Source organism: Solanum dulcamara, chromosome 1 (genome assembly GCF_947179165.1).
Source record: "Solanum dulcamara chromosome 1, daSolDulc1.2, whole genome shotgun sequence".
Taxonomy (NCBI): domain Eukaryota; kingdom Viridiplantae; phylum Streptophyta; class Magnoliopsida; order Solanales; family Solanaceae; genus Solanum; species Solanum dulcamara.
Genome location: NC_077237.1, coordinates 62,608,325 through 62,680,413, shown reverse-complemented (window position 1 = coordinate 62,680,413; position 72,089 = coordinate 62,608,325). Strand labels below are relative to the sequence as shown.

At 37.2% G+C, this 72,089-nt stretch overlaps 1 non-coding gene and 1 pseudogene across 1 annotated transcript; one reads left to right on the top strand and one right to left on the bottom strand.

Annotated features, from left to right (window-relative positions):
* Positions 1 to 36,958: 36,958 nt before the first annotated feature.
* LOC129904905 (5S ribosomal RNA) lies at positions 36,959 to 37,078 on the bottom strand (annotated as a pseudogene).
* Positions 37,079 to 53,684: 16,606 nt separating this feature from the next.
* LOC129903958 (small nucleolar RNA R71) lies at positions 53,685 to 53,791 on the top strand. The gene has a single exon (XR_008770332.1). It is a non-coding gene; the product is annotated as a small nucleolar RNA R71 (small nucleolar RNA).
* Positions 53,792 to 72,089: the final 18,298 nt, after the last annotated feature.

The following is a 72,089-nucleotide window of genomic DNA, read 5'->3' as shown; positions in this document are numbered from 1 at the left end:
ATGTGAGAATATGCATGAACAACAAACATCAGACATAGTCAATAAGGATCATGGATGCAAGACCAATATCATTAAAACATGAGTAAGGTAGTAAGAACTATAAAATATTTATCTCATTGGTCAATGCACCAAAACATTATAATCACCAGAAGAACTTACATATGTGGGAGATAACCGTAACTAATAATAAGACCATGCGATCTATTATATGGAAACAAATGATCCCCACATCGAGAAGGGGAGAGGCTACTTTCAAGGTAGACTCCATCCAATCATTATCATCATGTGCTATATTTGGATCTACAAGCTAAGCCATATTGGCAAACCTATGATGACAACGTAGTTTAAGAGATTAGAGTTTGCTACTAGAGCTTAGGTAGAGCCCATACCTCAACTCCACTCAGTAATAAGTAAGTCATCCCATGGAATACATATTATAACAAAATCATAAATCAACATGTCATAGTCATACGCTTTTCATTACCATACTCTATAAACATGTTTATAGGAATAGCGTATTATCATGTGATTCATATAATGTGGTATAGGCCTTCCATCATTACAAATCCTTTCTATAAAAATATCATTAGAGTCTTAAGTTACCTTGTTCATCAAGGATCTGAAGTTACTCTTTCAATAGAGTCTTGAGTCACCTTCAAGAATCTCAAGTCACCCTTTCTCATAAGTGTGGTTAAAACATTACTAAAGAATTACTCATAAACTTGTTTGCATAAAACATCTTTAATCTCATTCATAAAACTTTCATTAAAATAACTTTAGAATCATGATCATATCACATAAATTATACTTAAAACTAGCATATGGCATGGGTCAATGAAATTCAACTTGATATCATGCAACATGATGTGAATTATACATAATAAGGCTAATAACATCGATACATATCATAATTGAGAAGACCCAATGCAAATCTAAAATTAGTGCTTTTAATTTAAGAAATCATAAGAGAATAGAGAAGGAATGTTTGGGATTGCATGGATGAAAGGAACCCATGGATAAATTCCCAGATACCTTGACCTTGATAAGCCCTAAATTGAAAAGAGTGGAGGCTTGACCTTGAAGGAATCCTCTAACTTGCTTGAGGAAGAAGAAGACCCTTGAGAGAGAAGGTTTTAGATTTTGTGGAATAATGTGAGAATGAGACGGTTAGAAGACTTTAGGGTAGCTAATAGGTTGGAATCTAGTCCCAAAAACTATCCACATTCATTAATGAAAGTATAGGTAAAAACCAAAGTACCCTTCATTAAAATTGAATACGGAACCTAAAATGGACCATTACCACAGATCGTTAAGGGCACCACGGTCCGTGGTCCCCTATGTGGTGAGGGACTTAGGATTTTTGAAAAAAGGGATTCTGGAAGGTTGCCTACCACGAGACCCACCACGGCCCATTATGGTCACCACGATCTATGATGGTCTTCCATGATGGTAGACTTGGTCTTGAAATCTTGGGGTTGCAGGGAGGGTTTCAGGAGTTCCTCTATAGAGACCTTTATGGTCTGTGAAGGACAATACAATCTGTGAATCCATGTCATGAAGATGGTCCTGATAAGGGCTTATAGGAGGTGGTCACCACGGAGGCCATAAATGTATGTGAACCCCACCATGAGTATGAGTGGCCTCTCTTGGTCACCACCTCAGGAACCCAAATGCGTGGCATGGACCATGGTGGCTCTTCACGGCCTATGGTCCTCTTCACGGACTATAGTGGGTCTCGTGAAGATCACCTGGTGCCAAAACTAAGGTTTTTTTGAAAATTCATCTTTTATTCCTTGTTTTCCATCTGTACAACTTCTGGGGTCTTACAATATCTCCCCCTTGGGAACATTCATCCTCGAATGAGACTCAAGTTAACATAAATGGAATTGGAAAGGAATGCAACAGCGCAACATCAATGCAAAACATATCGATAATACATAAAACATCAAATCTTTAATATAAGCTAAAACATGACACTTTAAAATTCATTTCATCAACATGAATGCATATGAAACCATGAGAACCACTGAAAGACATGATTTTGGCTGATTGAATCCTGAAGGAACTAAATAACTAAACTAGGCACGGAAGGAAAGAGATGAGGATATCGCGGCATCATATCCGCTTCGGCTTTCTATGTAGCACCCTCAACCTCTTGGTTTCTGCACAACACTTTAACTGAAGCTATTTTCTTATTTCTCAACTTTCTAACTTACCAGTCCAAGATCTCAATCGGAACCTCCTCATATGAAAGACTCTCTTCAAATTTAATGTTATCCAATGGTAAAATAAAGCTAGGATCACCAAAAAACTTCTTCAAGAAGGACACATAGAACACCGGATGCACCGATGCCAAATCAGAAGGCAAATCCAACTCATAAGCCACCTTACTAATCCGCCTCAAAATTTTATATGGGCCGACATAGTAGGGACTTAGCTTCCCTTTCTTACCAAAATGCATCACACCCTTCATGGGTTAAATTTTCAAGTAAACCCAATCACTAACCTCAAATTCAAGTTCTCTTCTTCTCACGTCTGAATAGGACTTTTGTCGGCTTTGGGCCATTTTCATTATTTATATAATGAGTCTAGTCTTCTTCATGGCCTTAAAATACAAACTTGGTTCCTATCAAATCAACTTCACCTACTTTGAACCAACCGATAGGAGATCTACACCACCTACCATACAAAGCCTGAAATGGGGCCATCTCGATGCTAGAGTGATAACTGTTATTATAAGAAAATTCTATCAATGGCAAATGATCACCCTAATTTATTTTTAAAATCAATAACACATGCTCTCAACATATCCTCTAATGTTTGAATGGTGCGCTCGGCTTGCCCATCTATTTGTGGGTGTAAAGTTGTACTAAGCTTTACTTGAGTACTAAGACCCTTTTTGAAAGATCTCTAAAATTGAGATGTAAACTGAGTACCTCGATCTAAAATGATAGACAATGGAACACCATGAATCTTAACAACCTCTGGATATATAATATAGCATTGTCCTCGGCTGTATATGAAGTTTTAATAGGAAGGAAATTAGCCGACTTAGTCATTCAGTCAACAATCACCCAAATAGAGTCATGTTGCCTACGAGTACGAGGCAAACCAATAATGAAGTCCATATTTAAGGCTTCCCACTTCCAAGTAGGAATCTCAATGTCTTGAGCCAAACCTTCTAGTTTTTGATGCTTAACTTTCACTTGTTGAAAATTTGGACACTTAGCCACGAATTTCACAATATCCTTTTACATGCCATTCCACCAATACACTTCCCTTAAATCACGATACATCCTTGTGGAATCGGGATGTATAGAATACCACAAACTATAAGCTTTGGACAATATTATATCTTTCAATCCATCAACATATGGAACACATAACCGACCTTGATATCTCAACACACCATACCCCCCTTAGGAGAAAACCTCAATGGCTTTTTTGGCATCCGCTTTCTTCAATTCAACTAAAGCGGGATCACTATCTTGTTTTACCTTTATATCTACCATAAGAGATGACTTATAACCATTTTTTAATATAACGCCACTATCCTTAGAATCAACCAATCGAACACCCAAACAGGCTAATCTATGCACATCATGAACTAGCTCTTTCTTCTCATCCTCAATATGAGCAACACTGTTCATGAACAATCTACTAAGAGCATTGGCAACTATATTTTCCGTAACCGGATGGTATAACACACTCATATCATAGTCTTTCAACAATTCAAGCCATCTTTTTTTTCACAGGTTCAAGGCCTTTTAAGTGAATACATATTGCAAACTCTTGTGATTAGTGAAAACTTCGACATGGACACTGTACAAGTAGTGTCTCCATAATTTTGAGAGCAAATACCACCACTGCTAATTCCAAGTGATAAGTTTGGTAATTCTTCTCATGTGCCTTGAGTTGCCTTGAAGCATAAGTTGTTACTTTACTATTTTGCACTAGAACACAACCAAGACCAACTCATGAATTATCACAATACGTAATGAACCCTCGAAACCTTCCAGTAAAGACAACACCAGAGCGAAGGTAAACCTATACTTCAACTCTTGGAAGCTTTTCTCACATGCCTCGGACTATTGGAATTTTACATTCTTTTGAGCCAAAGTAGTCAAGGGAAATGCAATAGAAGAGAAAATTTCCACAAACTATCTATAATAACCTGCTAATCCCAAGAAACTACAATTATCAGAAGGAGTCAATAGTCTAGGCCAATTCTTAACTGCCTCGGTCTTCTTTGGATCAATTATAATTCCTTTACCGGAGATGATGTGACCAAGGAACGCAACTGACCTTAGCCAAAATTCACATTTATTAAACTTTGCATACAATTGGCAGTCCTTGAGATTTTGCAACACAATCCTCAAATGATCGGCATGCTCTTCCTCACTTTATGAGTAGATTAAAATATCATCAATGAAGATAATAAAAAACATATTCAAGTATTGGTTAAACACCTTATTCACCAAATCCATAAAAGCTGTAGGGGCATTTGTTAGTCCAAAAGAAATAACAAAAAATTCAAAGTGACCATACCGAGTTATGAAGGCCATCATCGGAATGTCACATTCCCTTAGTCGGAGTTGATGATAACCTGATCAAAGATTGATCTCAGAAAAGTAGCTTGTTCCTTAAAGTTGATCAAACAAGTCATCAATCCTTGGAATGAGATACTTATTCTTAATTGTGACCTTGTTCAATTATCAGTAATTAATAGACATATGGAAAGAACTATTTTTCTTTCAGGCAAAGAGAACCGGAGCACCCCATGGAGAGATACTCGGTCTAATGAAGCCCTTATCTAACAAATCCTTCAACTAATTCTTTAACTCTTTCAATTCTGCCAGAGCCATTTGATAAGGAGGAATAGAGATAGGTTGAGTATCGGGAAGAAGATCGATACCGAAGTCTATTTCCTTTATAGGAGGAATACTTGGCAATTCATCAGGGAAAACTTCTAGAAACTCATTAACAACCAAAACCGACTCAAAAATAGGAGTTTCAGAGTTATTATCTCTAACCCAAACTAGGTGATAGATGAAACCTTTGGAAATTATTTTTTGAGCTTTAAGGCATGAGATGAATTTACCCTTGAATACGGAATTACTATCTTTCCATTCTAGGACTGGCTCGTTAGGAAACTGGAACTTAACCACACATGTTCTACAACATATAGAGGAATAACATGCATGAAGCCAATCCATATCAAGAATAAAATCAAAATCGGTCATATCAAGCCTTACAAGATCAATGGAGGTGACTTTATGAAAAACTAAAACTGCTCAATTTATATAAACTCTTTTATCCACAACTGAATCACCAACCAGAGTATAGACCTAAAAAGGCTCTACCAAGATCTCGGGACTAACAATGAACCTCATAAAAAGATAAGGAGTAACAAATTATAGTATATCACCCGGATCTAATAATGCATAAATATCAAATTCAAAGACTTTCAACATACCCGTGACCACATCGGAAGACTCCTCAACTTCTTGCCTAGCTTGAAGGGCATAGAACCTATTTTGGTGTGGCCGCCACCTTGTGGATTTTTTCCACCCTGAGTGTTTTGTCCTTGAGGACATTTTTATTTTCTCTTGTTAGGACATTCAGAAATCTTGTGCCCCATCTTACCACATCCAAAGTATGCACCCATTCCAACAAAACATTTACCTCCATGATTTCTCCCATACTTTTTATAGTTAGAAATAGTAGATCCACTAACACAACCTTGGGACTGGAGACCCTATCCTTGTCAAACCTTTAACTCGAAACTTGTGAAAAACCTTGACCTTGAAACTTTTGGCCTTATCAAAAATGATCATTACCACCACCGAATTTGTTGTGAGAAAACCCACCTTCATACCGAGCCCTCTTGGAATCCCTTACATTTATCTCCTTTCGCTTCTCTCCTTTAATATGCTCGGCATAAGTCATGAGCCTAGAGATGTCCATCTCCTTAATGAGCATAGTTGTTTGGCATTCCTTCATAACCAAATCTGACACTCCTAAAATAAACTTGCTCATTCGGGCACGAGAGTCAGCAACCAAGGATGAAGCATACTTGGACAGCTTTGCGAACTTGAGGGCATACTCCCTCACACTCATGTTTCCTTGCTTGAGATTGATAAATTATAACAACTTCACCTCTCTTAACTTAAGTGGGAAGAAGTGATTAAGAAATGCAACTTTAAACTTTTCCCAACCTACAGGAGCCTCTTCAACCCTTTTGGTCTTCCATTGGTTGTACCAAACTTGAGCGACATCCTTGAGTTAGTAGGCCACCAATTTTGCCTTCTCCTCCGAATACATTCCTATAATATCTACGATCTTGTACAACTCATCCACAAAGTCTTGAGGATCCCTATTAACCTTGGATCCATAAAATTCGGGAGGGTTTATCATCTTGAAGTCTCTAACCCTTAAAGCCGGTGTATTCCTCATTTGAGGAGCATCTACCCCTCGATTCACTTGAGTAGTAATAGCTTGGGATAGCATTTGGAAAGCGACTTGAAACCTTGTATTACTCACAATATCATTCAAATGGTCATTTAGAGCTTGTTTCTCCTCTCCCTCAACATTTCTTTAGAAGAGGTATATTCATGGAGAAATGATTTTGAAATTGCAAAGAGAAAGTGTTAGAGTAGGAAACCTTATAGTTCAACTCTATAGCACGATGAGATCATAAAAGAAGTGAAATGTTTCCTAAGATGCCTTACAGCCTCCTATTCATAGATGTGGCGTGCTTCAAACCGATGAACAAGACTCTACTCGATGCGGCATGGTAGACTCCCTAAGACACTTGAACCTTGTACTCTAATACCAAGTTTGTCACGACCCGACCTAGGGCTTAGTCATAATAAAATGATTAGAATCCTAAAGGACCCCAAGAAATCCTCTTAGCATAACATTCTTGAGCATCCATAAGGTAAATGAAATAAATAAAGCTAAATCAAGATACATCAGAAAAATATCAAATAGAGCATAGGTCTCAAAATATAGAAATAAGATACAACATAGACTTTATGAACTTCTAACATGCCTCTAATACTAGATGGGGGTGTGAGACAACTCACCCAATAATAAAGATAAAGGAAGTCATAGACTGATAAATAAGTAAATTTCTCATCCTCATAACATGAGGACTCACCAACTAAGAAATGGTAATAAACTCTAGCCACGATGGGGACTCGTTGAATATGTTAAGGGGTACGCTTGATTCACTTTCAAAGAATCTATGCCCAGGGTAAACATGATCGTTAGACCCTATATTATGATACAATAGAAAAAAAGTATGCATTAGTACATAAAATACATTAAGCATGTGAGAATATGCATGTACAATAAACATTGGACATAATCAATATGTATCATGGATGCAAGACCAATATCATTAAAACATGAGTAAAGTCGTGAGAATAATAAAACATTTATCTCATTGGTCAATGCACCAAAACACCATAATCATCATAAGAACTTACATATGTGGAAGATAACCATAACCGACAATAAGACCATGTGAGCTATTACATGAAATCCGATGATCCTCACATCGAGAAGGGAGAGGCTACTTTCCAAGGTAGACTTTGTCCAATCATTTTCACAATGTGCTATATGTGGATCCTCTGGCTAATCCACATTGTCAAACCTACGGTGGCAATGTAGTTTAAGAGTCTAGAGGTTGCTACTAGAGCTTAGGTTGAGCCCACACCTCAAGTCCACTTGGTGCTAAGTTAATTATCCCACGGAATACATATCATAACATAATCATAAATCATACTTGTCATAGTCATAAGCTTTTTATAACCATACTCTATAAACATGTTCATAGGAATAGCCCATTATCATGTGATTCATATAATGTGGTGTAGGACTTCCATCATTATAAATCCTTTCCATAAAAGTAACATTAGAGTCTTAGGTCACCTTGTTCATCAAGGATCTTAAGTCACTCTTCCATTAGTCTTGAATCACCTTCAAATATCTCAAGTCATCCATTCTCATAAACTTGATTGAAATATTATAAAAGCTTTACTCATAAACTTCTTTGCATAAAACATCTTTAATCTCATTAATAAAGCTTTCATTGAAATAAATTGAGAGTCATGATCATATTTTATAAATTATACTTGAAACTCGCATATGACATTGGTCATTAAAATTCAACTTTAAATCATGCAACATGATGTGAATAATGTATAATAAGGATAATAACATAGATACATATCATAATTGAGAAGACATAATACAAATCATAAAATTAGGGCTTTTAATTTAAGAAATCATAAGAGAATTGAGAAGGAATCTTTGGGATTCCATGGGTTGAAGAAACCTATAAATGAAGTCCCAGATACCTTGACATTGATAAGCCCTAAATTGAAAAGAGTGGAGGCATGACCTTGAAGGAATCCCTTGAATTACTTGAGGAAAAAGAAGACTTTTGAGAAAAAACTTGAGAAATAAGGTTTTGGATTTTGGGGAATAATGTGAGAATGAGAGGGTTATAAGACTTTAGGGTAGTTAATAAGTAGGAATCTAGTTCCAAAAACCATCCATATTCATTAATGAAAGTATATGAAAAGACCAAAAGTACCCTTCATTAAAATTGAATCCGAAACCTAAAATAGACAATCACCACAGACCATCAAGGGCACCAAGGTCTACGGTCACCTCCTTAGTGAGGGATTTAGGATTTTCAAAAAAGGGGGTTCTAGAAGTTTGCCTACCATGAGACCCACCACGACCCATTATGGGCACCATGGTCTGTGGTAGTCTTCCGTGATGGTAGATTTGGTCTTAAAATCTTGGGGATGTAGGGAGGGTTTCAGGAGTTCCTCCATGGAGACCTTTATGGTATGTGGATGAAAATACAGTTTGTGAATCCATGTCGTGAATATGCTCCTGATAAGGGCCTGCAGAATATGGTCACCACGGAGGCCATAATGGTCGTGAACCCCACCATGAGTCATGGTGGACTCTCCTGCTCACCACCTCAGGAACAAATGGGTAGCATGGCCCATGGCACCCTTAATGGGCTATTTTCCTCTTCAAGGCCCGTACTGGGTCCCATGAAGACCACTTAGTGCCAAAATTGAGGTTTTTCTGAAAATTCATCTTTTGTTCCTCCTTTTATGTCTTTCCAACTTATGGGGTCTTACACACTCTTTGTTGAGGTGACCTCCATTGGAAGTTTTGAAATATATTTTGAGTCTCAAATGTGTTTTTGTTTGGGGTACCATAGTTTATTTGCATGCACGGGGTTCCAAATGAATCTTGAACCCCCGTTGGGGCATTTTTCTATCTTAAAAATTGAGCTGGTGCAAACTTAAAGGGTGAACCATGAAATATGCTTCATGTTTGTGGGCCTTAAAGCACGTTCAGAAAGGTCCATGATTGGACCACTATATTCACAAGCTCAGACTGCGTTTGAGGGGGTTGGGCCCTCAACTCTTCATATTCGCAGACATGGTCCCGTATTTATAAAAAAGGGCAAGAGTTGACCCAGTCTAATTCACCATCGTGTTTGCTGTCCTGAGGTCCAAATTTGTAGAGGTCATTCAACTTGCATTATATTTGAGGTTAGTCCCGTTTTTCTGCTTCACTTTATGAGTTCCATGTTTGATTTTTTGGCCATTAGAGCCCCGATTGCGCTAATTTATGTTGCTATTGGTAAGGAATTATTGGAGTGTGTGGGGGACATTGTGGACTCATTATAACGGTAATTTATTGTGCCAAACCTCTAATTAAACCCCTCTAATGGTGTTTCTTGAACTCTTAATTGCATTGGCTGTTTTGGATGATTTAAAGCTCAGATCGTGCCCCATTTCCAGGCACAAGATCCTTGAGATGGTTGGGACTCATTGATGGAGTTAGTTTCATAATTCCATACATAGGGCCCACAGATCCATTTTTACTTGATTTTGGGTCTGTGATTTTATAGTACTATATGGGTATTATTTTGAACATATTGACACTATGGTCAATTATTTGATAACGTGGCAGTAATTTGAGGTTTTTCAAAAGGGTAAGTGTTAGGTTTAGCTAAATTTAGAGTGCGCATGATCGACTTTGAGGTAGGCTATAGATTACTGATCTTAGATTGAGCTTGTGTTAGTATTCACACGATGTTTAGCTAGTATTTTGGAGGTTTCTTGGCATGTTTCATGTTTACTTGTTAGAAATCCTGCCTTAGCCTTTTGTCGTGTAAATTTGGGGAATTGAATGATGTATACCTTATTTGTGTTTTTATCTTAACATGTTGTCACTTGATGCATCATTGTATTGGTATTGTGTGATTGTTTTTTTGCCTTAGCCTAGTCGTAGGCTAGTGATTGCCTTAGAACTGCTCTTTTGTAGTTGTTATGCCTTAGAAATCCTTTGACGTTGCTTTAGACAGTTCTAGCTCCCTACAGACTAAGTCCTTAGCTAATCGATAACTCCTCTCTAATTGGACTTTTATCAATAATTTCCCTATGCTACGACCTTGACGTGCTTCAATTGTGATTTTAGGGCTTATTGGTTACCTTGGATCGGTTGATGGGTTTCAAGTTGGAGTGTGTCCCTTGTGAATTTAAAGATTTCATTGTTCTGCTCTATGTCATCACATGATGGTGGGGTGTGATTATGAAGATATTCAGAGTGTACTAGCCATGGTTCAAGGTTCGAGTACACTTCTTCTAGCAGTGGTTCGAGATCTTAGTATTTGTTTGTTATCTAGACATATTTTGAGTCCAGAAACACTTCTATTAGTTGGATTCAAGTCCTCACATCTTATCTCTATTGGGTTCTTCAGGGTGCCTTTGCCGTAGTTTGATTCTACGGTCAGCTATTTCGATTCTGATTCATACATAGTCATATCTAGGGTTATCATCATTAGCTCTTTTGTTTCATCAGGTTTATGGGGTTCATTTGGGTTATTTTTATTTCAATTGCACATGAGTGTACCTCCTGGGCTTATTGGAATCTTGTTAGTTGCTTTGCAAGCTTAGTCGGCCTATGATGCCTACTGGGTATATGTTGTTGAGGTACTTGTTTCTACCTAAGCACATAAAAATGCATGCGGTCTCACAAGTAGTAAGGTGGCTCTTTTTAGAGCCAGATTATCGAACCCAAAAGACTTTAATAAGGCATTTGCTTGCTTTTCAATGAACTAGATTACTCATGTGTATTGCAAAGAGTTGATTTTAATTATATCTAATTTGAACATATTAAAAACACTGTAAAAATGATTCACAGATTTTAATGGAGTTTAATCAACATACTTTACTTTGGCTTCCAATAGGTCTTTCAATTACTGATTTACGGGGTTGATTTTACAATCATGGTCTCTCGACCTCTAATTGCCAACCTTTTTGGATAGCCTCACCACATTGTTGAGCGGGGATAAGCATGAACCAATAAAGATGCATTAATATTATCATCCTATCTAGTAACCAAACATGGTGTATAGGTATGTGTCACATTCATTCTATACAAAAATTATCCTTGGGAATTCTAGAACAAACATGTTCCCTATATTCTAATGTTCTATCCTTTCTTTCTTTCAAGTTCCAAGTAGATAAAGAATTTATTCTAATGGTGATCAGGCATAGTAAAATAAGAATATAGGAGTAATTGTATTAAAGAACCCATTTTAACCAAAGAAAATCATATTAAACCCTCATCTTGTGGTTAACACCCTAGAATAAGGGGATTTAGCCACTCATCGTCTTGAATACAATCAAAGAAATAATTAATTTCATAAAGAATTTAGTTTCAACTAAAAGAGAAAAAGAAAAGTAAAACTAGAGAAGTTCTCCCTTCATTCTTCTTCGTCCAAACTTCAAAAATAAAAACTGAATGAATAACAAAAAGTAAAAGTGTGCTATTTATAACCTCAAAAATCGCAAACGCTATTAACTGAACTGAAGTCTACAATGCGGACATGTATCTGCACTGTGGAATTTCTCATTTTTACTTCTTTGACAATGTTTCTTCTATCATCAGCCAGGTTCGCAATATGGACCTGGCACGAACCTTTCTATCTCGCCATATAATAAATTCCAAATTGAGCATCAATCCCTAAAGCAAGTTGCATGGCGCAGAGATGCTCCTTGACAACATATTTTCTTTACTTTCTTTCCCAACTTTATCTTCAAGCTTCACTTTCATCACGACGTCCTTTTTAAGGTTCATTTCTCTTCGTTGAGCCCTAAAAGTGTCTAATCATGTTGGTTAGCTATAATAACACACAAATACTCTAAAAATGAACTAAAAATTAGGAATTTACTCTCAAACTTGACCATGAACATGGGTTTTGTTGGCTGTTGGGCGCATAAATGCTCCCAAGGTCACCACCCCATACTTATAGTTTTGTTCGTCCTCGAACAAAATCCCAGTCCTATGCATAGAAAACCAAACACAATGTATATAAAGTATCCCTACCTAACCACAGTGATTGCACAAATAGTTTGCTTTACACAAGCATGTTTAACTTTGTTCACATGACTGACTAACCAACACAAACTAACTTCAAGAGTTGACTCTTTAATGAAGCAAACCCATATGATTTTTCAAGCCAAAAATCATGCAGAATTATCACTCCTTTATTAAACATGTTCCCTCACCAAGAAAGAATTGCCCATATATGCTCACAATTACATTTAATGTCAACAACAATGGGTATTAAGTAGAATCCACTCACTATCTCAAACAAAATCACAAGTTACCCAAGATAAACTATAGGCTTGCCGTTAGTGTGTTATGCAGCTCTTTCAAGGTAACTAAGAATTAGGAATCACTTAGGACCTTTTTTTGGGTTGTAATATAGGCTAAGGGATGGGTAGTTACTATTTTGGATATACATAGTGAATAAGTTCCCCAGCGCTTTAATACACTACATCTATTCATTTCAAGAATAGTCCTCACGTCATGGTTCTTACAACTTCTTTCTTTTGAGGTTTCCCCTTTCTTCTTAAGCATTAATCACTTGCGTTAGGGAGTTTCTTTTTGTTCTTATTTTTCTATTATTTTCTCTCCACCACATCATAGTTGGCTTTATTTTCGCACCTATTTCTCTTTTTTTCACCCCTTAATAACAAGATTTCCTCTGCCACACACCAATGGTTATGTATTTAGTAGCACATGATTGAGACCTCTCTATTCCTTCACTTATTATATCCTAAAGAGCTTGGGACTTTTTGATCAAACTTAAGGTCATAATAAAAAACATGGGAATAGGCTTCAAACAAGGATACTATGGATTTGCATCAAGGTAGTTATCACAGGTGGTTTAAAATGAGGCTACCAAAGAAATGCCTAGATCCTGTCCCTAAACTCTTAACTTCCTTTGTTTTTGCTACACTCACACTGGGCAAGTTATAGCAATCAAGGATAACAAGGATTACACAATCAACCTCACATACATGTCACATGCTCAATTTACGAAGTACAACTCTTTGAGATTTCAATCTAACATTCACATAAATTCTAAATTAAACTTACACACTCAAAGTCCAACAAAAGAGCTTTTAGGTGTCTCAACTTAGCTAGTGCCATTGAAAATATGCTTTTCATCGGAATTTCTTGCTATTTATGTAATCTTCTAGTCTAGAAAAATAACTTACATACATATTACAAAGATGACGACGAATGCCCTTAGGACGGTCGTCATCCATCCATCACCGATCAATGTCACTCAACTATGACTTCTTCTTACTTTCTAAGACATTCTAACAATATATTTTTTATATGATTCAACGGGACTATCCAGGGCCAAAGAACCGAAAACAAATGTCGTGGACCCCAAAATACAAAAATTCAAACAAAAATAACTAAAATAATCAAAAGAAGATAAAATTATTTATAGAGTAAACATGCATCCCCCGCTCCCCACTTAAAATTTTTCACTATCCCAGTGTCACAAAAGCAAAGAAAACATAACAACTGAGGTAGGAGACTCCCTGTCTACTCGTCCATCTCTTCCACATTAGCCGGATCCTCAAGGGCCAAGGTTGGAACCTCATCTCCTTTGAAATCTAACTTGACATCTGAATTGGCCCTCCTCATTCCCTCATCAGTGGGGACATCATTGTGGAAAGGTTCATAAAACTCAAGCCCAATGCAGAGGAAAAAATTGGCATGGTCAATGATGGGTACTCATTCTCCACCTCACTCAACTCAAAAATGGTGGATAGTCTACCGCCTGTGTGGTGTTGGAGCATCTCTAGGCCGAACATGCTGGCCATGATTATCTCATCCCTCTTTGCTTGCTCTATTGAGGTGATTAAGGGCCCAAAAGTGGTGTCCGTCCCCTTAGTCTTTGTGACATCAAAGGCCTCAGAAGTGAGAAGGGCATGTACTCAAAGGGTTCCTAGGGTACCCCGGATCTGTAGCTGAACTGAGTGATCAAGCCTTTAAAGGTGTAAATCCTCCTCCGATTCAATTTGGACTTTTGAATAGCATACTTAATAACAACACACACATTACTCTCAATGCCCTTCATAAGGGTGTACACCAGACAGACCTTGTCCCTTGTGACTTCAATGTAGTGTAGAACAGGGATGAGGTTGTGCATAATAATCTTCACCCAAACTCGAGCTTACTTACTCATATGGGCATATAGATAGGAGAGGTGGCAGCCTGTTACACCCCACACTCTCCAGCTCGGAATGTCTCTTAAGTTCCTTAGACATTATCATGTGAGCCGGATAAGCTATGACACTATCAAATGACTCTAAGGAAGGGAGAATGTGATACCCTATAGTAGGGAAGGTTGGAAATAGAGTCATACAAATCCAGAAGGAATTGGAGGCTAAGTAATGAGTCATAGGACTCTATGTAACCTACATAAGCTACTACCTTAGAAGTCTTACATACTTGAGCTACTTGAGGACATACCAAGCTTATGTAGCACGGATTACATAGGCTCTTAAAACAGGATGAGATTATGAACCCACGAGGAAGAGGAAAAGAGGACATGTGGAAGATAATGAAGGAGTGCCACAGGGCATCAGATGACCCACCTTCTTGGGTTCAAGTAGGTGACCCACCTACTTGAGGGTGGGCCCCACCAAGGACACATGGCAGCCTAGGAGCCTTGATAGGGATACATGGCCCAATAAGGGCCCTAAAGGGCTGACACGTGTCACCTCTTGAGAAGACCTATACATGTATTTTATGTGACTCACAACTTCAGTTTCTATCCAAATTTCAGCCTAGAAAAAGAGAGAAAACGTGAGAAAGATAGAGAGAAAACGCTAGGGACAAAGAGAGGACCCAATGGGTTGGCCAAGAGAAAAAGGTAAGGTCCGATTTTATTTAGTGAATTAATTATTTAAGGTATCCTATGGTGATATTATGGTGTTTAATAACGAAAGATTTCTATATGGGGCAGCAAAAATGGACAGCAAACAGTCCACGCAGTTTCAGCGTGACTAAAGAAGTTCTGAGGCACAATTTTGCCTAGTTTTGGACAATTTCGGGTAAGGTAAGGCTTCTCCTTTAAATTTGGAATTTATGGGGTTGTTATGTAGTGTATTATATACCTTTTATACTGCTTTAATGATAAAAAAAGGTCGTGGGAATCCTCATCGATAGAAACAATCGAAATTGAAGTCGTCGTAGTTAAATTGTAGCCGAAAAGAGGCGTTGTATGTGTGGAGGCTTCTTTTGGTTGGGTGGTGTGTGTTTCAGGGACTAAATGTGTCCTAAAAGAGGTGGGGTTATATTCTGGTTGTATCCACAAGACCCCCCCTACTTTATACGGTTAAAGGTTACGCAAAATAGAAACTAGAAACCCTATTTTGGATATCGTAATTTTGAGCGAATCGTTCGGAGGTTGTAATGTATAATATTGCCATGTTTTATATATATATTTATGAGGTGATGGTTATGTTTTTGGTTTGATTTAGGTATTAGGGACGTGATTGGTAATTTGAATAGGGCACATTATAGGGGAGGTGCTGTCCGATTTCCGTTAGCGCCTTAACTAGTTAAGGAACTAGTCGAGAAGGCGAGCGAGGGGATGAGTTCTATAAATACTCGTGTATAACCTAAGGTGATTAAAACTCTAAGGTTGTTGATACTTTTATTGCTTCCATGTTAAATAGGTTTGGAGGACGACCACGTGGAAGTGATTAAGGGAAGTCCGGAAGAGGTATGTAAAGCTTATTCCTTCTCTTGACATGTTTTTTGCATAAGTAGGTAAAGCTATTCTTTTTTATTTTGGAATGTCTTAGATATAAGTTATGAATGGTTTGTATATGTAACTTGGGGATAATTCCATTCGTAAAGCTCCGAGTACAGTTAATAATTCTTATCCACTTCGTAATGGTAGAACTCCTGTAATAGTTGAGCTATTGCCTTTTTAAGGCTTCTATAGGATAAAAGGTAATATATGTAGAGCCTATTGAATCATGTTCACTTCTAAATGCTAAGGCGCTTAAGGTAGCTGAGCTATCTCCCCCGAGCCTTCTGTACATAAAATAGTAGCTGAATGCATGGGAAGCATGAACTATAACTCCTATTCATTTCTTAATATCAAAGTTCTTGAAGTAGATGAACTACTACCCTCGAGTCCCTATATGATGAATTCTATGTATGAGCTCCTAGGCCTAAGGAATCTATAATGACAAGCGTCTCTGATTGCATAAGCCATTTGGTATTACCTAAATAAAAGTCTAGGACTCTTGAGACTCCATCGATATGGACCCTAATGGTATTTAGAGAATACTTGAGATGATGATCATTTTGATCCTCAAATGATAGTCCATGGCGATTGTTATACCGAGTCTCAGATGATGAGCTAATTGCATATGGTTCCTTATTACTCTACTCGTGCAGGTTGTTAATACGTCAATCATCGCATCTCATGAAGGGCCGAGCAGGATAAATTCACCGCGTCCCTTGAAGGGCCAGGTAGGATAAACTCACCGCATCCCATGAAGGGCCGGGCATGATAAATTCACCGCATCCCATGAAGGGCCGGGCATAATAAACGATAAAATACTGATTCATCGCATCCCATAAAGGGCTGTGTATGATATAAGATGCAATGATTATTCACCGCATCCCATGAAGGGCCGGGCATGATACACGATGAAATGACAGCTTCACTGAGTCCCTCACTGAAAGAACGGATATAGACTATAGGCATGCATGTGGAAATATAGTGACACACTTGTAGAACCAAGTCCCACAATAGGCCAGGTATGTTATGTAAGAAAGATATACATGCCTTCATGTCATAAGACGCAGGTAGAGAAATTTATTAACTGTTATATTTGTTTCATGCATCCCTACTTCAGTTGTTAGCTCAGTTATGTGTTGTTATGCTTTATATACTTAGTACATATATCATACTGACCCCCCATTTTTGGGGGATGCATTTCATACCCGCAAGAATAGATGTTCATTTTGGAGATCCGCCAGCTTAGGGTTTCCACTTAGCAATGTTGGGAGTGCTCCACTGTTTCAGATCCTAACTTTTGATACTAGTCATGTAATATATATATATTTATTTGTCCAGGGGTACGGCAGGGGACCTGTCCCACCATATGTTGCTGTTACTATTCTTAAAGGTCTGTAGACATATGTATATGTGGGTTGTTTATAATTTTGTTTCGACTGTGCCTATACGACATGTTGTAAATGTTTTTATGTTATTGCAGCCTCGTCGGCTCGCGTGCCCTTTCATGGTATGATACGAATGAAAGAGGCTACATGTACATGAAAAGGTTTTAAGCTATTAAGGTTTTTGTGTATAGTATCACATCACACACAGTTCAACTTAAGTGTAGCTGATAGATATGCATAAAGGGGTCCAGGTCGGACCCCAGTCGCGGCCTATGGGGTTTAGTCGTGACAGAAGTGGTATCAGAGTGGTTCATCCTTGGATTGTCTATAGACTGTGTCTAGTAGAGTCTTGTTTATAGGTGTTTGTGCACTATATCTATAGAAATGAGGCTACATAACATTTAGGATGTTACCTTTCTTTCATATCTAAGATCGTGCGATAGAGCCGAGTCATAGGGAATGAAATTCCTCATACTAACTTGTGATTTCAGCAGAAGGACAATATTGATAGAAGAAAGTAACTAACGATACTGGAAGTTACAAAGCAGACAGGTAAGCAAAGGCACAAAAGACAAATGTCAGGTAAGGTATTGAAATGCGATTGATATATAAAGTTGAAGAGTGAAAGAAAAGGTAAATAGGAAAGTGTAACAGGTGCAGTTCGAGTTGACATACGAGGTAAGTCCCTTTCCAAACTGTTAATTGTGGGCGCCCTGTGTGGATGCGATATGAGATGATATGACTATATATATGTGTGCCCTGTGAGGCGCTGTTGGCATTTTCTGCATGCAGGTGTTGAGATAGTGAGAAATACAGAGGAAACTCTGCCCAAATGTTCTTAGAAATAAGAAAAGAATGAGATATAGGGCTTTAGTATGTCTTGAAAGGTTGTGCTCACAACAATGATGAGATTTGACTAAACGAGTATGGCTGACCTCGAGAAATGAGTTAATTGCTGAATTAATGGCAATAGAAACTAGGAGGTTGATACTGGTATAGTAGAACAAAGTTGGAAAAGCCTACAAGCTAAAGAAGATAATTCAGAGAAGACTGATAGATCGGGATAAAATGATATAATAAGGCATTGCCTGAATTAATACATAGGGATAAACTATGATAAGTTATAGTTGAAAGAAGTAACAGTATGATTACAATAAGAGTGCAAGGGAAAAAGGATTATGATGGAAGTGAAGTGTTAATAAGACATCTTGTGAAACATTAAGGGTAAGATTAACTAAGAAGGGTAAGTAGCCCATAGTAAGAATCGTGAAGAAGGTCAAGCGGTGTTATACTATGGGACTGAATGCAAATAGGGTACCAAGGGAATATAATAAAAACTGTTATGAGAATAAGTAAAGCTTAGTAAAGAAATAACTAAAATCTATGACGTGGTCCATGTGAATGGAATGTAAAGATAGGTGTGAAACAGAAAAGAAAGCTATGGAACAAATAAGGAAGATTTATCAAGTTCTGTAAGGAAAGTTTCGAATAAAGGTTATGTGACGACGAAAAGGATAGCTAGTGCAAGGAAATAAAGGGTAATATGGAATTCCATGCGCACAACCAAAAGTGGATATGAGCTGGAGGAATAATAGAGAAGTTATAATAGAGGCACTCAAGATAGATGTGATTAATTAAGTAGGAGTATCGAATAAAAAGGGAAATAGACAGTTACGAACTGAAGGTATAGTACGATGAAAAGGTGATAAGACAAGGCCACTACTACAACAAAGTTTGATATGGTTTTACACAGGATTAGAAGTGAGCTTTAAGCACATGACAAAGAGGAAAGTTCAGGAGGCATAAAGAAGTATTGTGTATACGTGACTCCACCTTAATGATTAGTGAGATCTTGCTAGGAGAGGGAATGTTGATTTGTAGAACAACTGCTGCATTACGAGGTTATTAGAAGAATAAGTGGTATCCACTGGAATAAGGATAGTATAATGACGGAGCTTGAAACACGAATCATCAAAGTATAAGTACTCCCGAGCGGAGAATTTGAACAAATTATGAGCATGAGCTAATTATTGATTGGGATGAATAGAATGTGGCTTTAAATGCACTGCTACATTATGGATATTTAATCGAGTATCGACCATTAGATAAGATTTTATACGATATATTGTGAGTACTAAAGCACCCTATGGTTGGCCTCGCACTTTACAAAAGTATAAGTTCATATAGGTTATGGTAGATAAGCTGACAAAATCAACCTATTTTCTTCCAGTTAGGAAGGTATATTCAACTAAGGGTTATGCAAGGTGACATAGAAAGGAAACAATAAGATTTCACGGGGTTCCCACATCTATTATCTCAGACAGGGAAGCTCAATTTATAGCTAACCACTGGAGATCATTCCAGTAGGGATAAGGAACACAGGTGAATCTTAGCATGACATTTCGGCCTTCAATTAATTTATAGGCCCAGAGGGGATCCAACAAATTATTGATGAAGTAAAGCTTATTTAGGTACAAGCTATCGATTAGCAGCCTAGAGTCAGCAAGAAGGGGATACATTGGTCCTTCTCAGGTCATTCGTAGAATAGATAAAGCTACCTATGAGTTGGACCTACCGTCTGATTTGAAACAATACATTCAATTTTCATAGATCAATGCTCCGATAATATATAAGCGACCCTCCCAGAATATTCTTCGTGGGTGAGGTCCATATGAAAGGAAAGTTATCCTATTAGGGGCAACCTATCGCCATCTTGGATCGACAGATTAAAAGGTTGCAAACTAAGGACGTAGCTTCTGTGAAGGTGCTGTGGCGGAATAAGAATCATGAAAAAAATGACCTAGAAAGCTGAAGAGGACATGAAACACATGTATCCGTACCTATTCCTGATGTCTACAGGTAACCCCCAATCCTGGAACTCGTATATTAATTACTTGGATGAAAATATGTGTTATCGCAAAAGAAGGTAATCTCCCTACAGTTTGTATAAAGTCTTAAGGAAGTTTTATTCAACATTCAGGGACGAATGTTCTAAAGGGGAGAAGGATGTTACACCCCACACTCTAGAGCTCGAAATGTCTCTTAAGTTCCTTAGACATTATCATGTGAGCCGGATAAGCTACGACACTATCAAATGACTCTAAGGAAGGAAAAATGTGATACCCCATAGTAGGGAAGGTTGGAAATAGAGTCATAAGAATCCGAAAGGAATTGGAGGCCAAGTAATGAGTCATAGGACTCGATGTACCTACATAATTACTAACTTATAAGTCTTACATACTTAAGCTACTTGAGGACATACGAAGCTTACGTAGCACGTATTACATAGCCTCTTAAAACCGGATGAGATTACGAACCCACAAAGAAGAGAAAAAGAGGACACGTGGCAGCCAATGAAGAAGTGCCACATGGCAGCAGGTGACCCACCTGCTTGGGGTCAAGTAGGTGACCCACCTACTTTAGGTTTAGCCCCACCAAGGACACACGGCAGCTTAGGAGCTTAACAGGAATACGTGGACCAATAAGGGCTTGACACGTGTCACCCCCTTCTCTGGCTTTCCCTTTAAGTGATAAGGGGTCCTAAGGGGCTGACACATGTCACCTCTTGGGAAGACCTATATATGTATTTTATGTGACTCAAAACTTCAGTTTCTATCCAAATTTTAGCCTAGAAAAAGAGAGAAAACGTGAGAAAGATAGAGAGAAAACGCTAGGGACAAAGAGAGGACCCAATGGGTTGGCCAAGAGAAAAAGGTAAGGTCCGATTTTATTTAGTGAATTAATTATTTAAGGTATCCTATGGTGATATTATGGTGTTTAATAACGAAAAATTTCTATATGGGGCAGCAAAAATGGACAGCAAACAGTCCACGCAGTTTCAGCGTGACTAAAGAAGTTCCGAGACACAATTTTGGCTAGTTTTGGCCAATTTTGGGTAAGGTAAGGCTTCTCCTTTAAATTTGGAATTTATGGGGTTGTTATGTAGTGTATTATATACCTTTTATACTTCTTTAAGGATAAAAAAAGGTCGTGGGAATCCTCATCGATAGAAACAATCGAAATTGAAGTCGTCGTAGTTAAATTGTAGTCGAAAAGAGGCGTTGTGTGTGTGGAGGCTTCTTCTGGTTGGGTGGTGTGTGTTTCTGGGACTAAATGTGTCCTAAAAGAGGAGGGTTTATTTTCTGGTTGTATCCACAAGACCCCCCCTACTTTATACGGTTAAAGGTTACGCAAAATAGAAACTAGAAACCCTATTTTGGATATCGTAATTTTGAGCGAATCGTTCGGAGGTTGTAATGTATAATGTTTCCATGTTATATATATATATTTATGAGGTGATGGTTATGTTTTTAGTTTGATTTAGGTATTAGGGACGTGATTGGTAATTTGAATAGGGCACATTATAGGGGAGGTGCTGTCCGATTTCCGTTAGCACCTTAACTAGTTAAGGAACTAGTCGAGAAGGCGAGCGAGGGGATGAGTTCTATAAATACTCGTGTATAACCTAAGGTGATTAAAAGCCTAAGGTTGTTGATACTTTTATTGCTTCCATGTTAAATAGGTTTGGAGGACGACGACGTGGAAGTGATTAAGGGAAGTCCGGAAGAGGTATGTAAAGCTTATTCCTTCTCTTGACATGTCTTTTGCATAAGTAGGTAAAGCAATTCTTCTTTATTTTGGAATGTCTTAGATATAAGTTATGAATGGTTTGTATATGTAACTTGGGTATAATTCCATTCGTAAAGCTCCGAGTACAGTTCATAATTCTTATCCACTTCGTAATGGTAGAACTCTTGTAATAGTTGAGCTATTACCTTTTTAAGGCTTCTATAGGATAAAAGGTAATATATGTAGAGACTATTGAATCGTGTTCACTTCTAAATGCTAAGGCGCTTAGGTAGCTGAGCTATCACCCCCGAGCCTTCTGTACATGAAATAGTAACTGGATGCATGGGAAGCATGAACTATAACTCCTATTCATTTCTTAATATCAAAGTTCTTGAAGTAGATAAACTACTACCCTCGAGTCCCTATATGATGAATACTATGTATGAGCTCCTAGGCCTAAGGACTCTATAATGACAAGCGTCTCTGATTGCATAAGCCATTTGGTATTACCTAAATAAAAGTCTAGGACTCTTGAGACTCCATCGATATGGAACCTAATGGTATTTAGAGAATACTTGAGATGATGATCATTTTGATCCTCAAATGATAGTCCATGGCGATTGTTATACCGAGTCTCAGATGATGAGCTAATTGCATATGGTTCCTCATTACTCTACTCGTGCAGGTTGTTAATACGTCAATCACCTCATCTCATGAAGGGCCGAGCAGGATAAATTCACCGCGTCCCTTGAAGGGCCAGGTAGGATAAACTCACCGCGTCCCATGAAGGGCCGGGCATGATAAATTCACCGCATCCCATGAAGGGCCGGGCATAATAAACGATAAAATACTGATTCATCGCATCCCATAAAGGGTTGGGTATGATATAAGATGCAATGATTATTCACCGCATCCTATGAAGGGCCGGGCATGATACACGATGAAATGACAGCTTCACTGAGTCCCTCACTGAAAGGACGGATATAGACTATAGGCATGCATGTGGAAATATAGTGACACACTTGTAGAACCAAGTCCCACAATAGGCCAGGTATGTTATGTAAGAAAGATATACATGCCTTCATGTCATAAGACGCAGGTAGAGAAATTTATTAACTGTTATATTTGTTTCATGCATCCCTACTTCAGTTGTTAGCTCAGTTATGTGTTGTTATTCTTTATATACTCAGTACATATATCATACTGACCCCCCATTTTTGGGGGATGCATTTCATACCCGCAAGAATAGATGTTCATTTTGGAGATCCGCCAGCTTAGGGTTTCCACTTAGCAATGTTGGGAGTGCTCCACTGTTTCAGATCCTAACTTTTGATACTAGTCATGTAATATATATATATATTTATTTGTCCAGGGGTACGGCAGGGGACCTGTCCCGCCATATGTTGCTGTTACTATTCTTAAAGGTCTGTAGACATATGTATATGTGGGTTGTTTATAATTTTGTTTCGACTTTGCCTATACGACATGTTGTAAATGTTTTATGTTATGACAGCCTCATCGGCTCGCGTGCCCTTTCATGGTATGATACGAATGAAAGAGGCTACATGTACATGAAAAAGTTTTAAACTATTGAGGTTTTTGTGTATAGTATCACATCACACACGGTTCAACTTAAGTATAGTTGATAGATACGCATAAGAGAGTTCAGGTCGGACTCTAGTCGTGGCCTATGGGGTTGGGTCGTGACAAAGCCTCTATACTGGTGGAAACTATTTAGTAGTTAATATAGGACTACATAAAGTGTGCCAGATGTCCTGGTAGGGATGTCAAATATTCAACTCCGTTAAAGTGGCAGGAGTCATCTCTGGAGTCCCTAATATTTCATTGATCACCATAGGAGATTGAGGGACTTCCTTTCCCTACATAGTAACATAGTGGGCACGGGTGTACGGTAGGAAGTTTGCGTAGAACTCCCTCACCATAGGCAGGTTGCATAGTTACGGGTCTTCGAATAGAAAGCTCATGTTGAGATCCATCAGTCTCTGCATTATTTGAGGAAATTCTTTGGTCAAGCTCTCATCATCTGATGGCATGTCCAGAAAGTATCGGGACTTCGCATATTGCTTGTACCAATTTTTTCTAGTTTGGTGTACTACTTTCAACCCAAACCGATGAGTCTGTCCCCGTGGACTAGACGGAGCAAGTGGTATGGTGGGCACACCTCTATCCCTTTTATGGCACCCTGTGGCTGGTTCCTTCCTTTATATACAACTAGATGAAATGATAACCTGCGTTCAACAAACCACACCATATAAGCATCCTCAAATTTGGCCTTAAAACACAAGGAAAACAACACCCAAACAACCATCCCACACTTAAATGTCATTATCAAATAGATATTACCTTAAGGTACTCAGACTTCCCCTATTTGAACAATTTAGTCATACATGCAGTCTCAAACTTTCAGAATAAACAAATTAGACCAGTGTATGTATTCCACATTACTAACTGCAAGGCCTAAACCCATTTCATGTTTCAATAATTCCCAACTAAGTTATTATGCTACTCAAGATTTTGCATGCCTATTCAAATAATCACAGTTCCAATCAATTCCCCGAATTTGATACATCTATGCAACCCATAAGTTCGTAGTATGAGCAAACTACCACAATGTATCACAATATTACATGCATGCTTCTCAATATTTCACAAAACATGTTGATAAACATCGAACTTGAACCCCTTTTCATAGTTTTTTTTTCAACCTAAGGTTCATGCAACAATTTCAGACAATAGCATTCACCCACAAAAATAAAGTTCATATCAAAATATCCCTACCCATACAATTAAAGTCCAATAGCAAGCCAAGAACCACAAAATAATGTTGAAATTAAAATCCCATGAGCTTATCCCTACCAAATTCATCAATCCACATCAATGTATAGTTCAAGAACACATACCTTAATGATTTGGTGAAGAGAAATGCAAAGAAGCTTGAATCCTAAAGAGTGTTGTGGAGTTGATAGTGAAAAAGAGAATTAAGAGTGGGCGGAGGGTATAACGTAAAAGGTTTTGAGGGAATGAGGTTTTAGGGATAGATTTGGGGATTAAAAGGGGAAGGGGTTGGGTTGTTTAATTAAATATGGGTAAATCCATCTTTTTAATGAAACGGGCCTAAAGAACACCTAAAGTTCGCGATGCAGAGACATTAAGGACCTTCTGGTTAGTGCGCCCAAATTTTAAAAATTAAAATTACACTAAAATTTGACAAGTCCGCAATGAGGACATGCCACACACTTTACTTGGGCCTCAATTTCAGCAAAAGTTTGAGGAAACTTACCTTGGCTTTTTTGTATATTGTGGGACTAGGTCAGCGACGCGAACCTGTCATAGAGCCTTCTGTTTGGAAATCGTCTTCCTTCTCTTCTTTTTTTTTACTTTGTTTTTTTACGGTACAAATTATTACTAGCCTAATTTGTACAAGAAAATAAAATAAAATTGAAACATCTTTGAAATAAAACTTACAAAATTCAACTAACCAATCTTGTACCACCTCATAGGTTGCCTCCTGCGTAGCGCCTAATTTATTATTATGGAACATCTTAGCTCCTTTCTACTCATTCTCGATCTCTATATCTTCCTCTTCGTGTTCCACATCTTTTCAAAAATAATGTTTCACTCGTTGGCCATTCACTACAAACGTGGTTGGTTTTGTATAATTCCATAATTCCATGGATCCATGTGACAAATTCGCACCACCCCAAAGGGTCCTATCCACTTAGATTTGAGCTTACCTTGAAACAGACACAAATAAGAGTTAAAGAGAAGTACCTTTTGTTCTGGATTGAATGTATGAGCAACGATGTGCTTATCATGCCATCTCTTTGTCTTCTCCTTATAGAGTTTGACGTTCTCATAGCTGTGGAACCTAAATTCTTCCAACTCGTGTAGTTGATCCATGTGCTTCCTACCTGCCAGGTTTGGATCTAGATTTATTTTTTTACAGCCCAATAGGCTTGATACTCCAGCTCAACTGGCAGGTAACATGCTTTTCCAAACACCATATGGTGCGGTAAAGTTCTAATGGGTGTTTTGCATGCGGTCCGGTATGCCCAATGCGCTTCATCTAGATTGATGGCCCAATCTTTCCTAGTGGTATTCATGATCTTCTGGAGGATTTTCTTAACCTCGCAATTAGATACTTCGACCGTCCCACTTGTTTGGAGGTGATATAGTGTCGCCATCTTGTTTCTGGCACCAAACTTCACTAACAAGTTCTTTATAGTTTGATTAATCAAATGCTTAAGTCCATCACTGATGATGGCTCTTGGAGTGCCAAACCTTGTGAAGATATGCTTCTTGAGTAAGAGACTTACCACTTTCAAAACATTGGTTGGCAAGGTGATGGCTTCGATCCATGTAGAAACATAGTCTACTACACCAGGATGTACTAATTTCCATATAAGGCTGGGAAAGGACCCATGAAGTTTATACCCCATACGTCAAAGATCTCTACCTCCAAGATGTTGTTTGATGGAATTTCATGACTTCTTGATATCGTGCCCATCCTTTTGCATTGGTCTCTATTTTTTATAAAACTTGCAATATCATTAAATAAAGTGGGACAAAAGAAAGCAAATTGTAGTACCTTATGAGAAGTGTGCTCTCCTCCATGATATCCTCCATAAGCAAATGAACGGCAACTCTGTAGAACTTGGTGCACCTAGTATTAAGGCACACACCTTCTAATCATTCTATGAACACCTTGTTTGAATAGGTAGGGTTCATCCATACATAGAACTTCGCCTCGTACATCAAACTCATCTTTTGTTGGGAGGTTGCATCTTGGGAAACACTCCACTCATGATGTAGTTGACAATATCAACATACCATTGTAGTTCAGTCACTTCTAAAGCTAATAGCTGCTCATCTGGGAATTCTTCTTTTATTAACATCTATTCACCCACATGTTATGAGTCCTCCAAACTAGATAGATGATCTGCTATTTGATTTTCTCATCCTTTTCTATCCTTGATCTTTATGTCAATCTCTTGTAACAATAGGATCCATCAGAAACAACATTCATCGAAACTAGGGTTTAAAAGTATTGGAATTTGGAGAGATTTTTGAGGAAAACCTTGGGACTTCATGGGCAAAATGTCACGACCCGACCTAGGGCCTAGTCGTAACATGGAGATCGAAACCTCGAAGGGCTTCAACCAAGTCTCTTGACATACATAAGCACACATAAGGTAAAGTAAATGCGGAAAAAACATAATAAGAGTCTAAACATAATCATATAAGAAAGGAAAACTTGACTACATAGGCTCCATAACATACGTGCAACAATGCCTCTACTACATAAGATGGGCGGGGGCTAAGACATATACTTAGCTCACCCTCAAAACAAAATATAACAAGTCTATGAAAGAAATAACAAACTCATAGCTATTACCAGATAGATGAAGATTCACCCCAAATACTTCGCCGGATGGAGACTCTACTAGCCACATGTGATAGAAGAGTGATCCTCAACCCCTAAATTATGAGACAATGTAGGCAATAATAAGGAGCATATAAATATGTGGGATAGGAGCCATAACCAACAATAAGACCATCCAAGCTATAACATGGAATCCCGATGTTTCCCCGTATAATGGAAAAGAGGGAATCTACTTGCTAAGGTAGACTCTACCCGGCTAGGTGGGTCATGTGCACTAGCTAAGCCATGAAGGCAACCTATGATGGCACGTAGTTTAAGGGACTTAAGGCTGCTACTAAGACTTTTTATAGGGCTCCTACCTGAAAGTCCGCTCGGTGCTAAGTCAAATCCCATGGAATATATAACATTACATAGAGATCATAATTAACATATATCATAGTCTTGATCATAGGTTTGAAACTCGTAGAATAGCTCATTTAATAACATAATTACAATATGAGTATTGACCTTTCATCATTATTGTTACACTCCACACTTTTAAACTCGGAATGTCTCTTAAGTTCCTTAGGCATTATCATGTGAGCCGAATAAGCTATGACACTATCAAACGACTCTAAGGAAGGGAGAATGTGATACCCTATAGTAGAGAAGGTTGGAGATAGAATCATAAGAATCCGGAAGGAATTGGAGGCCAAGCAATGAGTCGTAGGACTCGATTTACCTATGTAAGCTACTAATTTAGAAGTCCTATACACTTGAGCTACTTAAGGACATACCAAGCTTACGTAGCATGAATTACATAGTCTCTTAAAATAAGACGAGATGACGAACCTACGAGAGGGAGAAAAACTAGTTTTCAAACTTACGAAAGCAAAGCAAGCAGGTGATAAGCAAGCAGGTGACCCACCTACCTACTTGGGGGGTGGACCCCACTGCCATGTGGCAGCGTGTGATAGGCCGCATGAGCTTAGGTGGCATCCTAGGGGACTACCACGTGTAACCCCTGAGGGTCTGCCATGTGGAACCTTCTAAAAAGGTGCATATATAGGTATGTTAATGACTAAGAGGCTGTTATGTTCCTTAAACTTCAACACTCAAAAAAAAGAAAAGCAAAACCCTAGTTTGGAGAGAAAAGGGTGGCGGCCTAGGAGGAAAAATAAGGTAAGTCCCGATTTTATTCCGTGAATTAATTATTTATGGTATAAGATGGGGATATGACTATGTTTAATAACAAAAATTCCATTTTTGGGGCAGTGAAGAAGGGACATAAAATAGCCCACTACTTTTCAGCGTGTTAGGGAGCTTCCAAAGCTAGTTTTTGCAAGTTCTGGACAAGGTATGGCTTGATTCTCTTCTCCCACATTTTGGTAAGGGTTTGGACATGTTATGAAGGTGTTAATGATGTAAATTGATTGTTTGAATCAACACCAAACGGATATCAAGCATCCACGATGATTAAATTGCGTTAGAAGAATTTCCTAAGTGAGTTTTGGGCGAGTTTGGCCAACTTTGGGTAAGGTGAAACCTTTCCTTTCAAGTTGGAGTTTATGGTATTGTTAAGAAGTGTATTATATGTTTTTTAAGTGTATGTAAATGTTAAAACATCATATATATGCTTGACGTTCAAAATAAACTAAGTTGGAGTCGTTATAGTTGAATTATCATCGAAGTAAAGTGTTGTTCTTGTGAGGTGTTGCTGCAGGGGTGTGGTGTGTTATTGCAGGGCATAAATGTTTTCTAAAAAGGGTAGGGTTTATTCTGGTTGAATCCAAATGACCCCTCATTTCGTATAATTAAAGGTTCTACAAAATAAAGGCTAGACACCCTATTTTGGTATCGTAGCTCCGAATGAGTCGGTTGGAGTTTATGTTGTATATTGTTGATGTGAACTGCTTAAACATATGTTGCAGGTTGTTTTTGGTTGGATGTAGGTATTAGGAGTGGAATTGGAAATTCGGATAGGGCACGTTATAGGGGAGGTGCTGCCCGATTTTCGTCAACTCTTTAACTAGTTAAGGAACTAGTCAAGAAAGCAACCGAAGGGTTGAGTTCTATGAATACTTATGTGTAGCCTAAGGTGCTATAAAGCCAAGGGTTGTTAATAATCGAATTGATTTTATGTTACTTAGGTTTAAAGGACGATGAGACGAATGGGATAAAGACTAACTCATAAAAAGGTATGTGAAGCTCTCTCTTGGCATGTTTTTGACATAGGTATGTAAAGCCTATCTTTTCTCTTCCTTTTTGGCATGTCTTAGATGTAGGCTATGGATGATGAGAGCTTCGGGTAAACTTCACTCTTAGGTTATGAAGATGAATTCAATAAACTTGATTACTTCTGGATGTTAATACTTTTAAAGTAGTTAAACTCCTACTCCTCGAGTCTTCTATACGACTGTATAACAATTGATTCAACAAAGCTCTTTTTTGTAAAAAAAAGAAAAGCTCTGAGATAACCAATGCTCGGACTGCTATAAGATATTTCATACTAATATATGTCTAAGATTTCCAAAACTCCCTTTTACATAGCCCTAATCTCCAGGGATGATTCACCTGATGACTTTATTGAGTCTCCGTTAATGATTTAAACTGTGTTTTGTTTCTCACTACTCTACTCGTATATACTGTAACACTTCTTTCATTGCGCTCGGGTTGGAAATAGTAATCGTGCACAATTCACTGTATTTTCACCATTCCCTCACTAGAGGGCCGGGTACATATGTATATATATGATAATATGTTGTAATAAGGTAGTGATGACACTGGGGCCATGATGGTTTTACAGATATGATTCACCAAACCCCTGAAAGGGCTGGCTATATTGTTACACCCCACACTTTTAAACTCGGAATGTCTTACAAGTTCCTTAGACATTATCATGTGAGCCGGATACTCTATGACATCATCAAACAACTCTAAGGAAAGAAGAATATGATACCCCGTGAGAGGGAAGGTTGGAAATAGAATCATAGGAATCTGGAATGAGTTAGAGGCCAAGAAATGAGTCATACGACTTGAATTACCTACGTAAGCTACTAGCTTAGAAGTCTTACATACCTAAGCTACTTGAGGATATACCAAGCTTACGTAGCATGGATTACATAGGCTCTTAGAATAAGACAAGATTACGAACCCACAAGAAAGAGGAGAAGTCAACACGTGGCATCACCTCAAGCGAGCAGGTGACCCACCTGCTTGGGGTCAAGTAGGTGACCCACCTTCTTCGGGTAGGGGTGGACCCCACCACCAGTGGCAGCCTTGGAGGCTAGGTATGGATTCGTGGCCCAATAAGGACTTGACACGTGTTAACTTAGGGGATGACACGTGTCACTTCCTAAGGAACCATATATATGTATGTTAATGACTCTGAAGTCATTATTTATCCAAAAATTAGCCCAAAACATAGAGAGAAAAACGTGGAGAAGAAGAAGGGAAGGAGGCAGCCATGGTTTATAAGAATTAAAAGTGAGTTCTTCACTTTTCCTCTGTGAATTAATTATCTACGATGTTCTCAACCCCATGGAGGTGTATATATGTATCTTAATATGTCTAAGGAATTAATTATTCAGCTTGGAACTTGAGAGAAAGTTGAAAGAACAAAGAGAGAAAATGTTAAGAACTAGTTAACAAACCCGTTTTTGGAAGGGACTATTGTTAGTAATATTGGTATAACTTCTTGTGTACAACTTCGTTTTGGGTGATTCAATATGTTTTGGAAAGGTATTTCATAGGTATATAACTTTAATTTAGACTTTAAAATCCAGTTTTGCTTTTATCTTCTCGAAAAGAGGTGATGAAGTGTAGAGGAGGTACTGCCCAGATTTTGGTTTAGGAAATCTTACACGGACTGCTGTTGGTATTTTGGGCATATCTTTTTGTACAGAATTTATGTAGGGGTGATTCGAAATTTTATGCAACCCTAAGAAACATGTCTATAACTTTAATGGAGGACATAAATCCTATTTCCCTCAATTACCCCTTCGAAATGAAGCGACAAGGTAAAATAGTAAGCTGTCCAGAATTCACGTTTTGATAGTTTTGAGTGAGTTGTTTGGGGTTTGTATTGTGTAATGCTAGTGTGAATTGATTGTATATATGTTGTAGGTTGTTGTTATTTGTTGTCTGTAGTTATTAGGGGTGTGATTAGAAATTTGGATAGGGCACATTATAGGGGAGGTGCTGCCCAATTTTCCTTAACGCCTTAACTAATTAAAGAACTAGTCGAGGAAACAATCAAGGAAATAGATTCCATGACTACTAAGGTGCAACTGAAGGTGCTGGAAAGTCAAGAGTTGTTGATATTCGTATTACTTCCAGGTTGAATAGGTTCAAAGGACGATAAGGCGAACGTGACAAAGAGTGACTCGTACGAGGTATGTAAAGCTTTCTCTTGGCATGTTTTGGTATAAGTACGTACAACTATCTTTCTTTCCTTTTTGCAAGTATTAGCCTTAAGTGAATTGCATGTGAAATGCGGGGATAATTCCATTCCCAGAACTCCAGGTACGCCTCATAATCCCTAACTACAGTTAGGTGTTGACACCCCTGCAAGAATTGAGCATTGCCTGTTAAGGCTTCTACGTGCTAAAGAGTAGTGTATGGGAAACTATATTTTCTTTCTCTTGATATGTACTTGGTATGAAAATGAGATTATGATGCCATAGTTGTTCACCGAGCCCCAAGATAGGCCGGGTATGAAATATGTATATAATGACCACCTGAAGGAGGAAAGTACAAACTATATAGATTTACTCTCTTTCTTTTTTGGCATGTCTTAGTTGTAAGTTAAATATGATGTGAGATCCAGAGTAAATCCATTCTTAACATCTCCTCTTTACTTTTGAATATCGAACTCTGATAGTAGTTGAACCATTTCCCTAGAAACTTCTACATGTTAAAAAGGTACCAAATGTACAGGCTCCAAGTCTTAAGGACTATACGAGACTAAGTGTTTTTGATTCCATAAATGATTTGGCCCTATGTTAATACATATCTAGGGTCCCCGAGATTACTTTTAAGGTAGCCCATAATGGCATTTAGAGGACACTCGAGATGACTACACCGTTATTCGGCTCCTCAAACAAAAGCTTAACTTTCTTATTCTATTGAGTCTCCAATAATGATTTAAACTGCATGTAGTTGCTCACTACTCTACTCGTGTATACTGTAGCACTTCTTTCACCGAGTCCCGGGCCAAGAATAGTAATCGTGCATAATTTACTGCATTGTCCACCGAGCCCCTCACTAGAGGGACGGGATACGTATGTATATATTTATGATGTTGTGTTGTAATAAGGTGGTGATGGAACTGGGTCCATGATGGTTTTACAGAGGTGATTCATCGGACCCCCGAAAGGGCCAGCTATATGATATGATTCGAATATGTATGTTTTTGTAATTCACAAAGTACAGGTACAGGTTTCTGATTTCATATCTTATCCCCTGTTCCTCTATCTCAGATATGCTTCTAGTTGTATTATGTTATGTTTTACATACTCAGTACATATATCATACTGGCCTCCTTTCTTTGGGGGGCTGTATTTCATGCCCGCAAGTACAGGTACAGGTTTTAGGAGTCCGTCAGCTTAAGATTCTGCTCAGCTCAGCTAGAGGAGGCTCCATTGTATCGGAGCCTAGTTTTTGATACTGACCATTAATGTATAGAATTGTTTTATCTATTCAAAGGTACGGCAGGGGGCCTTGTCCCACCATATGTTGTCGTTAGTCTTTTTAGAGGTCTGCCGATATGTATATGTGGGTTGTGTATGTTAGTTTGATTCAGCTGGGTCTACATGATATATGATATATGTTATTATGTTATGGCAGCCTTGTCGGCTTGCGTGCCCTTTCATGTTGTGATACAAACAAAAAGGGCTATAGGTTTATGAAAATGTTATCGCCCAGTGGGGTACTGTTACATGATATTATTTTATTTACAGTTCAATTTGACCACAACTGATAGCTAGGTATACGGGGGGTCTAGGTCGGACCCCAGTCGCGTCCTACAGGGTTGGTTCGTGACATATATGGTATGATATGAGCATGCATGCTTTTGTAATTCATAGAGTACAGGTACATGCTTCTAAGTTGATAATTTGTTCCCCTTCTTCTTTATTTTGGATATACCTCTAGTTGTATTATGTTACATTTTACATACTCAGTACATATGTCATACTGACCCCCTTTTCTCAGGGGGCTGCATTTTATGCCCGCAGGTACAAATACAAATTTTAGGAGTTCGTTAGCTTAGGATTCTGCATAGCTCAGCTTAAAGAGGTTCCATTGTGTCGGAGCTTAGTTTTTGATACTAACTACTGATGTATAAAATTGTTTTGTCTATTCAGAGGTACGACGGGGGACCTATCCCGCCATATATTGTCGTTAATATTTTAGAGGTCTACAAACATATATATGTGGGTTGTATATGTCAGTTTGGTTCAGCAGGTTCTATATGATATATTGTACGTGTTGTTATGTTATGGCAGCTTGGTCGGCTTGTGTGCCCTTTCATGAGGTGATATAAATGAAAGAGGCTACAGATATATAGTATGTTATGACCCATGGGGGTTCTCATGTACGTATCATGTTGTTGTAGTCCGATTTGACTACACTTGATTTATATGCATTGCATGTTTATAAATCGATGTGACTATAACTGATAGATATGTATATGGAGGGTCCAGGTCGGACCCCAGTCGCGGCCTACAGGGTTGGGTCATGACAGAAGTGGTATTAGAGCAGTTCGTCCTTGGATTGTCTACAGACCGTGTCTAGTAGAGTCTTGGTTATCGATGTGTTACGTGCCACATCTATAAACAGGAAGCTACAAGACATTTAAGATGTTACTTTTCTTTCACATCTGAGATCGTGCTATAGATCCGAGTCATAGGACAATTCCTTATACTAACCTTGGATCTTAACAGAAGGACGACACCAATAGAAGGAGGTAATTGACGATGTGGGAAGTTACGAAGCACACAGCTAAGTAAAGTAAAGGCACGAAAGATATCTGTTGAGAAAGGTATTGACATGTGATTGAAATGTAAAGTCAGAAACTGAAGGGAAAAGTAGACGAGAAAATGCAACAGATGCAGGTTGAAGTTGTACATACGAGGTAAGTCCAATATTTTTATGTTATTATTGACATTGAAATCCCTGCTTGGCTGTAATATGAGATGATATTGAAAGCCCTGTGCGGTTGTGATATGATACGAATATATATGTGTTGTCCCTGTGAGGCATTGTTGGTATTTTCTGCGTGCAGGTTTGGGATAAGTAAGAAATATAGAGGAAACTCTACCAAAATTATCCCAAAACAAGGAAAAGGGAATAAAACATAGCTTTATAACATGTCTTGGAAATTGATACCGAGTACCCATATTATGCCAAATTAAAGCTGTAAGAGGTACTCTTCATGTCGTCAATAAGGGATACCCTTTTTACTTGGGGAAGTTTATTATGGAGAAACAAAAGTCTGTCTGAGCAGTACAGTTCAGGCCACAGTATCTCCGGCCGTAATTGTGCTGAAAAAATGAGAAGCTTAGGTTGAAAGGTAATATGTCCAGTAATTGAGCTTCACTCATTTTGAAAGTACCAAGCCGCCAACTCCTAATTGTAAATTAGATAAGTTGTTCATAACTTGAGGATAAACTCAGGAGGAAACCAGGTTGGTCAAGTATTAAAAAAAGTACTGTGATGATTAGGAGATTCTAGTTTCTTCCAACAATGGTTGGAAAATGGTTTACGATAACAGTTTATAGTTCTCCACCGATTAAATGGGGAAAGAGCTTCGGACAGAAGCACCTCAAAGAGATGTTAGGAATTGAATGTGAGTATGAACTAAAAAGGGGATAGGCAAGTATGAATTGAAAGGTGTGATACAACAATACAGGGATAAAGTAAGACCGCTGGTAAGGCGCACTCGGTAGGTGGACTAAGTTAAAAGCCTATATTAGGTACATAGTAAGGGCAAGGGGCATAATGTATAAAGGAATGATGCGTGTACACAACGTTGCCCCGAAATTAATGGAACCCTTAAAGGAAAAACATGGCAAACTTAAGGAATAAATGGTGCAACTTCCATTCGCCCCAAAAGAATAAAGGGTATAGGTTGGGAAAGCTACTACTCCAAGAGAACCTTGGACAATGAATGTCGGAATACAAATGTTGCCTAGTTAAAAGAAAATTTAGACTGGCTACAAGTGTATATTAACTTTTATAAGGATAAGTAGAATATGGCCTTAGGCGAGTTGTTCCAGGGGTCCCATTACTTAAGTACAAATTAATAGAGGAGATGTCGCACTATGTATGGAAAGGTTCCAGTCGCTTTGTGATTTAGCCAAGGTTCCGTACATGGATAATCAGGTTATAAAATGTATGGAAAAATGGGGATATAATGCAGTACTAAGTAGATTGGGAAGGAAACCAGGTGAATTTGAGATTGGACCTAGAGAGATAGAGCAAGGTATAAGCAGGTAAAAGTATAAGTACCCTCTAAAGAGGGGAAGAAAGTGAGAGAACTGCAAGGGTAAGATGGAGGCAATTGATGGGGCAACATGCTTGAGAAGGATGTTTAAACAGTAATAAGATCCCTTGCTGAACCATGTTAGAAAGGTTTGGAAGCCACTAGTAATTGGATAGAAGTAAGAATGGTATGTAAGACAATGTTAAGAAGTTTTGACGAGACCCTGAATGATATAACACTAGAAGGTGGGTACGTATAAAAGCAAAATAATATACCAATGAAAGGATATCGAATAACTCAAGAGACACTACGAAGGATAATGACAGCATGCTAGATCAAAAGCCACATATTGGCTATAGAGTTGGTCGCAAACGATATTACGATAGATAAATAACCAAGGAAAAGAAATAGCAAAACTCCTATGATAGGAGATAAGATGAGCAAGGAGTAAATATGGAAATAGAAAGAGGTGCGACAATGTATTTCTTGCACTCTTTCATATTCTCGTAAAGGTAAAGAATGACACGAGAATGTGTCAAGAAGGTTACAAGTAGGGGTAAGGACAAATTGTGAAATAGTTTAAATAAGACGGACATGACTAACTGGTTACTATAGGATTGGCAAGCGTATATGTCAAATTCCTTTAAAACTATGCCAGCTAAGTATAGACAGAAATCAAAGTAGCTCTAAAGGTAACTATATGAATGAACTTTAGCGCTACTCGGTAGCCAACTCTAATGAATGGGTGTGTACAAAAAGGGGTGAATACAATAGGAGGAGTTAAACCAAAATGACGAAAAAAGGACATGGTCATAGTGGAACTAAAGATCTACCCCTATATCGGTTGCAAGTTAACAGAGGAAAGGGAAAGGCAACACATAAAGACCGGTGAGACGACGCTAAGATAAATCTTGGGCTAAGTTGAGTACCCCGCACATTATGGCAAGGATTACAATGAAATGCGACATGAGGACTTCCCACGAAGGTCACCCATCCCAGTATTACTCTCGCCCAAGCACGCTTAACTTCTAAATTCTCATGGAATTTAGTGCGATAGTGCGGGTGTGGTCGCACGAGATGGAAGAATCTGAACTAGTGGCGGAGAAACAACATGAGATTATGTTCCTAGAGTACTACACATTACGTTGAGGGTATTGTAAAATGGACTTAAGCAAGACAAGAAGGATTAGCTAATTGCTAACTAACGATGAACTTGAATGCCACAGTTCTTCAACATAGTACCAGTTAATGAGAGACAAACCACAGAATGGCTATATGGGCCAGTGGGCAAGGAAATTTCGACACCACTTGGCAGCCAACTCTGAGGGCAAAAAGCTAAACCCAAAAGCTAAGGGTACCAGTTGATGTAATTTATGGAAGACAGGAAGTAATACCCGAGGTCGAAAATTCCATAATATGACTAGGGCTACAAGACTCACTTCGCACTCCGTCGACAGATGACTTTGAAGGGAATGTTACCTAGGGATTAACAATATTACCTTATGCTCCTTCAATCAAAGTCTACCTACTTAGCCGAGAAGGTGTAAAATTATAGGGTAAAAGAGTGTTAGGACCTTACGGAGTCCCCGTAGCTATTATCCCAGACGAAATAGCCCAAGTTACAGTTAACTATTGAGGATCAATTTGCGAAGAAACTAGGAAGACAGATAAGTCTTCGTACACTACTTTACCCTCAAAACTAATGAACAAGCTAAAATGTACCACTTAAATGCTAGAAGATATGTCATGAGATGGTGTTGTTAACTTCAAAGATAGATGGGATGATTGTCCATCACTTATCAAGTTACCCACCATAATAACTACTACTCTAGCATCCCAATGGCCTCATACAAGACTGGTAGAGCTAGATGTGTAAATCCCCTATTGGATGGGGCGATGTTAGAGAGACTAAGTTAAAAGGCCCCGACATGATTCATCAAGCTAAGGATTAGTAGCCCAGAGTCGAAAAAATGATATACAAATAATCGACACCGACAATCAGAATTCAAAATTAATGATTAGGTGTTTGTAACAAGGTCACCCAGGAAAAGAGTAATAAGATTCGGCGAAAAAAGAAAACTTAGCCCAATATATATTGGAATGTATCAAGTTGCTTGTAAGGTGGGCAAAGTCGCTGGTAAGTTGAGCTTACCACCTTATTTTGAAACTATACGCCTAGTCCATCAGATAGGGATGCTTCGCAAGGATACTGACGAGCCACCCAGGGTATGTTCCATAAATGATGTCCAGGAAATGGAATCCTACAAGGAACAACCTATCGCTATCTTAGATTGGCAAACTGGAAGATTGTAGACTAAAGATGTGCTTTCCGTCAAGATACTGTGGAAAAACCAAAACCAGAAAAGGGGATGACCTGAGAATTTTAAGAGGACAAAAAACATAAGTATTCGTACCCATTCCTGATATCTACAGGTAACCCAAACTCTTGAAACTCGTATATTAAGTACTTGGATGGAAATATGTGTTATGCAAATAGCAAAGAATCTCCCTACAAATAGTATAAAGTCTTAAGGCAAGTTTTATTTAACATTCGGGGACGAATGTTCTAAAGGGGGGAAGGATGTTACACCCCACACTTTTAAACCCAGAATGTCTCTTAAGTTCCTTAGGCAGTATCATGTGAGTCGGATAAGCTTTGACACAATCAAACGACTCTAAGGAAGGGAGAATGTGATACCCCATAGTAGAGAAGGTTGGAGATAGAATCATAAGAATCCGAAAGAAATTGGAGGCCAAGCAATGATTCGTAGGACTCAATTTACCTACGTAAGATACTAATTTAGAAGTCTTATACACTTGACCTACATAAGGACATACCAATCTTACGTAGCATGGATTACATAGTCTCTTAAAATGAGACGAGATGACGAACTTACGAGAGGGAGAAAAACTAGTTTTCGAACTTACGAAAGCAAAGCAAGTAGATAAAAAGCAAGCAGATGAAAAGCAAGCAGGTGACCCACCTACCTTCTTAGAGGATGGGCCCCACTGCCATGTGGCAGTGTGTGATAGGCCGCATGAGCTTAGGTGGCATCCTAGGGGGCTGCCACATGTCACTCCTGAGGGGCCACCACGTGGAACCTTCTAAAAAGGTGCATATATAGGTATATTAATGACTAAGAGGCTGTTATGTTCCTTAAACTTCAGCACTCAAAAAAAAGAAAAGCAAAACCCTAGTTTGGAGAGAAAAGAGTGGCGGCCTAGGAGGAAAAATAAGGTAAGTCCCAATTTCGTTCCGTGAATTAATTATTTAAGGTATACTAAGGGGATATGAATATGTTTAATAACAAAAATTCCATTTTTGGGGCAGCGAAAAAGGGACATAAATAGCCCACTACTTTTCAGCGTGTTAGGGAACTTCCGAAGCTAGTTTTTGCAAGTTTTGGACAAGGTATGGCTTGATTCTCTTCTCCCACATTTTTAAGGGTTTGGAAATGTTATGAAGGTGTTAATTATGTAAATTTATGGTTTGAATCAACACGAAATGGATAGCAAGCAGCCACGATGATTAAATTGCGTTAGAAGCATTTCCGAAGTTAGTTTTGGGCGAGTTTTGCCAATTTCGGGTAAGGTGAAACCTTTTATTTCAATTTAGATTTTATGTTATTGTTAATAAGTGTATTATATGTTGTTTAAGTGGCTGTAAATGTGAAAAAATCATATTTACGCTTGACGTTCAAAATAAACTAAGTTGGAGTCGTTATAGTTGAATTGTCGTCGAAATAAAGTGTTGTTCTTGTGAGGTGTTGCTGCAGGGTTGTGGTGTGTTGTTGAAGGGAATAAATGTGTTATAAAATGGGTAGGGGTTCTTATCGTTGAATCCACATGACCCCTCATTTTGTATAATTAAAGGTTCTACAAAATAAAGGCTAGACACCCTATTTTGTTATCGTAGCTCCGAACTAGTCGGTTGGAGTTTATGTTGTATATTGTTGATGTGAACTGCTTAAACATATGTTGCAGGTTTTTTTTGGTTGGATTTAGGTATTAGGAGTGGAATTAGAAATTCGGATAGGGCACATTATAGGGGAGGTGCTGCCCGATTTTCGTCAACTCTTTAACTAGTTAAAGAACTAGTCAAAAAAGCAACCGAAGGGTTGAGTTCTATGAATACTTATGTGTAGCCTAAGGTGCTGTAAAGCAAAGGGTTGTTAATAATCGAATTGATTTTATGTTACTTAGGTTTAAAGGATGATGAGACGAACGGGATAAAGACTAACTCATAAAAAGGTATGTGAAGCTCTCTCTTGGCATGTTTTTGACATAGGTATGTAAAGCCTATCTTTTCTCTTCCTTTTTGGCATGTCTTAGATGTAGGCTATGGATGATGAGAGCTTCGGGTAAACTTCACTCTTAGGTTATGAAGATGAATTCAATAAACTTGATTACTTCTGGATGTTAATACTTTTAAAGTAGTTAAACTCCTACTCCTCGAGTCTTCTATACGACTGTATAACAATTGATTCAACAAAGCTCTTTTTTGTAAAAAAAAGAAAAGCTCTGAGATAACCAATGCTCGGACTGCTATAAGATATTTCATACTGATATATGTCTAAGATTTCCAAAACTCCCTTTTACGTAGTCCTTAGTGACATTTAGAGGGTATATGTCAGATACCTTCTGCCCTAATCTCTAGGGATGATTCACTTGATGACTTTATTGAGTCTCCGTTAATGATTTAAACTGTGTTTTGTTTCTCACTACTCTACTCGTATATACTATAAAACTTCTTTCTTTGCGCCTGGGCTGGGAATAGTAATCGTGCACAATTTACTATATTTTCACCATTCCCTCACTAGAGGGCTGGGTACATATGTATATATATGATGATGTGTTGTAATAAGGTGGTGATGGCACTGGGGCCATGATGGTTTTACAAATATGATTCACCGGACCCCTGGAAGGACTGGCTATATGGTATGATATGAGCATGCATGCTTTTGTAATTCACAGAGTACAGGTACAGGCTTTTAAGTTGATAATTTGTTCCCTTACTTCTTTATTTTGGATATACCTCCAGTTGTATTATGTTATGTTTTACATACCCAGTACATATGTCGTACTGGTCCCCTTTTCTTGATGGGCTGCGTTTCATGCCTGTAGGTATAGATATAGGTTTTGGGAGTCCGTTAGCTTAGGATTCCACGCAGCTCAACTGGAAGAGGCTCTATTATATTCGAGCTTTGTTTATGATACTGACCACTGATGTATAAAATTGTTTTATCTATTCAGGGGTATGGAGGGGAACCTGTCCCACCATATGTTGTCGTTAATATTTTAGAGGTCTGCAGACTTGTATATGTGGGTTGTATATGTCAGTTTGGTTCAGCTGGGTGTATATGATATATTGTATGTGTTGTTATGTTATGGCACCTTGATCGGCTTGCATTCCCTTTCATGAGGTTATACAAATGAAAGAGGCTACATATATACAGTATGTTATGACCTATGGGGGTTCTCATGTACGTATCATGTTGTTGTAGTTCGGTTTGACTACACTTGATTTATATGCATTGCATGTTTATAATTTGATGTGACTATAACTGATAGATATGTATACAGAGGGTTCAGGTCAGACCCCATTCGCGGCCTACGGGGTTGGGTCATGACAAATATAAATCATAATTGCATAATCCATTATATAAGGTTCCTTGGTCACCAACAGAGGGTCCTAAGTCATCTTTTCCATAACTTCCATGAAATTCATAATTTGACCATAATTAAAATCCATAATCATAATTCATACTTGAATTTAGAGTAAAACTCAAATACATAGTCAATTTGAATAAAAACCATGATAATACTTTGAAATCATTGAATTCAAAATCATACTTCATAATATCATCATTGAAAATAGCATGCGTGGGCATTCATAATTCAACTTAAAATCATGTAATTCATATAGAAACATACCTATAATCATCATTTATAATGATTAAAAATATAATTGAAACAACCCAATGCAATTCATCCAATTAGGATTAAAAACCTAATTAAAATTCATGAGATTTTGAGTAAAAACCTTAGGACTCCATGGGTGAAAAGAAACCATGGATAAATCCCTACTTACCTTGATTAAATTTGAACTTGGAATTGAAAAAGGAGACTTGTTCTTGAAGAAACCATAGCCAAACTTGATGAAGAAGATAAGCTCTTGAATGAACCTTGAGAGAGAAGTCGTAAAGTTGTTCAGGAATTAATAAGGAAAAAGAATAGGTTTAGAAGTATTTAGGACAATTTCGTAATGAATCTAGTCTCAAAAACGTCCACATACATTAATGAAAGAATAGAAAAATGACTGAATTGCCCATTAGTTATTTAGAACTGGACTCACCACAGAGGACCCATCATGGTCCGTGATCATCACCATAGCCCGTGGTGGTGTCCATGGTGATTGACTAAAATCTTGAATCTTGGGAGTTGTAGAGAAGAGTTTCAGGAACTTCTCCACGGAGACCTACATAGTCCGTGGAGGGCATCACGATCCATGGACCATGGTTGTGTTGTAGGTTCTACAGAGTGGTCTCAAAAATAGACCACCACGTAACCAACCACAGTCCGTGAACAGCTACATGGCCCGTGATGGTCAATCATGGTCCCTTCCTTGGGAAGTTTCCCAAGGGCATTAGGGGAGGGGTCACCACAGGGGCACTACGGTCCGTGGTTCTCATTATGGTCTATGGTCCCTTAACGTGGTCCCTTCCCTGAAGGACTTAATTTTCAGAAGGTGGATCACCATGGGGTGTGATGCATACCATGACCCATGATGGCCTTTTGTGATCATTACCAGGTGCTAAAAATTGCAGGTTTCAGTAATTTCATCTTTTGATCCTCATTTTTGGACTTTCCAAATTTTGGGGTCTTATATGAAAGGAACTCATGGATCAATCCCCATATACCTTCATAAATCTAACTCACAAATTAAAGAGGAACATGATAAACTTTAAATCCTAGGTTTAATTTGTGGAAGAGGCTTGAGAAAGATTTAGTAGTCTTTCCTTGGGGAGATTTAGAAGAATGAATAGAATAGGAGGGGAATTTGAAGAGTAGGGTAATTATAAGCTTTTAACTTGTCCATAAAAGTGTCTAGGTTCATTGAATTGAAAAATTGAAAAAGATGAAAATACCTTTCATTTTATCTAGATTTGGACCTACGAAGCTTACTCTACCAGTCGTAGACCTGTTGACGAGCCATAGCAATGACTTATCCTGTAGGTCCCTGAAACTCTAAGATTTGGGGTCTCTAAAGTTGGGTCTTAGAGTTATCTTCACGACTCATTAATAGAATTATGGGTCGTAGACCCTAATCGTCCTGGATGTTTGGAAACATGCAAATTTCCTGAGTCTCTGATCTTGCATTATGAGTCAAAGTTACAACTTATTTTCAGGAGTACGACTCATCTTATTGAGTCGTTCGAAAAGTACTAAGTCTTTGCTTTTGTAGGAATTCGACCCTAACCCTATGACTATCTTCTATGAGTTGTAAGGCTTGCTATGAGTCATACACTGACTCATATACTTAATTCCAAACTAAATTTCCCAGCCCTGACCTCACTTCCATGTGTCATCTCTATGGCTCATAAGGGTCCTTACTCGTAAACTCAAGTAGTGTCCAAATTCTCTTTTGTTTGAACTTTTCAACTTTCGGGGTCTTACAATATCTCCCACTAGGGAACATTCATAAATGAATGAGATTCAACTAAAAGGGAATGACATGGAACGAGGACTTGAAACCCAACATGAATGAAATGACACGTAGAAAAACATAAACCATGAAATTTTCAATCTTAACAAATCTTGATTTTAAAACACTCTTCATGAACATTCATGCATATGAAAGACATACGAAACTGATATGTAGAAGTTTAAGCAATTTTAAGATGAATAACTTAGTGCCTTAGGCTTGAGTGGAAGAAAAGAGATATGGATAACATTTTATCATGTCTGCTTCTGCTGCCCATGTAGCACTCTATACTTGTTGATTTCTCCAAAACTACTTGACGGATACAACCTCTTTGTTTCTTAATGTTTTCACTTTTTGATCTAAGATTTCCACCGGAACCTCCTCATAAGTAAAGTTCTCTTCAATGTTCACATTTTCCAATGGTACAATAGTGTTTGGATCACCCACAAACTTCCTTAATATCCATATGTGAAATACCAGGTGAAACATAGTCAGCTCAAATGGAAAATCTAACTCATATGCCACTTTACCAACATATTTAAATATCCTATATGTTCCTAAATATCTAGGACTCAATTTCTCTTTCTTACTAAAATTTTACACCCTTCATAGGTGAAACCTTCAAATACACCCAACCATCCACATCAAATAGGTCTCTCCTTCTTATGTCTGGATATGACTTTTGGTGACTTTGAGCCATCTTCAATCTTTCTCTTATAAGCCTTACCTTCTCCATTGAATCTACTACCAAATCAGGACCAATCAATTCCATCTAACCCACTTCAAACCATCCCACTGGAGATCTATATCTTCTTCCATACAAGACTTCAAAAGAAGCCATTTGGATGCTAGAGGGATAACTATTATTGTAGGCAAACTCAATCAATGGCAAATGCTCATCCCAAATTCTTTTAAAATCAATCACACACGCCTTCAACATATTCTCCAAAGTTTGGATCGTTCTTTTGGCTTGTCCATCCATTTGAGGATGAAACGCGATACTTAAATTGACTCTCGTACCAAGACCCTTTAGAAATGACTTCCAAAAATGAGAAGTGAATTGAGTGCCTCAATCCGATATAATAGACATAGGGACACCATGAAGCTTTAACAACTCACGAATATATAACTTAGCATAGTCTTTGGTATCCTAGGAAGTCTTAATCGGTAGAAAATATGTTGACTTAGTCATTCGGTCCACAATAACCCAAATAGAATCATATTTCCTTCTAGTACGAGGAAAACCCGTTACAAAGTCCATATTCATATCTTCCCACTTTCAAGTAAGAATTTTAATGTCTTGAGCTAAACCTCTTCATTTTTGATGCTCAACTTTCACTTGTTGGCCATTTGGAAAATTATCCACGAACTTCACTATGTCCTTCTTCATGCCATTCCACTAATACACTTCCCTTAAATCATGATATATCTTGGTGGATCCTAGATGAATTGACTACTGAGAACTATGGGCCTCATTCAATATCAATTCCTATAGTCTATCCGCGTTAGGCACACAAAAATGACCTTGGTAATAAAGTACCCGATCTCCCCCTTGGGAGAAAGCCTCAATGTCTTTTTCGATGAACGACTTCTTCAATCAATAAAAATCGGATCATGGTCTTATTTGTCCTTAAAATTTGCCATAAGAGATGATTCTAAGCCATTATACACAAGAACACCTCCATCATTGGAATTGACCAAACGCACACCTAAATATGCCAATCTAAGAACATTCTTAACCAACGCCTTCTTACCTTTCTCAATATGAGCAATACTATCTATGGACAATCGACTAAGAGCATGGACTACAACATTCACTTTACCTGGATGGTACAATACACTCATATCATAGTATTTTAGAATTTCAAGCCACCTCCTTTGCCTAAGGTTCAAGTCCCTTTGGTTAAACACATATTGCAAGATTTTGTGGTGGGTAAACACATCAACATGCACCCCATAAAGATAATGGCCCCAAATTTTCAAAGGAAACACAACTGCTGCAAGTTCGAGATCATGGGTTGGATAGTTCTGTTCATACACCTTAAGTTTCCTAAAAGGATATGCTATAATTTCAATGTTGCACCAAAACACAACCCAAACTAGCAAGTAAGGAATCACAATAAACAACAAACCCATCCGAACCTTTCGGCAATGTCAAAATAGGAGCGACATAAGACGATCCTTTAATATTTGAAAACTTTTCTCACATAAATCTGATCATTGAAATTTCACTTTTTTGGGGTAAACTTAGTCAAAGGCGAAGCAATAGAGGAAAACCCTTCAACAAACCTTCTAGCCAAGCCCAAAGATCTTTTGATATTCGAAGGAGACAATGGTCTAGGCCAATTCTTTACTGCCTCTATTTTCTTTGGATTGACTATGATACCATCACCATAAGCAATGTGACCAAGGAATGCCACAGACTTCAACCAAAATTCACATTTACTAAATTTGGAAAATAATTGCTTCTCCCTCAAATTTTGCAACACAATCCTCAAGTGACACAAATGGTCTTCCTCATTTTGAGTGTAAATCAAGATATTATCAATAAACACTACCACAAACATATCCAAGTATGGATTGAATATACGATTCATACTTGTTATTTATGGTGATCTTATTCAGTTGCCGGTAATGTATACACATTTGGAGTGACCCTTATTTCTTCCTAACAAACAACACGAGAGCACCGCATGGTGAAATACTTGGCCTTATAAAACCCTTATCCAATAAGTCTTTTAATTGCTCTTTAACCTCTTTATGTTCCATCGGAGCCATATTATAAAGAGGAATAGAAATAGATTGAGTATCAGGAAGAAGATCTATGTGAAAGTCAATTTCTCTTTCGGGAGGAACACCGGGCAAGTAATCAAGAAATACATTGGGAAACTCATTAACTATATAGACCAACTCGAGAGTAGGAGTTTCAGAAATAATATCCCAAACTCACACTATATGGTAAATGCACCCTTTGGAAATCATTTTCAGGGTCTTAAGATATGAGATGGGTCAACCCTTAACCACTGAATCATTACCCTTCTATTTAATAGTAGGCTCATTAGGAAATTGAAACTTGACTTAAGGGTTCCATAATCGATAGATGCATAAGAGGAATGTAATCAATCCATACCAAGAATAATGTCAAAATCGGACATATCTAATTCAACAAGATCACAAAGGATAAATTTATGCAAGACCAACATGGGATAATTTCTATAAACTCTCTTGGCTAAAACCGAATCACCAACGAGAGTATAAACTGAAAAAGGTTCTAACAGCACTTCGGGGCACACATCAAATCTCATAGCAAAGTAAGGAGTAATAAATGATAAATTGTCACCAGGATCAAGAAAGGCATAGACATCAAAGTTAAAGACCCATAACATACCATGAACATATCGGGAGACTCCTCAACATCTTGTCTAGCAGGAAGGGCATAGAAGCAGTTATTTCATTGGCCACCCTTTTGTTGATCTTGGGCACCTTGTTGCACTTGGACTACTTGAGCTACTTGTCCTCTAAGACAACCTTCCTTTCCTTCGTTAGCAACATGAGGGCACTCAGATTGCTTATGGCATATCTTTCCACATCCATAACAAGTACTCGTTCCCATCAAGTGCCTTCCTCCATGATTCTTTCCACACTTAGTAGACTTTGGAATGGTGGGGCTACTAGCACTCACACCACCATCTTGACCCTTACGGTAGGACACCCTGTCTTTAACAAACTTCTTTCCCAAACCTTGTCCTTGTTGAAAGCGGCCACTACCACCACCGGTCCTAGTATTTGAGAACCCACCTTCAAACTGGACCCTCTTAGAGTCTCTCATCCTCATCTACTTGAGATTTTATCCTTTAATTTATTTGGAAAAACTCATAAGCATAGATATGTCCATCACCTTAACAAGCATGGAGGTAATACATTCCTTTGCAACTAAGTCGGACACCTCTAATATGAATTGGATTATTTGGGCACGTAGATCGGCAACCAATATAGGAGCATACTTAGATAGCTTAGTGAACTTGAGGGAATAGTCCCTCATACCCTTGTTTCCTTTGACTAAGATTGATGAACTCCAACAATTTGCCTCCCTTAGCTCAAGACGGAAGAAGCGATCAAGGAAAGCAAGTTTGAAGGCTTCCCACTCAATATGACCTTTATCCAGTTTCTCTAACTTCCATTGAGTATACCACACTTAAGCAACACTCTTGAAGTGGTAGGGAGTTAACTCCACTTTCTTTTCTAAATTCACCACATAATACTCACTATTTATAAACCTCTTCAATGAAATCTTGGGGATCCTCATCAACTTTCAAACCGAACTCAGGAGGGTTCATATCTGCAAAGTCCCTCACACTAAAAGCCGAAGTAGGAGCATTAGGAGGAAGAAGAACTCCTTGGTTAGCCAAAACTTGGACTAACATGGTAATAGCAGTCTGGAACTTCTTATTTGTCACTTGGTCGAGTAGGGATCATTATCTTGAGGAATCAGTGGAGCTTGGTACTCATTAGCATTGACCCCTTTTTGCATATGTGTTCTTCTTGGAGGCATTTCTGAAAATCACCAAAGGACAATCATTAGGGAAAGGAAGTTTTAAAGTATATTTTATTGCATAACATAGATCATGAAAGAAGTGAGGATTTCCTAAATTGCCTTATAGCCTCCTAGTCATAGATGTGGCGCACTTCACATCCATGAATAAGACTCTACTTGATGTAGCATGTTGTACTCCCTCTGACATCTTAAACCTTGTGCTCTGATACCAAGTTTGTCACAACCTTATCTAGAGCCTAGTCGTAACATAGTGATCGAAACTCCAAAGAGTTCTAACCAAGACTCTTGAAATATCATAAGCATATATATGGTAAACTAAAGCGTAAATAACATAGGAAAGACTCTAAAACATGAATCATAAAATATAGTGTAAACTCGACTCCATAGAATCTACATCATATATCCTACAATGCCTTTACTAGTTAAGATGGGTAGGGCTAAGACATACCCCTAGCTCACTTCAACAATAATGTAACCAAATATTTTAAAATGGAACAACTCATAACTTTCCCTCGATAGATGAGGACTCACCAAAAACCTTCGCTGGACGGAAAATCAACTTACCATGTGTGGAAGGAATGTGATCCTCAACTCCTACATTATGAGATAATGTAGGCAATAATATGCATTAGTATATGTGAATGTACTAAGTATGTGGGCATTACATGCAATATTAATTAGAGGATGCAATGATAAATTAGCGTACATGATAAAGAGGATACGTAAGGTCATGAGAACCATAATGATCAAAGTATTTAAGAGACATAGTTGACATCATGAAAGAACATAAGAGAGTATACATATGTTGGGTAGAACCATAACTAACAATAAGACCATGCGAGCTATAACATGGAATACCGATGTCTCCCCAATCAATGAAAGAAAGAGGAACCTACTTTTTAAGGTAGACTCTACCCCACTTGGCAGGTGTCATAAACATGTGCTATATGTGGATCCACTAGGTAGGCCATATTGGAAAACCTATGGTGGCACATAGTTTGAGACAAGAAACTTTATATAAGGACCCCATAGGTTGAGCCCCCATCTCAAGATTGATTCAGTGCTAAGTCAAATCTCACGGAATACATAAAATAGTAAGAATACTTAACATATATCATAAAATTTATGCATAGGTTTAAAAATCATAGAGTAGCATATTTTCATGTCATAATTCCAATATGAGTAAAAGCCTTTCAACATTACAAATCATACTTGTATAATTCATTTCATTAGGTTCCTAGTTCACCAATTAAGGATCCTTAGTCACCTTTCTTCATAACTTGCATGAAATTCATATATTGAACATAATAGTAATCCATGATCAATTTATACTTGAATTTAGAGTAAAACTCATATACATAGTCAATTTGAGTGAAACCCATGAGAATACTTTGAAATCATTGAACTTAATAATCATAATTCATGTAAATCATCATTGAAAATTGCTTCATGCATGGGTATTCATAATTCAACTTGAAATCATGCAATTAATGTAAAATCATACTTATAATGATCATTAATAATAATTTAAAATGAAATTGAAATAGCCCAACATAATTCATCAAAACTAGGGTTTAAAAGTAATGAAATTTTAAGAGATTTTTGAGGAAAACCTTAAAACTCCATGGGTGAAAGGGACCCATGGATCAATCCATATATAACTTGGTAAATTGAACTCAGAAATTGAAGGTGAACCTTGATGATCTTAAAACCCTAGCTTAAATTTGTGGAAGAAGCTTGAGAGAGATTTTGGTTGTCTTGCCTTAGGGAAATTTAGAAGAATGAATAGAATATGAGGGGAATTTGAAGAGTAGGGTAATTATAAGCTTTGAACTTGGCCATAAAAGTGTCTAGGTTCATTGAACCAAACTTGGGAAAAGATGAAAATATCCTTCATTTAATCAAGAGTTTGGATCTACCAAGCTGACTCTATTAGTCGTAGACATGTTGACGAGTCGTAGGAATGACTTATCTTATAGATCTCTGAAACAATGAGATTTGGAGGTCTTTGAAGTCGCATCTATGAGTCTTCTTCATGAATCATCAACAGAATTATGGGTTGTAGACTCTAATCATCCTACAGGTTTGGAAACCTAAAAGTTTCCTAAGTCTCTGAAGTTTTACATTACAAGGAAAAGTTACGACTCACCTTCAGGACTATGACTCGTCTTCAGGACCTGTTGAGTCATCTTGACAAGACTGAGGCTTTGCTTTTACAGGAATTCGACCCTGACCCTGAGACTCTCTTCTACGAGTCATAAGGCTTGCTACTAGTCGTACACTACCTCATAGACTTCCTTCCAAACTTAATTGATTTCCCAACCCTGACCTCACTTCCACGAGTCATCTCTATGACTCATAAGGATCCCCATGAGTCTGAGACCTACTCGTAGACTCAAGAATTGTCCAAATTTCTTGAATTCTCTTTCGTTCAAACTTTTTAACTTTTGGGGTCTTACACTAGCATCGCACATGAGCTCAAACGGTAACTCTCAGTCAAGTGTGATCAAGAGTGGGGATTCAGTTAGGCTCTTCTTTTGGAGCTCGAATGCTTGCAAACAGTTTTCATCAATTAAACATTTTACCTCTTTATATAGTAAGCTGCATATAGGCCTGATAATTTTTGAAAAAACTTTTATAAACTGCCGATAGAAACCAGCATGCCCTAAGAAGCTGTGAACACCCTTTATCAAAATTAGAGTTTGTAACTTCTCGATGACTATAATCATTCCTCTATCCACCTCTAGCCACTCTTTTGATACTTTATGACCAAAAACAATCCCCTCCTTTACCAATAAATGAAAATTTTCCCATTTCAGGATAAGATTTGTTTTCTCATATCTTGCTAGAACCTTGTCTTAGTTTTTCAAACAAAGATCAAAATACTTCCCAAAGACTGAGAAGTCATCGATAAAGATTTCTACAAAATCTTCTACCATATCATGGAAGATAGCCATCATAGATCTTTGGAAGGTGGTAGGAGTATTGTATAGAGAAAATGACATACGCTTGAAGGAATATGTTCCATAAAGGCATGTAAAAGTAGTTGTTTCCTGGTCCTCCAATGCAGTGGTGATCTAGTTATAACCTGAATACCCATCAAGGAAAAAATAGAATTCTTTTCCCGCCAACCTAGCTAACATCTGATCAATGAATGGTACTGGGTAGTGTCCTTTTCTTGTGGCCTCATTCAACTTTCTATAGTCCATGCATATGCGCCATCCAAGGACTGTTCTAGTGGGGATTAAATATTTTTTTCATTCGTTACCACAGTCATCCCCCATTTCTTTGGCATACACCGAACTGGGATTACCCATTTACTATCTTAGATAGGGTATATAATACCTCCTTCTAGCCACTTGATTATATTTTTTTTCACTATCTCTTTCATGACAGGATTTAGTCTTTATTGTGGTTGTGCATTTGCCTTATGACCCTCTTCCATGAAGATTCTATGTATGCACAAAGCTGGGCTAATACCATTTAGATCAGCCATCTGCCATTCGATTGCCTTTTTTAGCCTTTTTAACACCTTTAGAGCTTTTGTGACCTACAATTCAGATAAATACAAACAAAGAATTATAGGTAAAGTATCATTGGAAACAAGAAAAACATACCTGAGATGGGCTGGAAGTGGTGTCAACCCTAAATTAAGAGCTGGTTCTATAGTCTTCCTCCACATACTCACATTTGGGATGTTTAGCACTCTTGCTAGCTTCTTTAATTCCATGTCACCTTCAATATATTGACCCACTAATACTCTTTCTAAGGGGTCTTTCACCAATACACACTGAGCTACCACTTCCTTATCAATGACAATTATAGCTGACAACTCTTCATAAACCTTGGGCAATTTCAATGCTTGATATACATCAAATACCTCAACTTTATCATGTGTCCTCATTTTTAATCTACCTGCATCTACATCTATTAGTTCTCCTCTTGTTTCTAAGAATGGGCATCCCAAGATGAAAGGGACCTCAAGGTCAGGCTCAAAATCTAAAACAACAAAATCTACCGGGAAAATAAAGGATCCCACTTGGACTAACACATCTTATATTATACCATCTGGCCTTGCCATAGAATGTTAAGCCAGTTGCAACAAAATGGTAGTCAATTTGGGTTCTCCTAGGCCTAATTTCTCAAGTATATATCGGGGCATCAAGTTTATACTTGCACCCAAATTATAGATACCTCTTACATTGCTGTACATATCAATTGTTACTTATATTGTGAAACTCCCTGGATCTTTTTGCTTAGCTGGGAACTTTACCTTATTCAGAATTATTGAACTACACTCTTTAGTGAGTGCTACAATCTCATATTCTTCAAACTTTCTCTTATTGGGTACTATGTCTTTTACGTACTTAGCATATTTTAGAATACCTTTCAATTAAAGGTAAGTTAATTTGTACCTATTTTAACATGTCTATAAACTTCTCAAAAAACACTTCTCCTCCTTCTTCTTTTTGAACTTTTGTGGGAATAGAGGAAAAGGTTTTGCCTTTGGTTCCTAATCTGCCCTAGGTATACTAGGCTCATCAGATTCAATAGTCATCTTTTTACCTTTACCATCACTAACTATGCTTTCCAGAGCCAACTCAGCTAATTGGCGTTCGCTTTGGGTATTCACAACATTTACCTACTTGGGGTTTGAGTCAGTGTTACCTAGTAAACCACCTTGCTAGCGAGAGTTCTGAGCACTAGCTAACTGTCCAACTTGCTTCTCTAAATTTTGAGTTGTGATATGGTGTTGACAAATATCAATGACTAACTTAGCTTGGTCAGCCAAGAGTTTCTTAAGCATGTCTTCCACACTCATATTCCTAGAACTTCTTGTTTGTTGGATATTCTAGCCTTGTTGATTGTAGTGTTGTCCTCCTCCCTGTGGTCTATATTGAGCTTGTCCTTGGTGCTGATTTTGTTGGTTTCCACCGCAAGAGAAATTTGGGTGCTTCCTCCAACTGGGTTATAAGTGTTTCCATAGTTTTGACCTCCACCCCTTTGTGCATTACCTATAAAATTGACCGATTTCGGATTTGCTCCATAATATTCTGACATATGCTAATTTCTACCACATACATCATACCATGTTATATGTTGCTGTACTACATTTACTGGAGCATGTTACTGGCCCAATGCCAAGTTGTTGAAGTGTGTGAACATCATGTTTTTCATTATTGCAATCTGAGCTGTTAAGGCTGTCACAATATCAACTTCAAGCATACCTGCCTATTTTTGGACTATAGGTCTAGAGTTCCCCCCATTCCACTCAGGATTTCCTTAAGATACAGAGTTAGCAATGCAAAGAGCTCATCATAAGTCTTCTCTATAGCCTGTCCACCTACAGCAAAATCAAGAAGAATTTTGGTGTTGGGTTCCAACCCCTTCAATAAAGTTATGGACCAACATCTCATTAGCTTGATAATGGTGAGGATAAATAACATGTAAAGATTTAAACCTGTCCTAGGCTTGGTAAAAATTTTCTCCAGTCTTCTGTTTAAAACTCAGGATTTCACTCCTTAGCTTAGCTGTCTTCCCTGATGGGAAGAATCTAATTAGAAATTTGTGGGCTAAATCATCCCAAGTAGTGATTGATTTTGGTGGCTCCGTCTTTAGCCACCTCCTTGCTTCCCCCAATAAAGAGAATGGAAAGAAGGTTAGTCGTACATAATTTGATAACACTCCGGTTGGTATATAGGTATCACTGATCTCCAACAAACTCTGTAAGTGAAATTGTGGATCCTCATGTGGCAATCCAGTAAGAGTTGCACCATATTCGACCTTAGTTTGAATCTACCTCTAGCAAGCCATTTTTGGATGTTGTTGGTAACATTTGTAGTTTGAGGGATTGCCACATCCTTAACAATTCACTCCACCATATTTGTAGGGACCTCTACGAGCTCTTCTTGATTATTCTCTAGGTTGACTTGTTGTACCAGATATTGTGCACTGCTCTCCTCCTTTGTTGATGTAAGAATCTCTCAAGCTCAGCTATAAGCTCTACAATTTCTCGAGTCCTTTCTAGTGTGGCTATTTGAAAATATATGGAGGAAATCATAATTAAGATCAAGTTGTTAACACTAACACAAATAACTAAGAAACTTTGAAAGTAAAAAATTGCCAAATTTAAAATCCTTGGCAATGGCACCAAAAACTTATTGCTAACAAAGCACACACAAGTGCATGCGGTCTCACAAGCAGTAAAGTGATTCTTTTCAGAGCCGATTATCGAGCCCAAAAGACTTTAATTAGGCATTCACTTACTTCTTAATGAACTAGATTACTCGTGGGTGTTCCAAAGAGTTGATTTTAATTATATCTAATTCAATCATATTAACAATACTATAAAAATGATTCAAAGATTTTAATGAAGTTTAATCAATTTACAAATGAACTCCAGGGTTGTAGCTCTTATAGACTTCAGGCCTAACATACTTTACTTTGGCTTCCAATAGGTCTTTCAATTACTGATTTACAGGATTGATTTTACAATCATGGTCTCTCGACCTCTAATTGCTTACCTTTGTTGATAACCTCACTACATCATTGAGCGAGGATAATTGTAACACCCTAATTTTTTTTTATGGTTTCTACAGGATTGCCAGGTGATCTACGTTATCTATGAAGTTCTACGTAAGCTATTGATTGAGATTTATTACATAACAAAGCTACTTGAGTACACGTCGAGCTTAGGTAGCAAAGATTACATAGGTTCTTAAAGTGAGACGATATTACGAACCCACAGAAGAGGGAAAAAGAGGCGTAGCACCTACTTGGACCAAACAGGTGATGTACCTACTTGGACCAAGCAGGTGATGCACCTACTTGGACCAAGAAGGTGATGCACCTACTTGGATCAAGTAGGTGATGCCACACTTCTATGTGGCAGCTTTGGATTGGGTGCATGGAAGAGGTGATGCCCTAGGGGCTGGACATGTGTCACCCCTAGGGGCTGCCATGTTTCACACCTCAAGGGAGCATATATATACATGTAAAGTGATGACTAATTCTTTATAAGTCATCTTTTTCAATTAGAAAGTGAGAGAAAAGAAGAGAGAAACTTAGAGAAAAGAGAAAGGCAGCCACAGATTTGGCTTGAAGCAAGGTAAGTCCTCTGATTTAGTTCCATAAATTAATTATCTAAGCTATTCTTCGGTTAAGTAACGGTGTTTAACAACATAAAAATTATAGTTGGGGCAGCGAAGGAGGTTCTTGTTCTTGGTAGCAAACCCGTTTTTGAATATGACTGCCGTTAGTAATATTAGTATAACTTCTTCTGTAAAGCTTTGTTTCAAGTGATTCAAGATGTTTTGGAAAGATATTTCATAGGGATATAACTTTAATTTAGGATCGGAAACCTAGTTTTGCTATTATCTACTCGGAAAAGGGTGATGAAGTGTAGGGGAGGTGCTTCCCAGATTTTATTTTGGAAATTCTACATGGACAGTTGTTGGTATTTTGGGCATATCTTTTTGTACAAATTGTTGTAGGGGTTATTCGAAATTTTATGAGACCCTAAGACATATGTATATAACTTTCCTTGAGGACATAAATCCTACTTCCCCCATTTACCCCTTCGAAATGGAGCAACAATACAGGACAGTAGGCTGTCCAGAATTCCGATTTGAATAGTTTAGGCTGATTTTTATTAATTTCATGTTTAGTTTTGATATGATGAGACTCTTAAACTTAAGTAGATATTTGATTGTGTATTTAAGGTATATATTTTCTTATACAAGCTAAGAGGAACTGTTTGACGAATTGGATTTTGGTTGGTCTATGGCAGAGAGAAATTGAGCTCCTCGAGTTGTGGTAGAACCTGTTGTATACTAAAATGCCAAGGTTCATGTATAAAATTGACTTGGAATATTTTAATTTCCAAAATTTAAAGTATTTTGATGGGTTGTTTCCTTGCTCCTTGTTTTGTATTTTGGTATGACTATTATCTTAAGTATTACAAAACTTTCGCTAAACCGCCCATTTGTACGAATTGCTTGATCATTTTGCATTTTTGATAGGACTTTGTCCTTCTTGTTATGGTGACTTGTCATCGATATTGGCATGTCTATCAATTCGGATCTTGCTCATCTTGATTTTGGATTTATATTTCGTCTTGACGATGGGGTTTTGCAAATTCTCGAGTACGAGTGAAAAGCCACTTTCAATATGGTTCTTGATTCTCTTGATATTGGGTGACGACCCTTCTTGATATGGGCTTCGGTCCTTCTTGATTTCGGGGCTTCAGTCCATTTTGATATTGATTGTGCTTAGTGTGAAGGCATGACGTACCTATTGGGTAAAATTGACTATTTGGCAACTCTTTCGAATTGAATTATAAGTTTCTTGATACTTGAGCCTTCTAATATTAATATTGATTTTGAAACTCTTCAAGGTTTGTATTCGATACTTTGATATACTTGTTTACTTGGGATTACTTTTACCTTATTGAGCCACCTGCCATGAACCAGGGAGTTGAAGAATTTAATGGCTCCAAGCCCAAAGTTTTTACACCACTAAGCTTTATGCTTAGTGATAGTTGTTTTCTATCGTTGGTAATGTGTGGGATGACGTATGAAGATGTCCATTTGGAGTAGTATTTTTAGAGCCCTTATGAAGATCACATCTGCATATGCATTTAGTTTTTGTAAATATTTTGGGGGACTTGTACATGATACATGTGGCTTGTGAAAACAAAACTATACGCTTGTAACTTGAACAGGGTAACTAGTTTTGCTATTTTAGAGTGTGCTTTTAACTCAAGTCATGCCTGTACTGCATTTATATGTTATCTTATCCTTTTGCACAAAGGAGGATAATAGTTTTTTAATAACCACTGATTCGAGTTTGGTGTGTTTTATGGACCCGCAATGGTGGTGACTATTTGTGATTAAAAAAAAAGAAAAAGAAAAACTACCTTTTATTTCGCAAGTGGCATCCTTCCAAAGGGGCTGCTACAATAATCATGAACCAAGAAAGATGAATTAATCCTATCATTGTGTCTAGTAACCAAACGTGGTGTATATGTATATGTCACGGACATGCTATACACAAATTATCCTTGGCAATTCTAGAACAAACATGTTCCCAATCTTTTAGTGTTCTATCTCCTTCCTGTCTCTCGAATTCCAGGTAGTCAATGAATTTATTCTAATGGTGATCAGGCATTCAAATAGTAGAAATAAAAATATTGGAGTAATTGTATGAAAGAACCCATTTTTAACCAAAGAATATCATATTAAACCCTCATCTTGTGGCTACAGCCCTAGAATAAGGGGATTTAGCCATTCATCATCTTGAATACAATCAAAGAAATAATTAATAGCATACAAATATTAGTTTCAAATAAAAGAGAAAAAGAAAAGTAACCCTAGAGAAGTTTTCCCTTCGCTCTTCTTCTTCCAAAATTTGAAAATAAAAACTGAATGAATAACAAAAAGTACAAGTGTGCTATTTAAAGCCTTGAAAAATATTAAGGATATTAACTATACTGAAGTCTGCAATGCAGACATGTTTCGCACTATGGAATTCTTATTTCTTCTTCCTCGGTGATTTTTCTTCTATCATCAGCCAGGTCCACGTACCTTTCTGTCTCGCCACATAATAAATTCTAAATTGAGCATCAATCCTGGAAGCAAGGTGCTCAACGTGGAGATTCTCTTGTACAACATATTTTCTTCACTTTCTTTCCCAACTTCATCTTCAAGGTTCACTTTCATCATAATGTCCTTTTAAGGTCCATTTATCTTCGTTGAGCCCTAAAAGTGTCTAATCATGTTGGTTAGGTACAATAACATACAAATACTCTAAAAATGAATAAAAAATAGGAATTTTCTCTCAAACTTGACTATGAACATGGGTTTTGTTGGCTATTAGGTGCATAAATGTACCCAAGATCAGTACCCATGCTACATTTTGTATCTATTTTCTTGATGTTGATTCGAGCTCTAGCCGACATCATTGATATTGAGCTTCACGATGGACTTCTAGAGATAGAGGGTGAGCTGATGACGTTCTTGTTTGACTCATCTCCATTTGTTATAGTTTTGGGTTAGTCTTTTATAATCGAGAAAAGTCTATATTTATTTTTGTATTTTTGGAACTTTTACTTGTATTAGAAGCTTTGTACCTCCGTCCACTAGGTTGTGGGATTGGATATTGTATGATTGTATATACTTATGTCATTTCCTAGGTTTTGCTATGTTTTCCCTTATATTCTTACTATCTTCTCGTCGATTGTTGATTCTTCCATCAGGATATGGATTAGCTTACCTACCGATGGGTTTTGGTAGGTGCCATAATGACTAGATTTTTGGGGTTGTAACACCTACAAGTCATGACTAGATGGGAAAGATTACGACCCTTCAGTATGTGTGTACATATGAAAGTGATATTTGTGATTTGAGATATGGTTAGTGATTCTGGAAGCTGCAGTGATTATATAATTACAAGGCAAGGATAGATGCGATTTTCATGATTTTATTTACTTGTTTGCATCCTCAAAAAGTGATTTGATGTCTTAAATTGGTTGATGGTTAATGCCCAATGCTTCATGATTGATATCCTAGTTAAGGTCTAGTGATGTTTGAAAATGGTATGTGCTTAAACTCCTATAAATAATTCACTTATAAATGCTAAGTATGGATGAAAATTATAAACTTGACAAGTAAGTGGTGTTAGATTATGGAAGGTTAAATGCGTGATGATGAGTTGTGTTTTTTTCCTTCTGATTTTATACTGTGTGTTGATGAATTGAGATGATTTTACAAAGTGTGACTTAGGTGTTAACTATTTGGAATTATTGTCTAATCTTAGGTCTCATTTGTTTCTATAATCATTTGAATATTAAGATATGCATCAAGATCTAGATGTCTAAATTTGAATACACATCTGAATATTAAGATGCATATCTACATTGGAACACGAACTGATTAGGAGTATTTGTTTTCAATATTTGAATGTGCATATAAAATTAAACACTAAATCAATAAAACATTATAAAAATCTCATTTCAACAAAATAATATATTTTAATAGAAAATAATATTTTAAATATTTATATTTTATTTAGAAAATTAAATTATATGATCTGAAAATAAAAATTATTATAATAAGGTAGCATGATATACAAAACACGCCATAGAAGCAAAAACTAATCTAGTAATAGTATGTTATGATATCACTCCTTTCTTTGACTCTCTAATTCAAATGTATCAGGAGATGAAAAGACAACAAAAACAACACCCACAATAATATATCTAGTGTAATTTCACAAGCAGAACGATGAAAAAGTCTCAATAAAATTAGTGGCTTAAAATAAAATTTTAATAAGAAACCTCATGTATGAACATAGTTGTTTTTTATTATCTAGGAGAATATTTTTTCAAAGCTATTTTAACCTTATTTCATAAGTTGGCTTCAAAATACTTCGAAGTTTCCCTTTGAAGGATATTTCATGAATATAATTTTCTAGAAAATGTCTTATGTACCTCCATATTCTTCCAAATTCCTCTTGAATTTTTACTAGATTATTCCATTAATGTAATAAATATAATATATGAAAATATGCAACCAAAAGTTATAAAATAAATAAATCAAGATAAAATGATCAAAACAAAGGGGAAAACCCTTTATATTTAAAATATATAGGAAAAACTAATCTAGTAATAGTATGTTATGATACAAGTTTTTTCTCTAACTCTCAGATTCACACCTAGCAAGAGATAAAAGTACAACAACAAAAACAATATATCTAATATAATCGTACAAGCAGTATTTGATGATCAAAGAGTCTCAATAAAACTAGTGTCCTAACATAAAGTTTTTATAAGAGATCTTAGGCATATACATAACAATTGTTTCTAATCTTAGTGAATATTTTTTCACTCAAAAAGTTTAAGTTCTTTATAAACATCAATTCACCAAAAATAATTATGCCAACAAGAGTTCTGGGAAAACAACCATCCACCGCAAAAACATAACTTATATAAAAAAATACTACATAAAAAACTTCTAAAGATTTTAAAAACTTGCAAGTTCAGGAAAAGAAAAATTGGTATTTGGTTGAGAAAATATATAGAGAGAGAGGAGCGTAAAGAGAGAGATGTTTCATAACACCATCTCTCGAGTCAAGATGTCACCTACCATAACCCACTAGTAGGTAAGCCAACTCATATCCTGGAACAACAAGTAATGGATATCCCGGGTAGAAACAACTAATAATCAAGAGATATAGGAAATAATTTAAAGAACACAACGAAAGATAATAACAAAAGCAAATATATACAACCCAAAACAAGATTCAATCACAAAACCTGGTAGTCATATGTATAGACCTACTAAAAAGATTACAAGTCCCAATAGAGGACCAAAAAGAAATACAGGCTTGTCTCAAAAGCAAAAGACTAGTCAAAGCTAAAACAGAAAGAGACGGGCTTATCCTGGATGCCATAAGCTCACCCTCCGTCTCTGGATAACCTGCAGGTGGCTTGATATGAACGCTGGTGATTAAGGCTTGGACCTGCATCACGTAAACAAATGTAGAGTGTAGTCTAAGTACTAAAACAATAGATACCCAGTAGGCATCATATGACAACTGAACTTAGAAAGTAAAGACAATAATGAAAAATGAGAAATGACGCCAACTATAGGTCAAAATGAACAGAACATTAATAGTAGTCTAAATAAGATACACACTAGTCTAGGAATGAATGGAAATGGAACATAAAAATCTAGCTATAACCTCACTGGATTCCCATAAGTCCCGAAGGTACAATCATGTACAATTTAAAGTAAAAACCCAAAGGGACCCCATAAGCCCGATAAGTAAACAGAAGAGCTATGACTATTTATGAACAGGAAACAAAATATCCAGAGTAGGGGAATGCATAACCCGAAACTCAAACCACAGTTAGAAAATTCGAAGAATCTAATAGAACCAACCTCCAAGTCTCAACTTGACTGAGGAGAAAGTGCCCAAAACTCAGACTATGGTTGAAGATCATGTGCCCAGACCTTATTTCTATGGGGCTATAAGAATGGTATGCCCGGAACTTAAATATGCGATAATAAGAATAGTACGCACGGACCATGAATTCACAGCTATACAAGCAGTCAGGGAAATATGCTATCTCAATGTCACCATCATGGGCCACCATAGATCATGATCACCCTAAATATGCTATCGACTCAATCCAAGCTCAAACGAAATCTAATCCTAAATGATCGAATGATGCCTAATAACACTGGGCCAAATCATCAAAAAGGTAGTTATGGAAGAAAGGTCATGAGAGTTGATTTACCAACTAACTAGGGATAATACTATTAGGCCTCAGTGTGATATATCAGTCTATAGTGAGCTAAGCCGTCTAGAGCAATGTTGGAGAATCTCTAAGACCTATTATCTCTAAACCGCAAGTCTAAGGAAACACTAGCCTACACCTAGGCTAAGGCCAATAACATGGTATCAAGTCAACATATTAACATCATTATGAATCCAAAAGGTATGGAAAGATCAACACAACATAACATAGGCATGCACAATTCCCCAAAACCTAAAATATAAGGCTAAGGCATGGATTCTAATAGCTAAACATGATTCTAAATAGAAACCAATCCCAAAATTAGCTAATCACCATGAAATCACAATCAAAAGCTCAATATAAGGTTCGATAAGATGTAAATTACCTTAAAGCAGATAGTGCGCAATTCAAACCTGTCACACCCCTGCTAGGAAGGAGCGGACAATGAGAACTTATTCGAGCAGCTGCTAATGTATATATTAATTGCATACTAAAGTTGTAGACTCATAAGTAGAGGAACATATACCAAGAAACACACTAAACATAGATAACAAAAGTGCCCACTAGCTACTTATAATTGAAACAAAACTAAGAACCCTCTAAAGAGTGCATCTGAGAATCTAATAACTGGTCAGGACAAGGCTCCGACATACCCATTCCAACATATGTACATACATAGAAAAATAACCTCTAGATATCTGATAGCTCCAGGTAGCGGTATATCTTACCACTGCTAAACTGGAAGTCTTTGGGCTATTGTGAATGTCTACTATCTTAAGTACATGAGCCTGCATCAATGGAAATACAACGCCATAAAAATTAGGATGTTAGTACATATAAAACATGTAATGGTATATAAAGTCGACTGAATAACAAGTAGACATGTAAGATTGCTCAAATGAATCAAATATCAAGATAGGAAAATCTGAGCATATGTATGCATGAGACGTAATCCAACACTGAAACTGTGACCAATCTCAAGGGTCCTCTTCTAGTGCTACATGGTTTATTCATTTATATATATAAGATTCCTATAATTTGCCTAAGTGATATATATAGTTCGCCATATAACTTTGTGGCTCTTTGTAAAACTAACTATCAGGGAGTCACATGATGGCCTATTGTCTGCGATCTATGAACCCTATATGGCATCTGTAGCCCACTGTCATGACCACGCATGAAATCTCATAGTTCGGGAAATGAGTTCTATCAAGGTACACCCTTTGGGTTCCTGTATGGTCTGCCTGCAGACCTGTATAAGTCAGGTGAATCCATGATGGGAAATTTCAACTTACTCTATCTGAATTATGTTCACAAAATAGCATCACATGTAGTGTCCCTAGAAATACCAACCCCACGCTGCAGAGTAGGCTATAATCTCTACTTGTATAGAAGGACTTGCAATAAGCAACTTATGAATCATATAACTCGTGAAACATTTGTTAATTATCTCCTTTATCTTAAGAATCATATAACTATGTGATATATGGATAATCTATGGCCAATTGCTTCTTTTAACTTTATGATACATATGTACCCTATAGCTTCTGGGAGTTTTTTGTACTATAGACACATTTGATGACATGAAACATATGACTTTTTTGACTAGAAAAAGAGTGCTACAATTCTATAGATTTAGGCATCCAACATGGAAAGATTTGAAAGATAGGAATACTTCATCATGTAATCTCATATGACTCCTTTGCTGACAACTTTAACACTATGACCAAGAGAAGAGATCCTTTCCCTTTTTATTCCTTCAAGAAAACACCTTTTCCTTCAAGAAAAACTTGGCTAAGTATATCTTACATTCTATAGAGAGGAGGACACTTATTCTCAAAGAAATCGACTTACCTTAAGCTTGGGAAGATTTGAAATGAAGAACCCTTGATTTTTATGATGAAAGGATGAAAAAGACTCTTAGGAACAAAACCTTAGACGTTTCAGAATATATGAAATAAAGTTCCAAAGTTTCAATATAAAAACATTAACTTTTTGGCCTTCCTTAAAGTACCACATGTCCCACATTGATTGGGTAGTGCACGTCTCTGTTGTAGAATGTCCATAACTTCTTACTCAGAAGATGTATTGATGAGAGGTTTGTTTGGATGGAAACTATACTCAAATACTTTTTGTAGGTTATAGACATTCTAAATTTTTATATATTAGGAGATATGCTCGTTCAAAGTTAGATGATAAATTAGATCATTTAAAATATTCCTCCAGAATGAACCTTTAAACTTGAACCTTTTCATTAATGATCTCCTTGGCATGTAACTTTGGTGTAACACTTCAAATAACTTAATATAGGATTACTTGGTATTCATAACCCTTTGTAATAATATTCTCCTGATATCCCACTGATGCATTGGCATTTACAAATCACAGACGTACTTTAATTTACAAGTTATTACATAACCACTATTCAAGAGCTTTGCCCTTTTGAATAGCCTTTAATCGATGTCATGGTACCAAAAATACAATCACAAGGTCAATACGAGAATTTAGACACAAAAATTGCAATAATTAGAGATGATCCAAAAATCAAGTCAAAAAAAAAATAATGGGACCAATGTTGGGAATCCAAATATTGACTCTGTCAATGGGTTCTAATTAGCTCAAAGAACCTATTCCCCCAAAATGGGCATAATTCGGGCACGGAAATCCTAAAAAAATGATCATGGAACAAAAGATACAATTAATACCATTAAAGAAGTTGGGGCAGTCCTTCAAGATAGGAATTAACTTGAAAACACGATCCCCAAACTCTCATGATAACCCAATACATAGCCACATAAATTCTAGTGAAATACATTTGCATTAATTGAATATGAGCTTTAGAACTGAAGAAATCGCACTTTAAAATTTTGGGACTAAGTTGATTCACGACTGGTCTTTATTTAAAAGACCACTTAAAATGACCTTCACAATCGTGATAGTAAACCATGTCTGGAAAACCAGACTCTTCTTCATGTATGCGGCAAACCATCCACAAACACAGAGGCTCAAAGGGCCTCCTATTTGCAAAAGAGAGGTTGAGCCTACGGACATGATGAACAAGACACTTGGTCTTTGTGAATGTGCATCCAAGCCTGCGAACGTGAAGAGAAAGTTGAGAAACATTGGTTGTAGTTGCATCAACTAGCTGACTAAGGTTTAAAATTCTCCAACAGGGTGTTCGAGATTTATTCAAAACACCGTACTTGCAAACCATAGATGCTACCCTACCAAATTTGACATTTTGAATTCAACAAAAAATGTCAAAACTTCCAATTGAGGTTGTCTCAATGAAAAGTAGATCCTACTCCAAAACTCCAGTTTAAGCCATAAGCAACAAGGTTCCTAGAAATGATCCGAAAGCCTCAAGACCTGTACCAAAGGTCCTTCTAGACCAAGCTCGATGTTTCGAAGCTAATGGAACCATCATAATCATATTTTGAGGTTATTTACCCAAAGTTTTGATAAACATCAAGATTTTAAGTTTCGAAAGGTCCAATACATAGAAATTTGCACGTAATCCAAACGAACGACCAGGTGACCAAACTATCAGTCCCAAAAAGTCATAAATGACTTAGGGTCTCTAAATAAAGGCTTTTAATGATGAAATAATTATAATAGAGGAAATAACTTGGAGGGTCATTACAGTATCAACTACTACAAATAAATTTCATCCATGAAAGAAAAGAGTCAAAAAGTATCTAAAGTCTCAAATAAGCCAAGAAATTGTTCTCGCATCTCGTACTCGGTCTCCCAGGTAGAATCTTTGACTAAACGATGCCTCCACCAGACCATAACAATAGGAATTTCCCTCAAATGCAACTATCTAACATCTTTTTCCAAAATGTAAAGTGTCTCCTCCATGATAAGAAAATGGTCAGCCAACTCAACTGAATCATATCGGAGCACATGGGACTCATCAGGATATTCTGGTGAGGAATAGAAAAATGGAAAACTTTATAAATAGCTGAAAAATAAGGAGGTAGGGAAAATTCATAAGCGACATCACCATTAATCCGAAGAATATCAGTTGTCCCTATATACCAGGGGTAATTGCCTCACCTTCCAATCGTCATCATGCCTTCATGGGAGATACTTGAAGGAACAACTTGTCACCAACTCTGAATCTCAAAGGTCGACACCTATCGTCAGCATACCTCTAATACCTATTTTGTGCTGACTTAAGCCTCTTCTGAATTACCCAAACTCTATTCAAAGCCTCTTGAATAAAAATAGTGCCACACAGACTAGGATTTGAAGACTCAAATCAACCAACTAGAGAGAGATAATGCCTACTATATAAAGCCTTGAATGGGGCTATATAAATATTCTAGTAGTAGTTGTTTTTGTATACAAACTCCACCATGGCTAAGAACCTTCCCCAGTAACCTTTAAAGTCTAAAACATAAGCCCACAACATATCCTCCAAAACCTTAATAATATGCTCTGAGTGCTTGTTAGTCTGTAAATGGAAAGTTGTGCTAAGATAAACACGGGTATCCAACTCCTCCTAAAAGGTCCTATAAAAATTAGAAGTGAACCAAGAAAAGGAAATACCTACCAAATATAAACACAAGCTAACCTCTCGGTGCTGAAAAGAGATTGAACAAGAAAAAAGTTTGTTAACTTGGTAGATTGATGAACGATGACCCAAATATTGTCGATACATCTAGAACTTTGAGGAAACCCCATAAGGAAGTACATTTTGATGCATTCCCACTCCAACTATGAAATAGGTAATATCTGAAACTCACCAGCAGGACTCAAATACTCAGCCTTTGCCTACTCACAACATAAGCAGCGGGACACATAGTCCATAATATCTCTCTTCATACAACTCTACTAGTAGTTCTGCCATAAATCTTGATACATCTTTGCGATTCCTAGATAAATAGAGTATCGATAATTATGGGCCTTACAAAGAATCAATTGAATAAAATCACCAAATCTCGGAACATAAATATAACCATCATACCTCAAAAACCCATCAGAACCTAATGAGTTGGTATTTTACCAACTCATTGGACTCAAATTCTTTAATTATTTCCAAGTTTTAATGCTAATTGAGGGGGGTTTATGACCTAATTCTCTTATGTGTAGGCATTTTTTATAAAAAGCATGTTTAAAGAATTTGGAGATAAAAATCATTGAAGCACACCGATGAAGTAACTAGCACCTCATAGAAGTTGAAATGCGTCTTGCTAGCTAAATACCGATTGGACTGGAGCAAGTTGTATTAGTACTTGCACTACAATCAGTGCAGTACAATGGATGATTGGTGGTTCACATTTCTATGTGTAGAAGCTTTAGAAAGCACTAAAGGTTGAAGTGAGGCAACGACTGACATCTTATAATGGTGGATCATATTTTTGCTAGTCTAATGCAAATCTCGATGCGTAAGCTAATTAGCCAAAAATGGAATTATGGAAATTAGTGTTTCCTTTGGAAAGTTCAAAGGACAAAAATAGGGATTTGTGCAATTATGTACCATTATTTTCATTATCCATTTACCAATTGTAAAGAGTACAGAAAAGTTTATAGGGAGATAGAACCTTTATAGCACAATGAATAACTCGTAGCTTGTATACAAAGAAAACTTCATATTTGTATTCTCCAAAGCTTGGATTCAGATTTTGTTCATCATTTTAGTTTTGAATGAAGATTTCCTTTATGAGTAATGTATTTATTGCTTGTTTTATGAGTAGTTAACTCATTAGCTAAGGTGTGTGTGCTTGATTGGGGTGTGAAACCCCGAACCTGTTTTGATTAATCTTCTCTAAAATTGATTATATGACTTGGATCCAATAAACAGTGGTGGCAAATATTGGTTGAGATATCTAACCTATTTTGTCTTAGAAAAGTAAAATGCAGATGCGTAAGAATCAACAATGAGGACTTCTTGAAATATATCTATGGGTTTGAGCCACGGATGGGATAATTTGAGTAATTTCTCATTCAATGATGTGAGCTAGGGATAATCCATCTACTCCAGAAATATTGATGTTTTCTTTTAAAGGTCTTAGTTTTTGGAAGAAATCGAGGAACATACCTTTGATAGTGCAGGAGAATATCGAAGCATTGCCTAGACCAAACACTATCCATGTACCAATCTTTTGTTGAGGTTATAGCCTATTCAAGTTGAAACCCCGATTGGTATGAACACACATCTAGTCCTTTCTGATCTTTGTAGACAAAGTTGTTATAAATCCCACTTTTTAATACTGATAGTGATAAATTTTAGTTGTTAGAAAACCCCTCACTTTAATATATGTATGTTTGTTGAAAACTATAACTGCTAATTTCTTTGAATTGTTGAATTAATTAAAGAAAAATCCCATCTGCTAGTCCTTGATGTTCGATCCCAACCTAATCAATTGGGTATTATTTTGCAAATGATCCCGATGCTATGAAATATGAAACATAGTTGAGCGTTCACAAAAAATGGTGCATTTGTCAGGAACTGTGATGAGTCGAAACCTTTACTCATTTAAGGCTTGTAATTTCATGATTTAGTGTCCTTAATGCCTATGTGGTGTCCATATATGATGTTGAACTGTTGATTTGAAGCTATGAAGGTTTAAAGAAAAGGAAAGAACATTATATTGCAAAAAGAAAAAAAAGTTGGAAAATGTTGAAAAATGAAGGCTGACACTCGCCAAAGGGCACTCGACCACTCACCGATTAGACCATTAGATCGCAAAGAGTTTTGAAAAAAATTATCCATCAGGCAAAAAGCCAACTTAGCGAGGCAAAAGAGTGATTGACGACTTACATAATGGAAGGGATATCACGATCAAGATCGCTAAAGAATTCTGAAAATTCTACTAAAAGTGTGGCAAAATAGCGAGAGAGATGTGCAAATGACGATTCACTGATATGGAATGCGTGCTCAACTTAGATCATGAAGAGATTATGAAATTTTTTATCAGGGCACGTAGTAAAACAGTGAGCTAGAGATCCAAATGGCAATTCACTGACCAGAAATGTGAGATCTTACGTGCTCGCCAAATGTGATCATGAAAACTGAAGAACTAAAGCATTGAAAAGGCGAGAAAATTTCCTATATGGTGCCTCATCGGCATGCACAACTAATGTCGATGAAGTGGTTCCGAAGTGAATTTTCTTCCAATTTTAGGGAAGATATAAATATCTCTAACAAAAGGAAAAATAGATACATTTTCACTTCTCTGAATACTGAATATGGAAAGGAGAACCTTCTAATATTTTGGGTTTTTGAACAGAGTACTTGGTGGATTTGTGGATTTTTGCATTGGGTAATTTAATTTGGAATTGAAATTCAACTAGAATTTATGGCGAACAATTATTTTGGTACAACTCTTTTTAGTTTTATCATGTGTAGTTAAACCTCTACCTTCTAGGGTTGTGTAGTGGTCGTTAATCTTAGTTTGAACTTGAGTTTGTGTATTCGCTCAACACTATATTAATTTGAGATGGGTTTTATTAGGTCAACATATTTTAACTTATGAATTGAGGTTGCAAACGTAATTCTTGTTTATATCTCATATTTTCTTGAGAGGGTTGTATGGAGTAGGTGAGCCAATTAATAATCGTTCATGCATGTCAATTGATAATTTCACTTGAGGAAGGAAATTATGCTAAGGCTCAGATTGGTTTTTGGTAGTACCAATGTGTAGATTCGAGAGAACTTGCATGGAATTTCAATTAGCGATTAAAAGATGCATATCAAATATTTGTTTGATCTAGCCTATTCATCGATATTTAACTACATTGAGTTGTACTTTTACTAATGTTCAAATTACGATTCTAACTACGGACATCCCCTAGAAGTCCCTTTTCTACTTGTTCAAATCTCATGATCATTGTCTTTGTTAAACATAGACTTCCAAACTCTCTTAATATTGATAACTGAAAATTTATCGATTTATGTTATGTTACGTTTTGTTTATTTCTACACTATAAGAAATTAGAAAGCATTCATACTTCATACTCAAATTCTTTATCATACCACTCCTCGTGAGATCGTAGGGTTTCTATTGCTAGTGAATGCCTAAATCTCTAATTATTAGAGTGTAGTTGAGCGTTATCAAAAATGGTGTTGTTGCCCAAAGTTGGGGGAAAACGAATAGCACTGAAGCTTCCCATTTGATCTATGTTGAAGTATTCAAGTTTATAACGTCATCATTCTACTCATGTAGACTGCAATATTGCTCCTGTTAACACTCATGTCTACGCCTAATAAGAGAAAAATAAGAAAACCAATAGTAAAAGAGTTCTACTACAACCAAATTAGTTCACAAACGTACTTCAATAAAAGAATTCTAAGCACCACTCCCTGAAATCTTAAATTAAAACTTATCCCTTCTCATCTTTGTTATGTACTCTTGGGAGCCAATAACACTTTGCCCATGATTATTGCCATGGATTTTCTTCAATGTCAAGTGCAAGCGCTTGTTAGTGTGTTAGAAAAAATTTATCCAGGCTATTAAGTGGAAGATTGCCTCTATTTTGGGGATTTCTCTCGGTATTTGTAGCCACATGATTGAATTAGCTAGTGATTGTAAGACAAGCATTGAACATCAAAGGAGGTTGAGTCCTTCAAAGTAAGAAGTTGTCAGAAAAAAGATTATTAAGTGGCTTGATGCAGGAGTAGTCTACCCTATTGCGGATAGTAAGTACGTCAGTCCCATCCAATATGTTCCAAAGAAAGGAGGTATGAATGAAGTTCCTAATGAGAAAAATTAGTTGGTTCCTATGGGACCGGTAACTAGGTGACATGTATGTATGGATTACCAGAAATTGAATGCATAGACTAAAAAGGATTATTTTCCTAAGCCCTTTATAGATCAAATGCTTGATAGACTTATGGGTTGTGGTTGGTATTGTATCTTATATCTATTCAGGTTATAACCAAATTTCCATTGATCCAAAAGAACATGAATAGACGACCTTAACTTGTCTTTATGTCACTTCCGCATTCAAGTGAATGCCCTTTGTCTTGTGTAATGCTCCAGTGACGTTTCAAAGGTGTATGCTTTCTATTTTCGCTGATATGGTAGATGATACAATGGAAGTCTTCATGGATGACTCTTCATTTGTAGGATATATATTTGAGTCGTGTCTTGAACACCTTGGGATTGTATTGCAAAGATGTGTCGAAATGAACCTTTTTCTCAATTGGGAAAAATGTCATTATGGTTAAAAATGCATTGTATTGGGGAATAAGATTTTGGGGAATGGTATTCAAGTTGATAGGGACAAAGTTGAGGTTATTGCATGGTTTCCTCCTCCTATTTCATTCAAAGATGTGATAAGTTTCTTGGGTCATCCGAGTTTATATGTGCGGATTATAATGGATTTATCTAAAGTGGCAACCCCTTTGCAAGTTATTTGAAAAGGAAAGTGTCTTCAAGTTTGATGAAGTTTGCGTCAAGGCGTTTTTATGACTTAGAGAGAAGCACATTTCATCTCTTATCATTGTTTCTCCAGATTGGAGTATACCATTTGAGCTAATATGCAATGCAAGCGATAGAGCTTTGGGGGTTGTACAAGGCTAGCATAAGGGAAAACTTTTTCACCTTGTCTATTATGCAAGCAAGAAATTGAATTGTCATGAACTGATTTCTCAGGTCATGATGGCGCCTACTATAACTCACTAGAAGGAATGACGGCCCATATCCTAGAACTGCAAGTAATTGGATTTCAAGGTAGAAGAACAACAATCTAACCTAAAATAGTAAAATAATAATAATAAGAGAATACAATGAACGGGCGGAAGCAACCACATATATATACAAACAAAAAGATCACTCTTAGAACTTGGAAGTCATATGTACAAATCTGCTAATAAAGAGTACAAGTCTCAAAAGTGGAACACAGAAGTATAGTTGTCTCAAAAAGAAAAAGACTGGCAAAATATATGATCATAAGGAAATGGGTAAACCCAGAACACAGTGTGCTCACCCTAAACACAGCTGGCTCGAATCAACGTGGTAACTAGTACTCGGATCTGCATTACGAAAATAGATGCAGAGTATAGTTTGAGTACCAAAGAAATAGGTATCAAGTAGGCATCATAGGTCGACTGAGCAAGATAAACAAAAGTCAACTTAAATGTGAGTAAAAGATCACAATCAAAGATAGGAAAAGAAGTAAATATGGGCATGTACATGAGCATACTACCAAACAAAGAGAAATAATCTAACTCACTCCGCCGGGCTCCCACAAACTAGACAGGTACGCTCATGTACAAATAAAGAGTAACCACCTGCACGGACTCCTATAAGGCCGACAGATGCAAGAATAATTAAAAGAGAATAAACATAACCAAAAGTATTTCAATAATATCACCATTTACCGAACTTGAACTGAACCATTTCAAAACACTAACACCTCAACCCGCAGCCGAGAGTAGATGAATACTTAAATCAAAAATGCATCAGTGAATCAGGAATTTAACCACGTGCAAGATGGACCATGAACTGCAACTGGGTAACTGTAGCTAATGAGTCGATATGAGTAGGATATACCACATACTTTAACCAGGTAACT